The sequence below is a fragment of the Sparus aurata genome, chromosome 13, assembly GCF_900880675.1.
Source record: "Sparus aurata chromosome 13, fSpaAur1.1, whole genome shotgun sequence".
NCBI classification, from domain to species: domain Eukaryota; kingdom Metazoa; phylum Chordata; class Actinopteri; order Spariformes; family Sparidae; genus Sparus; species Sparus aurata.
In genome coordinates, this window is record NC_044199.1 from 6,279,537 (window position 1) to 6,351,025 (window position 71,489).

General features: G+C 43.6%; 4 protein-coding genes across 6 annotated transcripts in view; all 4 read right to left on the reverse strand.

Annotated features, from left to right (window-relative positions):
• Positions 1-559: 559 nt before the first annotated feature.
• LOC115593638 (serine-rich adhesin for platelets) lies at positions 560-12,632 on the reverse strand. Its single transcript, XM_030437221.1, has 5 exons — positions 12,559-12,632; positions 11,692-12,204; positions 6,627-9,839; positions 4,317-4,391; positions 560-1,321 (listed from the first exon to the last, which is right to left on the reverse strand). The coding sequence occupies exons 3-5, from the start codon at positions 9,767-9,769 to the stop codon at positions 1,114-1,116; spliced, it is 3,426 nt and encodes a 1,141-aa protein (XP_030293081.1). The 5' UTR covers positions 9,770-9,839; positions 11,692-12,204; positions 12,559-12,632; the 3' UTR covers positions 560-1,113.
• Positions 12,633-18,405: 5,773 nt separating this feature from the next.
• Positions 18,406-41,419, reverse strand: LOC115593900 (protocadherin alpha-C2-like). The gene is made up of 4 exons (XM_030437581.1): positions 38,584-41,419; positions 35,070-35,128; positions 30,175-30,260; positions 18,406-22,976 (listed from the first exon to the last, which is right to left on the reverse strand). The coding sequence occupies exons 1-4, from the start codon at positions 41,122-41,124 to the stop codon at positions 22,663-22,665; spliced, it is 3,000 nt and encodes a 999-aa protein (XP_030293441.1). The 5' UTR covers positions 41,125-41,419; the 3' UTR covers positions 18,406-22,662.
• A 9,762-nt stretch (positions 41,420-51,181) lies between these two features.
• LOC115594302 (protocadherin alpha-C2-like) lies at positions 51,182-60,704 on the reverse strand. Of its 3 annotated transcripts, XM_030438286.1 has the most exons (3): positions 58,074-60,704; positions 55,484-55,520; positions 51,182-54,455 (listed from the first exon to the last, which is right to left on the reverse strand). In XM_030438286.1, exons 1-2 carry the CDS (start codon positions 60,507-60,509, stop codon positions 55,509-55,511), a joined length of 2,448 nt encoding a protein of 815 aa, XP_030294146.1. In that variant the 5' UTR covers positions 60,510-60,704; the 3' UTR covers positions 51,182-54,455; positions 55,484-55,508. The 3 variants fall into 3 exon arrangements, 2 of the variants coding, with proteins under 2 accessions (XP_030294146.1, XP_030294145.1); XR_003986458.1 differs by having other exon boundaries at positions 55,484-60,704; XM_030438285.1 differs by lacking the exon at positions 55,484-55,520.
• Positions 60,705-67,691: 6,987 nt separating this feature from the next.
• LOC115593429 (protocadherin beta-15-like) overlaps positions 67,692-71,489 on the reverse strand; it is a 7,454-nt gene continuing 3,656 nt past the window's right edge. The window contains exons 2-4 of the mRNA XM_030436930.1: positions 69,977-70,038; positions 69,764-69,876; positions 67,692-69,383 (exon numbers count right to left, since the gene is read on the reverse strand). Coding sequence (XP_030292790.1) covers positions 69,112-69,383; positions 69,764-69,876; positions 69,977-70,038 — 447 coding nt within the window. The 3' untranslated portion in view covers positions 67,692-69,111. The remainder of the gene's footprint in view (positions 69,384-69,763; positions 69,877-69,976; positions 70,039-71,489) is intronic.

Sequence of the window (71,489 nt, forward strand, 5' to 3'; positions counted from 1 at the left end):
TGGCATTACTCTTCTGAGAGGTGTTTAAATTAAAGCATCTAAGTACTTCCTACTCAAAAGGCAATAACCCAATCTTTGATGCTCATATGAACTGTTCATACATTTGCTCATAACCTTTTATCCAGAATTCTCCAAATCTCACGTTCCCCTCACATTGATAATTCACGCCGCCATCGTTTTTTTTGGTGTAGCTCGCTTTTTTATGCGCCTGTATCCATGAGGGTGTTCATGGGTTTTTATGCATGTGCACATGGGCGCTTTGACTGCGGCTCACGCTTCATTGCAGCCTTTCGTCATGTCATTGTTTTACTCGGAAACCTTTTATGAAGTTCAGATTGTTTGGGGATTTGGAGACCATCGGCACAATTGGCAAAGGCATAATGATTGTTTCTCCATGTTCCGCGCTCCGTGCAAAAGGTTTAGATGCACTGAAGCTGTACGTCGTGGCTGAAAATGTTCCTTTATTTCATTCAGAAAAAGTGTACAAAGGGAGGTTTTTCGCATTCAGACAGCGCTCGGAAAATGAACAGATATACAGACGAGATAAACAGTCAGTTAATTCTGTTTAATTTATTTTTGCATTTCAAAATTATTCCATTCCAAAAACGCTTTTTTTTTTTTTTTCATATACATACTGCACATTAAGTCTGAAGGGGGGAAGCAGGGAGAGAGGACAATTGAAGGGGAAGTGTAACGACACCGAAACTCAAGAGTGCATTAATCATAACGGTGCAGAAAAATATCCAAACGTGAGATAAGATAAAGAAACCCGTGGCCGTGGTTAGCGGCACGTTTTTAAGCAAGCACGTCGACAAGAAAAATAACATTAACGTCTTTAAAAAGTAAAAAGTGGAATTCCTTTTACGGTTGATAATAGCGGAAGGTCACAAAGATCAGGGGTGAACTTCAGTACAAAAATCCTGCCTTTAAAGCTTTGACAGTGTGCAGGAGAGTGGAACTCTACCGGGGTAAGACCCCTATTCAAAGTAATCTCACTCTGTGGAATGGAAAAGGGGGGGAATAATAAGAGTCCTCTGCGAGAAAGGCTTCTGCTGGTCACTTGTAACACAGGCTTATGGCTATCAAACAGCACACATGTATTGTAAAAGAGGTCTACACTTGCTGGATTTTCCTGGGCAGCCATTTGAACAGGGTCTTGCAAAGCTTTTTGCTCTTCACCTTCGACTTTGATAAGTTCTTAATGACGATGTTTCGGAGCAGGCTAAAGTTTGGGGGCTGGGAGAAAGCGTTGTTCCCTCTCGCCGAACGATTCAGAACCTCCAGGAAGCGTCTCTCCTGCTGCCTGAAGTCATACTCCACGCTGGACAGACAGGACATGAAGCCAAACATTAATAAAAACAACCCCCTGCCCCCCAGAAAATGCAGATGTATGACACAGTACGTGTACAATTCAGCAAATGAACCGGCAGAAGAGCGTATTTATTCTTTTCCTTTCGTGCATCAAGCTCTTTTAGCTCCAGTTAACTTTGCTTTGTGCGGCGCTCCTCGTGTGGGAAGCTTCGTGCTTGTCAGATTTCAAATTGGTTGATTGGTTTCGGCAGGAAGACATTCCCCCGGCAGGGCGTCTTTGTTTTTTTTTGTTTTTTTTCTGAAGGTGCACACATCTCATTTTTAGCGAACATCCTTATCTCCCGTTTGGCCTTTAAGGACCACATGCCAACACACACACTCACACACACACACACACACACACACACACACCAGTCAGCGGATCAACTTATGCAACATCTTTTTTTTGTCATGCAGAAGGAGGGTTTGAACATAAGCAGATCAAGAGGCATGTTTTGAATATTTCAAGATAAAGAGCGTTTTAGGTTTCTTCGCTTTGTAGCGCATGGGGCATTTTTTTTTTCCCCCAAAAGATGATGAGAAGACTTTTTAGATTTCTTAGCCTCTCTTAGCCTCGTTTCCACATGCAGCGTTTCTGGGACGATTGTTTTTTATGTTGTTTTTTTTTTTTACACATTTTTTTTCCTTTGCCTCCACCTGATGCAACATTCCAGCTAATCGGTGCAAACTGAGACCAAAAGTTGGAATATTTTGCCTTGAGTGAACCGCTACTGCACGACACTAGGCTTTCAACAAAATTGGCAATAAGTGTTTTTTTTTTTTTTTTCACATGCCACAGTCAAACAATATCTATCGTTAGCTCTTTTTCAATAAAATGAAAATTACACTTTTCACTTTCTTTCAATAACCCTCTTTTATTGTTATGGTCAAACAGGCCGATTTAAATTGAAGTCTGAATTGAATTGCTGCAGGATGTGAAGATGTCTCATTTCTAAGATGAGACTGCTACAGATATATTCCCCTTACTCTCACAGCTCATGTCATCTGCTGAAATATTGATTTTTATATGAAATGAAATCAACTTTTGTCCAATTTTTAACGATGACAGTAACTTCATTAGTTCAAAAATCTATTTAAACCGTCATATATCAACGACAAACTTCTTCCTTTTTACTATCCTGAATTTTGCACAATCTAATCATGTGGCGTGAACGGATCGAGCCACATACAATCAGTGCTTAAATTTGATGGAGGCTCCAAAAGATTTATGGTCCACTGGAGAAAAAAAAAGTCCTCTCCTTTTTGTATTGTGAGTGAGAAACAAATGAGCGGTACAGAGCTTTTCATTAGGTGAGCTGCCCGTACAGTAAGTCATTAATTTTCAGCCTGCTGGCAAGACAACCGCCTGGCAACCGAAATGGCAAATGGACTCAACCTTGTTAAGTTGGTGTGTCACGTACGGAGGACACTTTGATAATAAAACCTGAATTATGAAATTGTCCTTGAATGAAAGAATACACAGTCCCACTGCTGCTTATGTCCAAATGTTAAGTAGTATACGTATGTATATGTAAGTAGTTATTAACTCTGGATTTGTTGAAATCCATGTTTGCCTTTGGCTGGCGCCTTCTGTCCTGCGTCATATTGAGTGTCTTGTCACTTGTAGCTTCATAAAGAGATGTTTCATTTGTATAATTGATTTTTTTGTCCAATGAGAACCCACGAGTAAACACTGACCAGGATCATTTCCTAAACCTAACCAGGAAGTTTTATTGCCTAAATCTGACCGAGAATTTGTGTTGGTTGAACCCGAACCGTCCTGCAAATGAAAAAAAAAATACTCTTTCAAATGCCAGAACATCGGTGGCCCACATGGAACTCATGTGCAAGATCCTTTCCTCTATAAATTGACTTCTTACATAACGATTGGCTATTCGGTGGTGACACTGTGTGATTGTTTGTACCCGCGGTACCTTGGAAAATGTATGGAAACGCAAAGAAGAACGGTGGTTGTCGGGTGAACATCTGTAACACAATAACGCCCATTCCATCGAGAGTTCAGTAAATCACTTGCTGTTTATTCAGATAAGTAGCACAGTCAAGGTATGAAGAGAAAAAAATGCCTTTCACTGGAATTTCTGTTTTAAGAAATCGTCGGCATGAGATTTAAATGCCGGAGACACAACTGAACTTTTCCCTCCGTCAAGACAGGACAAACTACTCATTTGTCACATTTGCTCAGTATTCTTGACTTACTCGGTTTCTATTTGTGGGCTGTACGCGGAACTTGTTGTTGTATTTCTTCCTGCTAAATAATGAAGAAGCCCGCGTCCCAGACTGCAGCAGTACATTTGTTTTCCAGCAGGAATAGGCACAGAATCAAATGAGGAAGAATAAAAAAACAATATCTACAGACGTAAATACAAGTGTAAAAGTCTAGATTCAAATATTTATCTTGCATCGTATTGTTTAAATAAATGCACAGAAGGTTGTATGTTAGATCTAAATCAATTGACATTGGTGTTTGTTCTAATGAATATGAGTTTCAGACTGGAGAAGCAGAGATGCAGAATTAAATACAGAATTTGAAACATAACTGTGTTTACATTAAACATATAAGTTTGGCATTTTAATTTTTTCATTAGAAGTGGATGTTTTTTCGCAACACAATCAACAAACACAGTCAACATATGGTGGCACGCTCTCAATGTACAGTACACGGTCGTATATTCGTTTTCTTGTCCAGTGTAATAAAGGTATGAACACTCGTCCAATCAAGTAGTGTCATTCTAAAATGTCTTTAAATCCTTCTGAAAATATCTCACCTGGGAGTCTAAATGAAGGCCCCTTGCTCCAGACTATAATCACCACCGAGGAGCAACACAAAGCAAAATTTCATATTCAGGATATTCCTCAACTGGAGTCTCGATTCTGGAGCGGCTCTGATCACTTATCAGTTTGAACGCTGCATGCATGCATAATTCGCAATTTCACTATTATCTCACCTGTAGACAATACACGCAGTCTTCTGGCAGGTTGAGCAGTTTTTGAGGTCCTGTCCGGTTTTGCAGCCTCGCCGACTAGAATAACAACAAGTAAATAAATTAGCGCTCCATAAATATCCAATTTTTTTCTCTCCCCCCGTCAGAATCGCAATTTAATATTCCCTCCACTCATCCCTCTGTGTCTGATATTCATTCAGACCGCAGTTGGCAAGCGATGAGCTTGATAACATGCATTATGTCAGACATCAGTCGGTTATTAGGAGTCGGTTATTCTGAAACATGACCTCAGAGGCAGTCACAGCTGATTAGCACACTACAGTGGATGAGAATGATTGACAGAGACACATTGCCGGGAGGAGGTTTTTTAATTCCTGTTATTTGTCCCAGAAGAGCTCTGTGGCTAAATAAATCTCTGGGAGACGTGCCCTCTTGAAATGCCCAAGTAAGTTTTGCTGTCACATCCAGGCACGCGTTCGCGGACCTGCTTCGCGAAGGTGTAACAATGTTAAAGCTCCACGTCAGCACGCTACCATCATGGATGTACAACACATTTATAGTGACCACAGAGGCGGCTTCATAACAGGTCGACAGAATGGTCAAATTCAAAAGGTGGACTTTCCTACATTATATTCGATTAATGGTTAAATGGTAATTAGATTTCTCTTCTTCAGGCTTTTTCATGTGTCAGTGTCACCAGAGAATCAGTAATGGACAGTTTGTTAAATAGACTGTGAACTTCAACTTCACAGTGCATTTAGCGGTCACATTTTAGAGGAAAACAGCGTTGCACAAATTATACATATTTTCTTCGATGCCTCACACATTATGACTGTCCCCTTATGTGACGAACTTATTACCTACTTTGTTTTTTTGCAACTCAAGGGCAGGAAAACTAATTAAATTGGTTAATTGAAAAATGTCTACCCCTGGAAACTACGAGTGGGTATAAACAACCTCAAACTTGATTTTAAGTTACAAGTGTTACTTCTGTCATGGTAACACGATAATCATTTATAATATTAAGTTAAGTTCAACGGTTTTATTGATAAAATTCGGTGAAAATGGGGGATTTCCAATTTACCCCCTAGCGTTACATTCATGTTACAACTCCACTGCTGTTCTAACTATCCACCCATAAATTTGTACATATTATGTAGATATTTCTTACCTTTCTATTATATTGTTTATCTTCTACTATTATTATTGTTTATTATAATATCACTGTCCATGACTGCTGTGATGCACAAATGTCCCCGTTTGCGGGACTGATTAAAGGATTTCATATTTTGATTATGACTCAAGAGCTTTGCCAGTTTGTCCATGAGCTAACGTTGCTAAAGCTCGCTAACGTTAACCAGCAAATGTTGGGTCATGTCGCTAACGTGGCTAGCAAACGTTTATGTTGCTGAAGCCAGCTGACGTTAATGTTGCTAAGCTTAGGGAAGTATGCGGGATGCATACTGTGCAACTCAGTAACAACCAAGACCATTGACGGCTGACGAAAACAAAAAAAACATGTGATACTCTACAGCGTGACACTGTTGGCTCACAAACTTTGAAGCTGGAGCCAAGTGTCAGAATTCTTGCACAAGAAAGAGAAAAAACGAAAGACTGATTTGGGACCCGACCCACTTATTGATTCACAATCATAATAATGTTTTTTAGGTAGAAAAATTTCTAGAGGCTGTTATCAGCATGACCTATAATTAAGCCTTAGTTAAAAAATTGGCCATTATAAAGCTGCAATTGATGTTAAATTTAGTATAAATGTGCCATAATTAAAGGTGGTAATTATAAAGTGTCACAGAGGCTTTTTGTTTTGGACTGAAACACAATGTCATTAGCCAAGAAATTACAAAGTCACTGAGTGTTTTCGAGTAAATGCAAGTGATGACTCACTGGAAAGTCAAAGATCAGCACTGCAGGACAGCTTTTAAAGTAAGTGAGTGAGCCAAATTCTGGCAAACGTCTATACCTGAATTGAACAGAATTTAGAGTGTGTGTGTGTATATATACATATATATATATATATATATATATATATATATATATATATATATATATATATATATATACACATATATATTTATGTATATATATATATATATATATATATATATATATATATATATATATAGAGAGAGAGAGAGAGAGAGAAAATCAAAGGCACATCTGACCCTGCAGAGTTAAACTATGAGTCAAATGATTAATAAGCGACACAGAATCATTGCTGCAACTCCATATGATAAACACTTACACAACACAACTACACTTACAAACACACAAGCAGACTCACACTCGTCTCCTTACCCGCTCGATGGAGTGTGGCACGTCTCCAGGTCATGGATAATGTTAAGCAGAGTAGTGATCCTGTCCTTGTTGGCTGCCAGGTTGGCCTCCACAGTCTCGAGCCTCTGCTGTAGGGCTGCTGATTTGCAGCACTGTGGGGAGGGGGGCAGTAACAGGGCTGCATCAGCTGGGTGGGAGTGAGCCAGGCTGGTGTCCTCTGGGCACGGCTGCTGAGGGCGGGCAGGGCTAAACTTTGAATCGGGTCTGACGATTGCCTGCGTGTCGCAGGGCTGGAGGCGGGGAAGGGATGCCAAGTGCATTGTTGATGACGGCAATATGGAATTACATTCCTGGCTTGCATGCGGACAAAGCTCTCCCTTATTGTTGGAAGAGGCTGGTGTGAAAGAAAGCTCCGGACTCGTGTGTGCTTGTGGGAGTGATGAAGTGTCTAAGTATTGTGGGGATGAAGATTCTGCGGTGGTTGTGTGCACAGTGTTTTCCAGTGATGAGATGATGGGCTCAGAGTTTGTTTTCGTTGGGTTATTGAGACGTGTCGGTTCGTCTGCACTGGATTTGAGCTTGATATTTGCATGCCTGGCTGATGTACCCATGGCAAACTTTTCTCTATTTGCACCCGCCTCCTCGGCTGTTTTCACTGGTGGGCATGCAGCACGTTGTCCCTCGCGCTCTGCCTCTGTGTATCCTTGATAATGTGCAAGCCTTTGTTGTTCCGTGTTTATGCAACCCTGCAGACAAGAGCTGTTTGACTCAATTAGGGAAATGTAATTCTGAAGGCCGGTGACCTGTGATGGATTTGAATTTTCATGCTGTTTGGACTCATACACAACTAATTTATTGATTAGATTACCATTGAATTTGTCAGTGTTGGGAATGATGGTTGATTTGGGACCGCTTGGGTCGCTGCCTCTGTCACGATGTTCGGACACATTTATAAGCTCCGATAATGCGGCTGGAGCTGTTGCGGAGTCGTTCCCCTGATGGGAAACAACAGATTTGTTAACGGTTTTAGTTCTGTTGTCCGCCGCTTGCGTTTGACTGCGTTGACATGCGAGGATCGCTTCATTATGACCAAGCTCTCCGCTGTGTCGTGTTGTGTCTGCTGGTTGGAGTGAGGCTGTACCTGACGAGCAAGCGTTCCTTTGGTCTCCTGTCAATGTGGATGAGGAGGCGGCGGCTGTGGGTGGCGAATTTTTCAGATTGACTGAGGAGTTCCTGAGGGCTATGTATTTGTATAGGGCGCTGCTACATGTGGATGTGGAACTGGACGCTGCGCTCGAAAGCAACCGAGCTCTCGAGTCTTGGGGTTTCGCTGCATGAGGAGCTGCGTTTGGAGACGCTGTTGAAACGTGGAGCGTAGGTTCAGAATTGGAGTATTCGGGCTTGATTTGTGAAGGCGCGGTTGTATTTTTCGTGCTGGTGTGCGTAATTTGATCTGAATTGGAGTTGTGGTTCAAATTGAAATCTGGTGTAGTCGTGTGCGCTGTACTATCAAAGGTGGGGAATCCAGCTGTGTCGATAACAGATGTTTTGATTTGTGGTTTGCTGTCAGTGTTTGAGGACGGGTTTTCTTGCATCTTATGACCTGGATCGGGCGAAGCTTGTGGTATAGGATGTGCAGTTGCTTCCAGTTTATGAATAGGGTCTGATGCATTGGCTGCCAGTGACACAGTGGGACATTTAAGAGTCCTTCCTGCGCTATTAGTCGTATTTGATGCTACGCTTACTCGCGTTGAATGTAGGGTTTCGTGTTTAGCAGCTTTAGCAGGTATACTTTCAGTGGACATCAGTGCAGTGTTGATGGTTGTTTGGTGCATGTTGGTAATGGATGCTGTAGTGTACAAATTAGAAGGTAGGGACAGAGTGTTTTCAGGTGTAGCGTGTACGGATACACACACATTTTGAGGCACAGTATGTTGTTGTTGTAGTGTTTTGAGGGGATAAGTGTTTGAATGTGGGTTGTTTGGTTTGGTAGCTGTGGCCATCTGGGGGGTCAACGCGAGGGTTGTCGGTCGGGGGATCTTGCCCTCCTGTGATGGTTTTGTCCTGGGATCGTCCTGTCTTGTTTCGATAGTCGCTTTCGTGACAGTGATGGTTTTAGCATGTAGGATGGTTGTGGGTTGGGTTGTGTCACTGGCAGCATGCGCCTGTGACAAAGTGACCAAATTGTTCCGAGAGTGTACCGGACAAGCCGGGTGAGGTGTTTTCCGATACTTTAGCTCTTCGCTGAGATATAACAAATGTGGATTGACCGTAATGTGTGTCCGTTTGTCTCTGTTTGTAATGCTGTCAGAGATTTCATGAAGCTTATGGGGCATCTGGAATTGCGTGCAAGTCGACAGCGAGTTGAGGCCCTTTTCTCCCAGGCAAGCGTCAGCGGTGGAGCCCTTCTCCCCCAATGCGACAACAGTGTTGGCTACAGACTGTCTCCCACCACAATGGCCGCATATTTTTTGTGGCAACCCGAAAGGTCGGGTGGCAGATAGCAGCAGCGACTTCCCAGACTGTTCTGCATAATGACCTTGCGGTTTGGTTTGGTTTCTTCCACTCCTTACGGACTCCGCTTCATCGCTATCGAGGCTAATACCACCGATCGCCTCTGAATCAACCACGCTGCCATTGGTGTAGCGGGCAGACGGTTTCAATTTAGGCCTGACGCTGGTTACAGTCCCTGCAAAGTGTGGGTTGGTCTTGATTGCCCTGGCATAGCAATAAGTCCCACTACTGCTCCTCTGACTGCAGGTCACATCCTTAGAGGCCTCACCAAGTGCTCTGAAAGTCACTTCCTTTTTGGTCTTGGCTTCCCCACTTTTCTGTTTTAAAATAGCCCTTTTCTCCTTGTCACTCTTTGTTAGCAGCAATATCTCCCTGTACTCTGTTTCCTTGGTAATATAGCTGCTGGATGCTTGAGTAATCTTATCTGATGGTGTGGACAGTGTATCAGTTAGCTGTACACTGAGCTCCGTGGGTGGTCTGATTATCCCCGGGGACGTCTGAACACCAACGCTGCAGTGAGGTCCCCACGTCTGCAGCAGGGCTCCTCCGACTCTGTCTCCTACCGTCGTCCTCCAGCCGCGCACTCCAGCCAGGGCAGGGACACCTAAAACTGGAACCGGGGTTGTCAGGTCGGCCGCTCGTCTCCCCATCCCTTGTCTGACTGACTCAAAAGTCTGATATTTCAAGAGAGCAGCGGTGTTTCCACACCATTACATCCGTCTAAAAGTGAGAGAGGAACAAGTTTACTGTGAGAGGCTTCTTGAGACGGCGCTGTGAAGAAATAGATGAGTAAGCAGGACAAGCTGAAACAATGCACAGCGCAGGAATTGTGACAAGGAAGTGATTCACTGCTGCAGGAATTACGGATAACTAGGGTTGTCAAAAATAATTTGCAGATTTGAGATAAGGGGGGAAAGAGTTATGCTCTCATTTTTAAACTCTTCTGACAAAGTGAGACTGGTTAAGACAGTGGTTCTCAAACTTGGATGCTTTTTATATCGGTTGCTTTCTCTGTCGTTGTTGTGTAACTCCACCAATTTTCCACATTAAAGTGTGATTACAAGTCTTGCAAGTGGAGGACTACTGCATATATGAAAACGGTAGTATAATGTCTTTCGTAGCTCCACAGGAAGCTGCAATGTAATGTGATAAATTGCCTCCAGTGATGTCATTCGGTGGCAGTGGCATTGTGGGTACTGTAGGCAGCGGGATTTGAAAGTACTGCACTCCTGTAACAACAACAGTTTAAAAAACAAACAACTAAAATCAATACAGCAGAGCCGGAGGTATCCCTTTTTTTACTCCACATATTTTTCTTCCTTTTTCAAAACATGGCGCCTACATTACCCACAGTCCAACGTTGCTACTGAGTGACATCACTGGAGGCAATTCATCAGATTATACGCGGTTTTCTCTCGAACCCAAAAAAATAATGTTATACTACTTTTTTCTCACATATGCAGTAGTATTCCACAAGACCTGAAAACACACTTTAATACGCAGCAGTTCTGAATTTACCCTTTAACGATTGATATGAATGGTAGCTTGGGGGATGTGAACTTTCATGAAGAAAAAGTTTGACGACCTCTGGGTTAAGAGATAGGAATGGCATTCTATTGATGCTCATAATAAGGGGAGGCTGACGCGGTGAAAAACAAGTGTTCTATATTATATTAGCATTTCAAACATACCACCACACAGATCCCCCCCTCTCTCAGTGTCTGACAGCACAAAGAATAATTTATTTGCAGGAATAAAATTCTAAACGTGGCTCCTGTGGCGAACTCTCTCTCTCTCTCTCTCTCTCTCTCTCTCCTCTCTCGCTGAAATGTTTGTCATAGCGAGGCAGCTCCCGCTCTGTTGTCCTCCACACTCAGCTCACCTTGGAAAGAGGCCATAATGTAGACACCGATGCTACGGCGTAGACTTCATTAAGCCCTGCGTGCATTTAGCTGGAACACCCTTTCACAAAGGTGGCATTCAGTGCCTGTGTGAGTGTGTCCGCGCCACCCGTCAATTCACATGTGCCAGTTTCCTTGTTTGTGTGTGTGTGTGTGTGTGTGTGCAGGAGGTCATTTTAACGATTTGCGCGACAACGTTTCAGTCAGGAACAAGGTGATAACGTGTGGATTTTCGCATACGAGCAGGGATTTGATTAAACCACAGTGCGTTGTTGGTGCTTGCGAGCTTTGATTTATGACATAAATTTCAAGCCAACACATTCTGACAAGGCTCCTTCCATCCTCCTCCAACAGCCCAGGGATGTCAAAAATTTGCGAAAAAAAAGAACATTTAGTCACCTTTTAGTTTGGTTGTCGTGTCATTTCACGTTACTTAAGCTCAGTCAAGTGACCTATGTCTGTTGTCGCCGTCTAACGCTAAGTGACAACTGTCCTGCCCCGTTTAACACACCATTAAATTGCAGTGGAATAAAAAGATTCTCGCAGCACCACACACTTTTTTTTTTCTTTTTTTTTCAAATGATCAGGACTTAAGAACGGAGCTGCTTCCGGCTTCAATGCATATGCAACCTTAAAATGTGTTTGTGTTTGTGTGTTTTCGGCAGGCATACCTCAGTGTCTGGTCCCTGCTGCAAGATGTTTCCTTGAGTCCCAAATGTCAGGAGCCAGTTCTCCGCTCCTTCTTACGTCCTCATAGGTCCTCGAGGTTTGGAGTGACTTTGTCCTCACATCTTAAGATCCCTTTCTGGTGGTGGATTTCAAACTCAAAAAGAGTCTGCAGGCAGTCGGTCCTGCAGAGCAGCGCTGTTCTTAATGAGCCCTCTGTTTTCTAACGCTCGGATTCTGAACTAATCTACCTTTTATTGATCAGGCATGAAGCCAAGCTGTGTCCTCATTGTATCCCCCCCCCCCTTTCTCCTCTTGTTTTGGTCCATGCTGCTCCATGCTCACTCCATGATCACAACACAGCAGTATGCTACAGTATGCTGCCCTTCCAACACACTCTGTCCTACTATGTCTTGCCTTTTTCTTTTTTTTTACCTCCTCTCTCTCTCACCCCCTCTCCCTCTCTCTTATTTCTGCCACTGCCCTCCTCCCTGGCATTCATGTATCCTGATCTACAGCTGGGTGGAGAAAGAGAGCAAGAGAGAGAGAGAGAGAGAGAGAGAGAGAGAAAGAGAGGGAGGAAGTGACTTGCATCAGTGGGGTAGGGACTGTGTGTAAATTACCATGCGAGTTAAAAAGCAGGAAAATGCATTGACACCGAGAGGAGGAGACGGAAAATAAACAACACGGTGAGAGATTTTAAACCATGAACAATGACACCACCAGGACATATTAATTTCAAATGGATACGCGCCATCTGTATTCCCCTTTTACTGGCAGTTGGTGAGATTTGAATGCAAATGGCTTTTTATCTGATCGGCTCTCAAGCAAAATGCTCACGCTTGTTGCAGTGTTAAGAAAGTCACTTTTACCTAGAAATGGTAGAGATGTAACAGATTTGAAGCTGGTTTTGTTGTATATTGAGCTGAATAAATGTGAAGGAACGTGCGTTAAACATACTTCAAGGAACTTTTGATTGGTTATGAAGCAGTTGCAATTTCATACCAGTGCCTCTATATGGCCTACATTTACGGAAGAGGATTAGGGCCACATGTGAATTTTTTTTTAGTTCTGACTTTAAAGTCAGAATTCTGAGAAAAAAGTCAGAATTCTGAGATTAAAGTCAGAATTCTGAGAAAAAAGTCAGAATTCTGACTTTAATCTCAGAATTCTGACTTTGGCCCTAATCCTCTTCCGTATACATTAGCCTACCATCAGCGGGAATATTGGTTCTTTTTATATAACTATTTGTTATGCCACTGTGGCAGGATTAGATCGATCGATTTGCAGCTCACCTACAAGAAGAACCTATGTCTACATTTTTCAGTCAAAGTTGGCAGTAAGTAGTATTATCACTATACTGCTCTGCTTAGGTTAAGGCACTAAAAAAACACTTGGTTAGGGTTAGGAAAACATCACAATTTGGCCCAAAATACCTGTTTTGGTCGCCACAATCACGGCTAGAGATGGTCCGACTTACCGTGGAAACAAGAGGCAGTTCAGTAGGACATCTCACATTTGAGATGTTTATCAGGGCAGCAAAACATGGTTAGAGTTTGGCGTCTAAGCTCCGACCTCATGATCAAAACATCTTGAAATCCCCCTGGTTGCAGCCTAAAGGTGGATGAAAGAACATTGTGGCGTCGCTGTGTTTTGGTCGCCAAAAAAAAAGCGCTGGAAAACGATTATAACCAAGCAACAAAATGCGTTGCTTGTACGCTGACATGTAACCTATGCCGGCACCTTACCTTTTTTTTCACCATCACAGTGTTACAGTTATTAATCCTACATAGTCCCAAATAGATGACCTCATCCTGAAATATATTATTAAAAATAAGCCGCGTTTTACCTTCACTCACCTCAAAAACAAACGCCAGATCACCACTGGAATCACGTCCACTTTTGTCCACAGGGGGCGCCAGAATCAACACAAAATGAAAGCTCCTTGTAGTTGCTTTAATTCAAAATTAATTCATCATTAATTATGACACCTGTCTCACCTTATCGAATATGATGTGAGGCCCATTGTTGTTGTCGTTATATTACCAGCGAAGAGGATCCCGTTTCTTTTCACACAGTGTTCCCATCACCGAAAAACAAATAGCCCGCGGCGCTTGGATAATTATACTCCGTACGTAGGGGGCTTGTCAGTAATCACTGTGCTCTTGTGATCAGCAGTGAAAGTACAGCCCTACCCGACTGTCCCACGGTGAGCTCTTGTCACATTCGATTCTCGTTCCGGCGCTTTAGCAGCAAACAATAGCGGAGTCTGTTTTAGAACTTAGAAAATCTCACAGAGGACTAATTAACACAAAGTCAGTGAAAGTCGTTTCAAATCGATGATCAAAACTGCCTTGCTTTTTTTTTTTACCGACTTATTTTGAAAAACGCCCACCAAGTAGTCGCTTGAGGAGAGGAGACATACAAGACAAGTCTGACTGAACCCTCCTGTGAACCGGCATCACAGTTTGGAGTTGTTTTTTGGTTTAATTAGAGTCACTTCTGCCTGCTTTAGTTGAAAAAGAGACTTGAAGAGAGTCAGAAATGTACATGGAAATATAAACAGAGAGAAAGACTGACATCATAAAAGTCTTCAAACCATTTAAATAATATCATGCGCTGGAATCATGACTCTTGTAGAATTAACCTTTGCATCTTTGTTGGTAACATTTCAGGAACATGTCCACTAATTTTGAGCCAACCTTGATTTGTACTCCAGTTGTTCCCTCTAATATCACTCGCTCTACTACAGTGGTCAACCCAAGTCTACTCCAGAAACCCACAAACTCCATTATCCTGTCCTAGTTCACTGTTTAGTGGGCCATGTTCGGCTGCGTTACAACACGCGTTCGACACTTCTAAGACTCCTTTTGACTCCGTCTTATTATAAACAACAATATCAGTGTTTATAGCATTTTCACATCATTTGCTATCAGAGAAATCATTCTCAAATAGCAGGTGGTTTGCATAATTTGACAAACAGTTCTCAGCAATTATTCAAATTTACAGTCGGAGCGTTGGAATAGCTTCATAATTTAGGATGCCTCGGTGTGCTGAGTGGAGCAGATTGCACTCATGTAACATCACTGCCGCCCCGGGGAGCATGAGGGCTGACTTGGTGAATAAAGAATTGTTCCATAGCCTCGAGGTGATTACACATGATTGTATCAGTGAAGATGCCTACTGTGCCCTTGGTCATATGGCACAACAGTTTTACCGTCAGCGTAAGAGTTTCGTGTGTTTAGCATTTATTTATGCTAATAGTTTGTTCTTCTTAAGAGGAGTGTGTAAATGTTGCTTCATTTATTTCTCGCTCGAAGTGTGAATTCCTCTTCGTCGGACCCTAAAGTGCATGAATGTGCTCTGTCGTATCGTCTATTCCAGCCAGGATTAAAATGCCGTTCAAGTTCTGCACGCCACTAATGCCTTCACACGTGATACAGACTCTATTGGCTTTTACTGCAATATGGCGCCACATCACTTTTGAATGGCATGTTTGGGACCTGACTTTCATATCCGGAGATGGACGTGGAGGATGGTGACGGTGGTGGAGCTGCAGGCGAAGACGGATGCAGAGCCAACGACCGCATTTCGATGCTGCGCGTCAGCATTCGCAAGAGTGAAACCCCTGGATACTTTGACAAGGTGACCTCAGGACAATTTTCAGATGTTTTAGTGGCGACAAGACAAGTATATTAATCCCAAACAGGATGCTCTCTGAATGTTAACCAAGCGTCTGTTGTGCCTAGCCAGACCGTAAGCACAACAGTGTTACAAAATAAAAGTGAAAGGTAAATTATGTAGATGAAGAAATTGCCCGCACATTCATTATGATAAGTCATCCGATGCCTGCACATTGATACATGTTCATGTAGTGTTGAGTGTGATAATTTAAGACAGGGAAGCCATCAATTTTGGGGGTCTTGGGTCTTTGTAACTATGCAAGAGTAGACTTGTTTCTCCAGATTAGATAAAATAAGATAATACTTTATTAGTCCCACAATGGGGACATTTGCATTATCACAGCAACAAAGAAGGGAGCAATACTATGTATTAGCATCAATAAAAAACAGTAGTAATAAGTAATAAAATAAGTCAAAAAGCAAGAGAAAAAAGAAAAGCAGTAAGAACAAGATTAAACATATACATATGAAACAATTGCATCAGTGCACATTGGGATGCTGAAATTGCACAGTTGAAAGTGTGTGAGTGAGCAGCAGCCGTTCATCAGAGCACGACACAAGCATCCAGCGTGGCCAGCCTGTCGCTGAAGGCGGTGGGAGTCGTTCTCCATCAGGGATAATATCTTAGCAAACATCCTCCTCTCTCCCTCCACCTGCACCGGGGTGGAGGGTTCATCCCAGGACAGAGCCGGCCCTCTTAATCAGTTTGTCAAGTCTCCTTCCTGTCAGCAGTCGAGATGCCGCTGCCCCAGCAGACCGCTCCGTAGAAAACGGCTGATGCCACAACATAAGTGAAAGCAGGTCCCCGGGAGTGGCCCTGCACTCCAGAAGACCCCAGTCTCCCTTCCTGTAAAGTGCATTTGTGTTGTCTGTCCAGTCCAGTTTAAAGTTCAGCCGAACACTCAGGTACTTATGGTACAAAAACATTTCATTAAACTTTAATATGGAACATAACTTGAGTTTTTAAAAAAAAAAATGTGTTTAAAGCTGCATTTATAAAGATGGCCACTGAGGGGCAGATGAGCACCAGACACTGTCACAAAGCCTCTCGGTGCACGTTTGGTTTGGAGTTCCAGGTACTTTTGAAAACAGGAAGTGAACAGCGATTTTTAGCATTTGATTATGTAAGAACTGTCCTGTGTGTTTGTCTGTTGCATGTTCATCCTTGCATTTAATTGTAGAAGACTGCTGTCCTCCTGAAAAGTCTGGTACTGCCCTTGAGTGGAAGGGGCTCTCTCCACCACATTGCAGGTCTTAGCTATCTTTTTTGGTCATTTTTGCTCCTTAATTTGTGCTAATTAACTTTTTTTGTTCTGACTTTGTACACCTTGTTTGTTGCTTTGTATTACTCACTAATTTGACAGTTTGGGGAGGTTCATATGGCCCATTGAGAGGCGGGTCCAGACATCCGCCATCTTGTTTTTCTTTTTGGCCACAACAGCTGACTCCCACAGTTTTGTTTTTTCTTTTTTTCTGGCATTGTTTGGTCCTCCAGTATCGGATTCTCTCTGCATATTGCTCGAAGGTCACAAGATGTAATTTGTTGCTGTGATGAGTATTTTATTATCTATTCATTGCTACTCACCGTCCCGTTTCTCCCAAGTCATTCTTGAACCGTGTCAATATCAGTTGTTAATGTAAAAGTCACTTTTTGTGTGTGTTGTTGGGATAAATTGTGGCACATTCAAACAAGGTGAGTGATACCTAAATGCACACAATAAGCTGATAAATTAGTCGCTGTCACAACAAAAGAATGCAGGATGTTATAGATTATGAACTATGTGGGTCACTTGCAGGTCTTCGCCTTCATCAGTAGATGTCAGTGTTACATGAGATGAACTCTTGGAGGAGGCAGTGGGGGCGTGAGCGACGATTCCTCCGGTCTACAGGCAGATGGAGCTCGTGGCACGGACACCGACAGACTCCCTCAACATTAAGAAAGAGAACTCTTTGTTCGAATGGAGGAAAAGATTAAGTTCCCATGTGAACCGAACCAGACCTCTGTGGCATTCTTGAATCCCTGCCGTCGTGTGTCTGACCCCTTCACCTCCAGCTCACTGGAGAGTGCCGAGCACAAAAGGCTTTTGCATCAACGACCCATGTCAGATATTTGTATTGTTTTTCTTTTTGCTCCATTGATTTTTATTTATATATATATATATTTTTTTTTTATCAGTCACAGGTCAGCAGCTTGGACGATTATCAGCTCCCTTGTTACCATCTGTTTCAACTCACTCTGATTTTCATTTGGCAGTTTTCACATGTGTTTCAACAGTAGTTGTTTACAGAGCGGCTGAGTTGAACTTAAGTGGTAGGAGAGGGGATTGTGTAATATGGAGTTGAGCTGTTTATTAGGGAGAAGGGCAAATGTTTCAGTTTATAGCCATGCTAAAGTTTAAAAAGGTTCATATTGTCTGACGGGAAGGATTATAAAAGTGTCACAATCCTTTGCTTACTGGAATCATATGACACTATAATAATGTGATGACGGTAAGAGTTACCCCCTGTCATCCACCTCGGTTTTATTCACAGTAGTAGGCAGATTGTTCCAAAATAGGTTGTAATCCAAAACTTTGATGAGAAGAAACTCAAAATTTTTCATATTATTTAAAGGATAAATTCAACCAAAAAAAATTTTTTTTTCAAAAAGACAAAAAAAGACAACAACAGGAAAATGGCTCCATCCAGTTTGTAATCCAAATCTCTGGAATTTCCAGGATCTCAAATAGATTTGAAAATGTGTTTTTACACCTTTATATTGACTGTTGGGCATGCAAGCTCAACTGCAGGATTCAGGATTATGCTGAACAACCTGTATGGAGCCATTTTATGTTTTTTAACTTTATGTTTAAAAAAAACAAAACAGGTCCCCATCTGCTCACGCTCTGTATAAGCATGCTCCAGAAACGTTTTGTGGACTACGTACTACGCTTTGACGCTGAGTAGATAACTAATGAGTCGTTATTTTTGTCGGGGTTGAATTTCATCCCGTCACCCCGCTGTTAGTTGAAATAAAGTGAGCACACAGTTCAGATATTAAGATATTTAAGAAAAACTTTATTTGTGACTTGTTAACAAAACACATTACCAGATTGATGAAATCATAAGAATCACTATTATCACCTTTTACAATGATGAAGCAGGTGTACAAAAAGAAGTTATTAACAGATCTGCACTGTCACAGTCCACTGGTATGTGCCACTCACTGCCACTACCAGTGACTGAGGAACATTCACTATACACAAGCAGAGAATACATCAACTTCATTTATTTTTTTTTATACCATTTTTTTTTTTAAAACTTATTTTGATATTTTTTTTCCATATTTTTTTCATTTTGTCTCTACTGGGCGAGGGATAGATATGGAGGGGTGAGTAAATGGTTTCGATTTCACAACAGTGTTTGTTTGATCATCGTTATTCGAAAGCTTTAACACAACTTTTTTTCAAGGGTTGGATTTTTTTGTCTCACCTACGAAAACCATGAGGGTTAGAAAACAGAGAGAGAGAGAGAGAGAGAGAGAGAACAAAAAAAAAAGCATTTCATAGCATAACACAATAGCATTATGTATATCTAGAAGATTAAATTCATTTTCAACAGGATAAAAAATGTGATTCTTTTAAGGTTTTCTTTTTTTTTCCACAAGTTACTGTTTCGCAATAGCGTATATGCGTGTGTATGTATGCCGCTTCTGTGTGTGTGTGTATGTGTGTCTTTCAATATGTGCGTGTCTTGTCTTTGAGAATGTGTATCAGAGGTATATGTATTCCAATACGCATTTCCCGGTGGAAAAAACATATCTATGTATATATAGTATCTATATAGTATCTGTTTCCTTTGCTTATAACATGCAAACAGCCACTTGGTGATCTGACAGCACAGAAGTACACCTGAAGGACGGGGCGGGAGGGGGCGGGGTTAAGGAAAACGTGTGCATGGGAGGGATTGAGCCTGATAGCAGCACCTATATACCCCTACGGTGACTTGTAAGACGACGGTTGGAAAAAGAAAAAAGGAACACTGAGGTGAGATTTTTATGACACTTCTCCACCATGCTTGACCTTGGTTTCCACGATACGAGAGCCCGAATGAAGCTGATCTGTTCACACTGTTTGCTGATGTTTGTGTGCAGCAATTAAGCCAAAAAAAAAGCATACTTTTAAGGTCTTTCCAGCTTTGATTGTTGATCTCACCTTCCGTTATTCTTACCTCTTTCAACAGAGAGCTTCGCCTCCATTTATCCCCAAGTGGAACCCCCCTCCCCACCCTTTCTAAGTCACCCTCCAACGTCTTTTCCGCTGCTGCTTCGCTTACTTTGCAGGTGTTTTTTTTTTTTTTAACCGACGCCCCAGTCGATCGACTGTCACTGATGGCTGACACACAGGAAAAAAAACTGCAACACCTCCGCTCGTGCAAGGGGAAGAAAGACTCGCCCAATTAATTCCGCGCCAGCTTCCTTATCTACACAACACACTACAACGACTGCTACTTTCTTTGCGACTCTTCTCCTGCCCCTCCATCTCGTCTCATCATATCCACGACGGCGTGATCTCGCTTCTTTTTATTTTTTCGCGGAACCTGTCAGACGTCCTCACGGTGCGATGCGTGGAACCGACAGGGGCTGTCGACAACGAGCCGTCAGAAGAGAGACACTCCGGCTGAAGCGGCCTAAGCCCGGTTGAAGTTAACCCGAACAAAAGATGTGTGTGGTGCGTTTCCGTGTGTACTGTGTGTGTGTGTGTGTGTGTGTGTGTGTGAAATATGCAAAAAAAAACCACACAAATGTCACTGTGTTACGACGGCACAGTTCATCGAAGGGGACGGCGACTCGGAAGAAGACGCCGTCCGCGACCATGTTGATTTTGAAGAAACTGGAGTCAGAGGGGAGGAAACAGGCAGCGGGGGCAAGCAAATCCTACAAGCACTGAAGCAGTCGAGGCAGTGGTGCAGGGCTTGAAGAACAACTACGTAACATTCAAAGACAGAAGTAGAGGGATCAGGCTTGAACGGAAATGAAGCGACGAGGCAACGTTCCTGCGTCCTGGCCGTATAATACACTCCTCGTGTCAAGGATGGCGCCGGCCGTCAGTCTTGGGGATTTTCCAGAGAGGGGGGTGTGTATTCCTCGTGTGTGTTAGTATGTATGAGAGAGTGTGTGTGTGCGTGTTTGCTCGTGTGAGTAAGAGGCAGAGAGAGAGAGAGAGAGTCAGTGTTTGTGTACAATAACGTGTGTGTCAGACTGGGGCGTGCTGATGCACAAGTGGGATTAAGACCCAGATGACCGGCTCCGTATTCCAAGTGAGGGGGGGGGGGGGGCAAGGTCAGGGGCCGGTTGCATCAGCTGCACGTAGGTTCCCTAGTTATATCCGACAGTAGCCGCTAGTCCCGGTTCACGCATTGCTAAAACACAAGCGGTAGCGCCACGAAAAAGTCTGCTACGTAACCTTAAGTAACAACTAAATAGTTAAGCAAGCAGTAAAGCAGGTGCAAATGATACAAAGTCACACGACTGCACTCACTAACAGTAAAGCAGGATTTTTTTTTTCTTCTTTTTTCTCTTTTTTTTCCTTTTTGCGCACGGCTTAAATTTTTCGACTTCGGCGAATCCATGCCACGTTGCGACTTCAAGAACCGTAGCAGTGATGTTTTTGCGCCCATTTTCTACAAATGTTTATCGATTTTGCCGATCGATCGCGATGTTTCTGTCGTCTCTCCGGCAGATTCTGGCTCCAGTTCGGTTCTGTGCAGTATCGAAATTCAACATGCTGAGACTTGCTTGACGTACGTGATCCATCATGTTCAATCTCGCCGTATGTTACTTTATAATGCAGTGCAGGTTTGCGCCAGGGACAGGTCTTGATTTTGGAATATTCAAATAGCCGTTAAATTGGAAATAGTCAAATCATTTACGTGACCATGTATCCTTGGTAGAATGGCGTTATTTTCACCAGGCTCTGGCAGAACTACATGCTACAGTAACATATGAACGGCTTTTTTTTAAATGCCTATCCCTAGTCTGCGCTTCAGCTACATTTACCATGTGATGAAACGGTCACTTAAACAACAGTTAAGACGAACACTGTGATGGATTTCATAATGCAAATAAACTCGTCTCAGCTCATTTATTTGGTGTGAAACCAATGGCTGCCAGCAGGGAAGGGAACATAATTTAAAAATTTCCCTGAAGTCATCAGTCTGTGACGTAAAGTATAAAAAGATTTGTAGAGAATGGACTAAAACATGCAGAAACTAGTATATCGTCCTTTAAGCGTCAAATATGGATTCTGTTTACGAATCATAATTCTTCTAACCAATCTAGTCGACTACAAATCGGCATGGTTCGTCACGAGCGAGGTACTGATTGGCTACACGTCCGAAGTCTTAATGTTGTGACTAGCTACAGCCGTGGAGTTCTCTCCTCACTCCCTATGGTACAATCGAATTTAGCAACTTGCGAACTGCAAATTAACTAACAGTTATGGAGCCGCTAACTTTTCATACCCTAACCCTGGGAACAAACTTGCGCATAGTTGGTGCAAACCAGTCCAGCCTCTCCGATGTGCTATGATACACTGAAACAGAGCTGCTGTAATAATTCGAGCGTGGTCCTGCTTGTCTCAGCCCACCTCGTTCTCTCCAAGGTGCTAATCTCATGGTACATATACTGTGTGTTGTTGCTTTTTCATTTTTCTTCTTTTTTTTTTATACAAAAGACCACATTGTCTGAATTTCTACAAGGCCTCCGTGATAGCGAACACTAAAGCCTCTGCTTCGTTTATTCCGTTTTGGCGTCCGCTACACCTCCCGACAAGGCGAGCCAAAGAGAAAGGAGGGGAGGGGGGGGCTGCATAAAGACAGAGATGCCAACGCAGGCAGCCTCAGCTGACAATGGTCAGATACAAATAGTACACCTTTGCAGGTGTTTTTGTTTTATTACTTTACAAACTGGCAGGGGGAGGGGAGGGGGAGGGGGGCAGCAAATAACAGAAAGGTTCAAATCTAATTCAATAAAATCCTTTCCGTTTTAATTTGGTCCAGTCTTTAGGTGACGTCACATTTGTTTACCATAAACCTTTCGTGGGCCAAATGAGCCGAGAGAGGGAGAGTTAGTTTAGTTGGTTCAGATGGTGCTGGGAGCCAGGACGGGTCTAATGAGGTGTTGGCCGCCGTACAATGTTTATGGTGCAAGGAGGCTCCCTCTGTTTCTACAATACGCATTTGGCTTTTGTTTCTGGCTCTGTGATTGGGATGGTAGCTTGTTGGTGGCTCTGTTTTCAAGTCACCCCTTCTCCTCTATTCGTCCCCCCCGTCATCCTTCCCTTTATCCTTCTTGTCCTTCTTGTCCTTCTTCTTCTTTTTCTTCTTCTTGGCCTCCTCCTTCTTGCCGAAGCTTATGAAGTCACCCTTGTCGTCCACGGGGCCGGCGTCGTGGCGGATGGAGATGATGGCCGGGGATCCGGGGATGATGAAGGCTTCGGGGGGAATCTCTCCGGGCTTCAGCGGCTGAGGAGGGCCGTAGCCCTGTGCGGCGCCGTATCTGAAGTGCCAGCTGTTGCTGTTGACTCCAGCGCCCACTGGGGGTGACAGCTCTCCACCACCCTCTCCGTCTACACAGATATGATGAAGAGAAAGAGAAATCAGGTCAAATGCGGCTACTCATTACGTTTATTCAATCCCCGTTACCACCCGGCTTTGCCAGGGCCTGTTGCGCATTGGCTACAGGCTGCAGCCAATTAGCTTAGCTTAGCACAAAGGCTGAATACAGAAGAATAAACCTGGTGTGGCTCTGTCCAAAGGTATCAATATAAGTCTCATTCAGCAAGCTCACTCAACGTTTAATTTTACATGGCGATATGAATGCATTGGCTAGGAAGCAGTAGCTAGGGCAGAACATTCCAGGAAAGGAATAGTTATTGTGGACCCAATGAGCGAAATTGGTTGGGGTTGAGGTTTAGAATGGCAAGCCAATCAGAGGCAGGGAGAGAGGTCTTGGCAAGAAAAGCAGTGGGATCCATCACAACGAGGAAAACACCGAACCCAGCCATGAAATAGTCAGACCCCCTTCCTGTAAAATGGCTCATTGTATTTGGTATTTGTACAAATTTAACAAAAAGTAACATGTGAGTTAGGGAGCTTTAGAGGTGCGGGTATGCTACATTTAGACAGGCTAGCTGTGTTCCCATGATTTGTGCTAAGCTAAGCTATCTGGTGCCATAACACAGATAGTATTTCAGTATCAACTCCTGCTATTCTATAAGCTTTCACACTGTGAATTCGTTTCCTGCTCGCCATGCACCACACCTCACTCAGACTTTATTATTCGTTCTCTGAGATGTTCATAAAAATCTGACGTCACAATCAAGCAAAAGCGAGGCAGAGCGGTAGCCCGACAAAGGAGCGGTTACCCGCGGGGTGCAGACATTTTCAGGACAGCGATTCAGCCGAGACCACGGGAGGGGGGGCGCTGGAGGGGACTAACCTTTAGACCACGGGGATGTTTAACTTGGCAGTGCGATTTGTATTTGCATTTGGATGATGGCAGCAGTTTAATCCCTGCTCTCATAGGAGGCCAGAGACGGGGATTCAACCTTTTATTGCCCGAGCACAAATGCGACAGAGAAAAAGGACCTCGGATAGCAAAGTCGGGAAAACGGATACCGGACAGAAAACGTCTTTGAATAGAAAAAATGATGAAGTAAAGGCAAAACGAGACATGTCTATTAAGGTCAAAGGGTTAAAGATGCCAGAACGAAGAGGAGAGAGGATGTTGGATGAGATAAGGCGAGAGAGGGAGAATGGCAGGAAGGAGGATGGGGGTGGGCGGGTTATGCAGACACGGTGCTCTCAGGCCCACACCAGTTCCCTCTGCACTGACCTACTTTCAGTCTGGATTTTATTTAGATCAAACACAGGGCCCCTTGCAAAAAGATTCTGTTTGATTTTTTCTTTGTAGGCTATTTATGACATTGCCAGAGTGCTGAAATGGTCCCAACCACCGTCCCATCGGGGAGTACACTATTTTGAAAATACACACTTATGTCCATACGCACGGTGCCTCGCCGAGTCCCCCGACGAATGAGAATAAATTACATGTATGGAATATTAAAGAGCAGACGTTATGGACACGGCCACACTGCACAATGGACAGCGCTGCGTTAACCACTCCGCTGCGAAAGGAGCCATGACTCACCGACAATCGATCGCAAATGCAAATGCAAAGCGCCTGTAAAACGCCTGATCCTTTAAGTACGCCGGGTTTTTAAGGAACGCCGCTGCAACGTGCCACTGTGGTCAGAACATGAGAACACAGACACACATCAATTATTTGTTTCCCTGCTTGCAAAAATAGAAGTATTCATTTTTAAGCCACATTAAATAATTAGCATGTGACCGACCGGTTTAAATAAACCATTCATGAAAGCTGAGACAACTCCAGATTTAGCCTAGCTTTGTTTTGTTTTTTTTACCTATAATTTTGTTTAAACAAGCTTTGCGCAGCTAATTGACCCGTGTAATTTAGCTTGTTTGATGATTAGACAGTGTCCGACGTTAGCATCTTATCTCGCCATTAGCGGAGTCGGCGCTTTAATGCGCTAATGCTAGTCTGTTTCCTGAGGATTATGACATTTGATGGTGAGGTCTGTCTGTTTGTGTTTAATCTGGGTATTAAAGAGAGGAAGGAGAGAGGATCTGGTGTTTTTTAAATGAGTCCCATTCAACGGATCTCAATGGTTCGTTGCAAGGAGGACGGCTTCTCCTGTGGAGGAGGACAACCGGGCTTAAAAATAAACCGAAAAAGACAGCCGGTGAGTTAAAGGAGGTGAGCAAAATACTGTGATGCAGAATGTGGATGAGCTTATGGAGCCAGTAATGCAGCACAATGTATCTGCACCTCCATTTTATATAACCGACGCACCATTTCCTGCTACCTGGCGCTACGATTTAAAGGAAGAAGAGGCAAGAAACACTTTTATTTAAAAAGTCTCGTGTTGACGGATGACTGAAGGTCACCAAAGGGTCTTTCTTTCTACATTTCACATTTTAATTTCATTTGAAACCACAATGCAAGACATAAACATGATGGACTGAATACCTTGCCTTTGGGGGGAACGAATCTCATATTACAGAAGCTCAAAAACTTCAGCTAGAGACAGAAGGCCGATCGGTGCACAACACAGTGTTACCTCTTTGGTGTGAATGAATGTGCTCAATGCATTTCAACTGATAAAGCATCATGACGCGCGAGAGCAAAGGTGAGGGGGGGTTTGCTGAACCATTAATACCCGTCCTCTGCTGCACAGCAATATTATAACACAAGCTTTTATAGACATTTTTGACGTAATCTTGAAGTGCCCGGAATCAATGATGATTATCGGGTCCGCTAATCATACCAGTGAGACCGTTAAAGCAGCCGTGACCTACTTAAATCGACAATTTATCGTGGAATAATAAATGAGACTTAAGATACGGCTACACATATTGAAACTGTTCTTCACATTGAGGTAAAGTCTTGATCTGAAGCTCACTAAGCGATTGAGAAACGTGAGCACCATTACTGGACTGGTGCTGGAGCTGCAGCTGCAATAAAACTCCCGTGTTTTACTTTTTGTGGCATGTTTACACCCGCTGGGGCGAGAGCAGTTCATGTTCCTACGCATGACCAGCTGTGCTGAAATGTCAAGAGGCTGCGTTACCGTCTAATCAGGTAAATATTGTCTCGGCGTCCTGGGACATCCCAGGGCTCTCTGCACCGTGTGTGACGAATCCAAACGTCCGACATTGTTAATTAGAATCCCGGCCCAGGTATTAATCTGAGATATTCCACGTGCGCGTGTGCGCGTGCAATGTGAAATAGCAATTTACAACGAGCAGGTCAGATGAGCGTGTGCCTCTATGAGGAGCTTTGCCTCGTCTGTGCCACGGTTTTCCCTAACACGGTGGGGGATTATTTGCAACCCTGCCATTGCTTGATATTAGCCTATATTTCCCGGCAAACGCGCTGAAAAATCTGAAACGGATTATCGTCTGACTGCTGGTAAGCAGGTCAGCGCAGCTCCTTCTGAGGAGGTTGCCATGACACCTGGCGGAGATGTGTGGGCGTTCGAAGCCCTCGTTTCGTGTAACCTGATGTCCTACATTTAAAATAGGCTGTGTTATTTCCATGTCTCGTCCAGGATCCCATCTAAAACTAAATCCCTCTGGTGGTTTGCGGCACATGCACGAATCTGACAGCCCCTGTAGTGCCTGTGTAAATATATGCGGCGCATCATACATATTCTGCATGAGACACATCTACCCAAACAATCCCTTTCCCCCTGAATTACTGCGTGCCCCCTTTTCCCTCTTAATACCTGCCCTTGCAGAGTCCCGATCCCTTTCCCGCTCCTTACTCCTTCCCCCGACTTTTTATTTTTTTTTCTGTCTCTAAATCTTCCATTCAGAGATATGAGCGGTTGCTATGGAAACTGCCTTCGCCCACTCCCCGCTGATGGAGGGTGCGGCCCGCTGCAGCAATCTTTCAGTTAGACAGTGTTGCCAGGCAACAGGTCACATGGCGTTCCCTAGCAACAACACTACTGCAGGAACCTGCCAATCCTCTTAACCTTTCTCTTTCTCCATCCCCCCACACCTCGCTTTATTTTCCCTCCATCCCCCCCCTCCCCGTATGTCTCCTCTGCTCTTCCTCTCCAAAAAAAAAAAAAAAAAATACGCTTTTAATGTTTCCGGATCTCTCTCTTTATTTCCTTTTACCGATAATAGCTCCTCTTTGCCCCCCTCTGGCATTAGACAAACGTCTCCCTCATCTGCGCCGTGGGTCACTTACATAAACCCGGTTGTGAGCGCGCCGCATATAGATACGTCGCAGCGTATCAGACAAACTTCACGGTGATGACAATCCACTGCAGACATGGAAATGTGTCACAGAGAAAGACTCCACCTCTTCATGCATAGTAAAGAGGATCGACCTGCAATCCAGTGCATGTCTTTACCTGAGCACTGAGCTTCTCCTAACAGTCCATTTACCAAGGCAACAACACACCCCCTGCAACCCAGTATCACCCTAAAGCATGTGCATGAAACGTACATCTGGTTAACATCTTGGTCAGGTTTTGTTTCAAATCACTGCTTCAGTGTGACCAGTGTGTAGGATTTCGTAACATCAAGTGGTGAAGTTGAACAGTCCAACAAAGTGAACAGCCGTCTCATCTTCGTGTTCAAAACTTGGAAAAAACACAAAAAAGGCGCTCTCCAATGTTTGGTTTGTCCATTCTAGGCTACTGGAAAAAAATCAAAACACGGCGGTCCAACATGGCGGACACCAAACAATGATTCTTGTTTTCAGGTGAACATAATTACGAGTATTCGATTTGACTTCTGCCAAAAGAGCCCCCTAATTTCTACACACTGGACTTTTTAAAACAATCAACATTGACCAGTGTGGTTGACCAATCCATCCACCCAGACCTCCTCCCAACGCGGGCTTTGTTCCTATTCATACTACGTGGTCTTGAAGCTTTTATACGTGTCCTTTTCACTCCTTGATGAGGCAAAATATGACACTGACAATTTCCCTGAGCTCAGAGCGACATCCTCACATTGCTTCTTTCATCAACGGTCCCAAACCCCAAAGACTCTTCCTGTTCTTTCATAAATACCAAAGATGAGCAGTACATTTGTAAAGTCAATGAAGCTCGAACCAGCAAGTGTTTAACATTTTTGCACGCAAAAAGACTGAAAAGATTTAGCAATCATCAAGACGGTCGGCAATTAAAGTTCTTTTCATCTACTTATCGACTCGACGATGAGGCTCTACTGTACACAATGCTGTTTGAGTCTCTACATGACAGCAGAGACGGTTTTTCATCTGCTGTATAAAAAACAAAAAGCACATTTCTCTGCAGAAAACTGGCAGACAGATATCAGAAACTGGTACATCGCGTACCTCGAACAATTCCGGCTCTCCTTTTCCACAGACAGAAAAGCTGACAGGCAGTGAGACATATTCAGTCACCGGCTTGTTGAGTGATTGAGTGTGATGCTACCGTTCACCCCACAGGTCTCTACCTATGTTTTAATTCCTGCGCTCGACAGAAAATCAATGAGTGGAAGCTTTGGCTGGAGGAACCAGGGAGCAGCTAGCACAGTTTTCGAAAAGCCAAGTTAGAAAAGTCTTCCAGTAAGCTGACAAAAGCTGTTAGTCATTAGCTCTGAGCCAGTGTGTCTGTGAATGATAAAGCACAGTTGCCTTTTTTTTTAAAGGCCAGTTCTACTTATCCTGATGTTGTGTTGGAACACATTTGAACATTCCCACCCACTCAGGACGACTCTTTGCTCATTAAAAAGCAGTCGCCTTTTCTTTTCCAGTCCGTATCCGAGTCCGAGCTGCCAGATGCTTTCATGGGAGGACGTAGCCGTTTGTATTTGGATCTGCATAAAGGCCCTTTGGGCTTTTGGCACCTCAGCTAAGCTCCGTATGAGAAATCAAACTGGAATTCAAGATCATGTAGATATTCAAAGGACAATTCTCTTAAATCCCCAGTGAAAAAACAAAGATGAATTTAACATGATCAATTCAACGTTTTGAGAAGAATTTAATGCAATGGATGAATTGTTATGCGTAAAGTGCGATTATGATGAAATTTAGGTGTGGGGGAGTAACACTTACTTCAGACTAAAACATTTTTTACAACCTCTCAGAGTGTCTCACAAATATCGTTCCACCAATGCTGTCTTAAATATTCAGAATTCAGCATTTTGGGAGCTTATTCGTACTCTTTTTGAGAGGTAGACCTACATAAAGATGATCAATAACACTCTCTGTCGGTCTGCAGGGTAAATAGACGCTAAAGCTCGAAGACGTTTAGCTTAGCCTAGCATCAAGAACCAGAAGTCAAGGGGAACCATAGCCTGGCTCAGCCCAAAGCTACAAAAACACACAAAAAAGAAATGCCTGTGTGAGATTCGCTTTTACCGTTGGACAAAACAATGCTAGCTTTTCCCACCTGCTTCCAGTCTTTCTGCTAAACCAGGAGGAGGGGCCACTTTATGCTAAACTAAGCTAAGCTAATTCTCTCCTTGCTCCAGCGTCATATTGAGCATAGGAGACATGACAGCTGACACAAGTACATTTCCTATAATGCCAAAGTATTCCTTTTAGTTTGCATAACCAGTATGAATGAGCTACATAATTATGAAAATGTAAGTTGTAAAAATGATCAAAATTACCTTCCTGGTGGTATATCTTGTTACTTCAAAATGTAGTCAAGATTATGTCTGGCATATTCGGGGGTACTAGGTTAAAGATCCACACTACTCAACTCTTTCATTATTGCCATTGTTTAGCTATATGCAAACTTAAATAAATAGGTATGTTACAGTTTTGGTGCACCATGGTTACCCCTTGATTCCACCGGACACGACTCAGACTGTGTTTATTTCATAATTTCTCCTTGATATTTGTGCATATACTGTGGTTAAGTAGGCAACTTAGTTAAATCGTTTAGTTATTTGACTGCTTTAAGTGTATTTATTATAATATTTCCAACTTTATTGTGCTGTAGAGCCTGAGCACTGGTTGTTTTATTTTTAAAATTCATTGGAATGCGATGTACTTTTCCGCTCTCTGACTTCCTGTCTGGCTCGATCCGCTCTGTGCAGCGATCTTGCTCAGTTCCTTCCATTCAAATGTAGATCTAAGTACAAATATTGAAATTAATTATACTTTGCTGTCCCCATTACCCCACAGAATATGACACTCACAGTGCTTTTTTCCCACTCTATACTGACTCGTAGGCTACTACTCACCTGCGGCGCTAGACACAGTGGGCCAGTTCTGGACCAGCATCCCCTGCGCTCCCTGCATCACAGAGGACTCCTCCATGTGGACCGAGCTGAAAGGCAGAACACATGCAGCAAACTCAGTGGGACACATCCAGTGATTAAAAAGAAAACTGCTCGCTACAAATAATCTCATCCTTATATAATACGTGATTTTATAGATCATCACATATAGATACATAATCACCGTCATCATCAATGGTCACTGTTTCGGGCCTTTACAGCAATTGATGCATCGAGCAAACTATTTATGTGGAATGACTGAAATCATGGTATGCCATTCCCACACTGATGTTAACAATAAAGACTGAATACGACTCAAGTGTTTTGCTAATTGTGGTAATCAAAGGCAATTATTGGCTGCCTGTCAAGCCTAGTGTTTTGAAACAGCTAATCAAGAATGAGAGAATCAGAGAACCAGTGAAAGAAAGAATACAGATTTGCACATTATTTAGCCCAAGGCAGAACTCCTCAATTAAATTTTGGCTGTTTGAAAAGTGCTGTTTAATACCAGATAGTTAACGGCTTCCACCTGGTGAACTGCAGTCATGTGATGGCTCGTTTGTAATGTGACTGCTGATTTTATGGTTTGCCCCGAAAGGAAATTACCCTCTCGTTGCCGAGGAACAAGATTAAGAACCACTGAACCGTTGTTAAGTATCGTCATCCCGGCTGATACGAGTTAGATTATCCCAAAACATCTTCACAGTGGTTGTTGTCAGCTTTAAATACTGGTATTAAGGGGACTTTTTCTGTGCCTTCTCCTTTTAACTACATCCTTACTCTTACGTTTCCACGCCGACGGCCATGTTAACAGTCTCCGGCCTCGGTGGCGATTGTGTCGACGTTACTGTAAAGTGACTGGGTCAGCACACGGTACGCGCAGCCATGCAGGTGACTACGAAACCTATTCCCGAAAAGCACAGTTTAGTATTCCCAGTGTGTTCGAGTCGTTTTGCAGCTCCTGATGAACACAGCACTAGATGTTCGCTCTTTCATCCCTTTTCTTTCGTCTTCCATGCAACGGAAATAAACCTCAGCTTGTCATCATCCAAATGCCTTCGTTGTGCAGTCAGGAGGAGTGCAGCGAGTCCATTTAAAACCACTTAAAGGCCTTCTGGTTCGTCAATATCTGCATTTGAACATTCTCTGTACGTTGTTGTCACTTTTAAACATCGCAGGGAGAAAGTAAAAGCAGAGGGAGATTCAGCCGAGGAATAAAGATGAGCTACATGTATGTCCCTGTGCCTTTTTCTTTTGTTTCATGGAAATGAGGTTTTGATTACGGTCGCTCACACCATTATATGAGTCAGCACGGGGATCCATCCTCCATTCACAGTGGGGGTTTCTTCTGTAGCCAACAGGGACTACAACATGCATTTTGCTGCACAGCCTTGCCTTGTAGAATGACAATTAAGCCTGATTTTGTGGACGAAGCTACATTCGTAATCGCAGTGTTTTATCTGCTGTGATCCACCTTCACTTTAATAATCAAATGATATCATATTTTGATATAAAAAACTTATTTTTCTCAGACTGGTTCAGATCAAAGTTACCTAATCTGTGTCTTGCCATCACAGTGAACATTTCCGTGCAGCCAGTGGAGACTTCAGGAACACACTCGCCAGTGAAACCACATTTTGTCAAACAGTTCTGTTTTTCTACGGATTGCACAGAACAGATATCAATTTCGAGCGACCTTTGGAGGTCCTGGAAAGCATCTTTTGTTACCAGAGCCAGGCTAGCTGTTACAGCTAAAATAACTGGCTGCTGGCTGTCGCTTCATATTAACAGACGGATAGAGGAATGGCATATACAGTATCGTAATAAGCATATTCTCCAAATTGTTGCACCATTCCTTTGTATGTGTTTAAATGCGCTTGTCGGAAATACTACATTGCTTTTACATTGCAATGTTAGAAGAATATTGCTTGAAGTGAAACATCCAAAGCTTTCCCTCGAAAACGTACTAATATTCAACATGTATCTTTACATTTAGAAACTCTCATAATGCACGAACAGTCACATGCATGCATAGCTGAGACCCCCCCCCCCCCCCCCCATACATTGATAATGAACCTAGAGCTTAGTATATAGGAGGACCTACTCCGACTGCGGCCTCTGCAATGCAGCACATTGTGCACCTATCTGAAAACTGCAACACACCCGTTGTGTGGAAAAGGGATTTTTTTTTTCTTGACTATAAAATGGCTGTGTACATTTTAAATAGTGTGGGTTTGATGTTGTTTTTTTTTACAGTGCTGGTTCAACGTGTGAGTGTGACACAGATAGCACTGGTGCTTTCTACGCGGACAGACTACACCAGTAATGTGGGTCAGTGATGCTGCCGCTACATGCTGCGTGTGGAGTGATACGATACAGTCTGCGTGTGTTGGGGTTAGGCGTCAACATGAGCCTCTCTCTCTCACTCTGTGTGTGTGTGTGTGTGTTACAGGCGCTGCCATTTCAGAGACGGGGCAGCGGCAAATCGCAGTGACGATTCACGTTAATCCATGTCATGTTGCAGCGACTTGATGACATGATGCGCGTCGTGATACCCTCCTCACCAGAGATATTAACACTAATATCCAATTAAATCAAACTTAGACGGAGCCCAAAGGCCGAGCGGTGAGCGACTGTTGGCATGAAATTATGAAAATTCAGCGCAAATAAGAGACATCTGGAGGTAAAAGCTAATTAGTTCGTGTTACAGTTGTCTTGGTGTCAGATTAACAAAACACTTCATTACATGTTTAAATGCACCTATTAGAACGATTTTGTACGGTGGCTGACGAGGGCGAGGAAGAAAAAAACGTTAGCGGGCAGCAAATTAAGAAAATGTCTCTATCAGTTTGACACACAGGCGCACTGCGACGGCCAAACGCATTTCCATCATGAGAATAGTGCAAGAACATTAATGATGTAAAGTCTATAAAACGCACAAACCTCTAAAATCAAGCGCAACAGAAATCCCTGCATATCCTGTCGATGCAACGCAGGAAGTTCTCCAGGCCTGAAGTACTCGCCACCGACTGCAAGGACCCAGGACTTTAACTGACTTGATGGTGACGTGTAGTAGTCAGGAAAAACTAAAATACATTTTAGTGTCGTGTATTGTATCCTAACACTGGAGTGATCTAGTCATATGTTGGTTTGTTGCCAGGACAGATTCCTACGAATCCTTGGTGGAGGATAAATCTCCACCCAGAACAGATCCTGTTAACATGTGGTGCAGATCCCCATGAAGGGACGGATTCAATATTATCTCACTTTCTTGAACGTTTTTGTTTATTTCTCAGGGATGGTATTCACGTGGCACCTGGTATCTACGAGGGGGGAACGATTTAATGTGGATCCTAGATCTGGTGAGCTTAAATTGGTGAGGAGTTACGAGTGGTTTCAGATTTAGAGCGATTCAGGGCCATCGAGTTTGAAATTGGATTGGGCTGGATTGAATTAAAGAGGACTGTTGGGCACTTTAACTGAGTGTCACTTTTAGTTTGAAGTGTTTAGCAACACAACAAGGTGTGTTTTCTTAAAATAACATCTGTACAGATGTGGAGCCCTGACAGTCTAAATTGTGAAAGTGACTGTCTCTGTATTTATTTCCTCCATCTTTGACTATTAATGCTTTCAACCTATTTATGTCAGCTGATTTATAAACGCCACAAACAGATATCGCAGATCGCCTGTGTATCATTTTAATAGGCTCCACTGACATAATTCAATCAGTGTGAGACTGTATACAAGCTTGTACATTGGTCTGATAATGTTCTCAGATCAAATAGGATGTTAACTGTCTCCATCACTTTTTTCCTCATGAAAATGTTTTGGGCTGTTGCATTCCCTTGGCCACCAATTGTTGATGGATCCTCAGTATACGAGTATTCGCTGATTTGCTGTGGGTATCTAACGAGGATGCTTACATGTTCAGTACCTCAACACTCAGACAAAAGACTGGAAATACTCATATATTTGACTCTGTTCCGCATTCGTTTATAAAAATCCAGACAAGCGTCCAACCCAAGTCAAAGATGCCTGCTCGTCATTGTTGGGAAACGACCATCGTGTGTAGGTGTGCACTCATTTATCATTGCTTAAAAACAACCTAACTAACACATTGTGCCAGTAATTACACTGAAACAGGACTAGTCAATCTATTACTGGAATTTGGTCAAACAATAAGGCCTTATCTTAAATAACAAGGAATCACCATAATTCTGATAATGAGTCAGTGTCCTCTGCTGTCTTTGTACACAACTCCCTCCCAACTCATCTCCAGACAAAATTCTATAAATATGCACAGAAACGCACACATGTGTGCATGCTGGGCAGTTGTCTGTGGCGACGCCGATGCATGTGTGCATCTGATCGTCTAAGAAAGGTCATAGTCAGCTCATTTGTCCTTCATGCTTCCTGCTTAAAGACTGTAAAACGGGGGAAGCGGCGCTCAGAATGTAGATGACCTATATAGTGTTACACTGCGGTGAGGAGCGGTGCTATACATGCACCGATGGGTGCCGCACAGGGCTTTTTCCCCAAAGGAGGAGGCCGGGGGTTGAGGTTGAAACAGATGCTGAGGGGCCACTAGCAGTCGTGTCTGAAGATGGCAGATAAGAGATTATTCAGTGATGTGTGGCGATGTCTTTTTTTTTTTTTAATGATTTTTAATAGAGGTCACTTTGAGGTGCAGTTGTCTGCGGGGGTTTTCTTTTTTAAAGATACCGTACACACCGCAGCTGTGGCTGCAGCTCTAGCACGGACTCGATGTGGACGGTGCGAGTGGGGATGAAATAGGTGTAACTTTTTTTTTTTAGACGCTATCAAAAGTTGCAAAAGAGTTAAAGACGGAAAGTGCTTACCTCTGCACCCCTGCCCTCAAAGATGCAGAATATCGCCAGTCAGCATTCGGGGCTTTCGGCTGAGCGAGCAAGAGGTACATGGAGAGAGAGAGAGAGAGAGAGAGAGAGAGAGAGAGAGATGAGGAGATGGGGGAAGAGAGAGTTTAGTTTGATCTCATACAGTGAAGCGCCAGGCTGGGCCATGGTCTCATCAATTAATCATGATACACATCCCAGCTCTGGACGTGATAGGAACACTGCAGTCGTGTCCCCCATTGCAAGCACACACACACACACACACACACACACACACACACACACACACTCATGCATACATATTGATAACCACACACAGCCACAGAAGGGCTTTAAAAAGGCCAGTGACTGAAAGCCATATTGATGACTTTTTGGACAGTCTCTCACTCCACGGCTCTATAAATGTGAGAGCTGGGGAGAGTTATGCCCTTTCCCTGAGTGCCGGGGTGTTTGTATAGCCCGACGAGTTTGTATTTGTGTGCGACTCAGTAGATCTGTCTGCCCCTGATGAACCTGGTCTGAGTGCTTGCATCTCCCAGCAGGCTTTGGTAAGTTATTGCCTTTACAAAGAAAAAACAATAAGCAGGAGCTATCATCACCAGGGCAACCACTTCCTATACCTCTGGTCTGCATTAGCCTGGTGAGAAGGAAAGTCATACAAATATGCTGTCGTGTGTGTGTGTGTGTAGCATTTAGTTTGTCATTACCATTAAAATGAAACTACCGTGTCGACGCCTAACACACAATAACACAACCACAAGAGGCAGTTTGTGGGTTCAGGCCAGGAGGAAGCAGCTCAATCAACAAAAATGTAAGAATCAGGGAGACCAATCACACACTTGCTTTATCATCATAGACCAATATGACACGTGGCATACACACCAACATTAGTGAAATTCTTTCAAGTGGTTTTGAGGTATACATTTTTGGTATTTACTGAGGCACCCTACGGGTCAGGCTCAAAATGCTTCCTCCGATTTATTGGTGGATGGTGGCCATGTTTTTCAACCAATCAATGTTGCAAAATCCTAAAAAGTTATATACTTGATTTGGTGTTGACAGATTCAAAACACTGACTGAGCGTCGAAGATGCTTTTGTTAAGATGGACTTCTGTGTTCAATTTCAAGTCAATTGGGTTTACAGTGTAAGGTGGCCTCTCCAAATGTGTGTTTTTGTGCCTCAGTAGACCCTTTTCGTTCCTTTCCAGCTCGCCTAAATAGAGTGCAGTCCAACCTTCTCCTGCTTTGAGGGGTCAAAACAAGTCTGTGGTGAAAAGTGTCTATCGTAGCGCCACCGTCCGGCCGTATGGGCTCATTGTTCTTGGGAATCGTCTGCACATCGTTCCCAGTCATCGAGCCAAGTTTAATGTTTCTATATACACTGTAGGGTGGGTGATCTGGGGATTTTTAGATCATGATCAAGTCCACAATCTACTTTTCAGGCGAATCTTAAGAGATTGCTGTATTCAACGTCCTCATACTTCTGTTTCCAAACTTCACATAACATGATTGACAAACACATAAGCAGTGTGTGAATAAAGCGTATTGAGTGGTAAAGGCAACTACATGGCTAAGCTGATTGGATGAATTGCCTGAGGAGCTACCACCACAACTACTTATCTTTAATGCAATATTGGGTTTTTGGCTAGCTCATTCCAACAACTGGAGGACAACAAATAACAATGAACCGGCGCTGAATCAACAAGGTTCTATTCCTTCAGGTTTTGACCACTTATGGTATCTATATGTTTATAACACCAGAACAAATATAATAATAGTATACAAAATTTGAATGCACCGCCTGGACACATTGCTTTTTTGTTGATATTTTAATGTTTTTAAAATGACCCTGTATTACTTCTGATATCACTGAGTTAGCTCTTGAACTATTGCAGTCACTATGTCAAGGCTGCCATGATATCATTCATTAGCCTAGCCAGATTTTGCTAATGATTATGTCTTTAAGTTCAAAGAACCATGTGAATTTCACAGAGCGAATGGGCCATATTTTTAATGAGCTACTCTTTTAATGGCCATTAATTATGCCTGACTCTCGCGTAATGATTTTCCTCATGAATAGGTGCTTGCGCACATGCACCGTGTGCGACGATCGTGAGCATCTGTATCACCGCTAAAGCTAAAAATTCTGACAGCATCGTGTACGCTGCAGCCCTTGACGTCAGGAGCACTGAAAAGCTGTGTTTAAGACACAAACCTGCTCAGGCAGCAGCAAGTGTCCCAGATAAAGATGGCACATTATGTTCCTCAGCTGAATTCAGGGGGGAGTGTTTCGCACTGGTAGACTCAGCCTCTTTGAGTAAATCTAATTTGCAGGGTTGAGGAACAGAGGCTGGAGGTTAATTTAATTTACAGTGCTACACTTGTCTCAGGAAGAGATCTTCGTATGACTAATGTACCAGTGACTGGCACCTGATAATTACGATGATGCATCCAGAGATGCCCTCTTAGCCTTGGGAGCCTTTGCCTCAACAATCTGACACAAAAACAATGATATTATTCCGCCATTTGGAGCATGAATTTCCTGAACGTATCCGGCATTAAAGCCTGATATGTCAGCCCAGAAATCTTTGCAGGACTCAATCCCAGACTCCTTTAAATCCACGACTGATAGGCATGAAGATTTCCACATTGAAGAGCTGGAAACAGGTATCTAGGACATCTTCATTGAGATCATGCCAATCAAACAGCAATCCCTAACCCTAATTAGTGTCCTTTGGCTGCTGTGACACAGAAGTGTCCCTGTTTTGCGGGACAAATAAAGGAATTCTGATTGTGGCATTCAATGTCTCAGTCATCTAGAACAGGGTAGAGCTGTGTATCAGTGGAGTGTAAATACAGTCTTGTCTCATGGTATAATCTCAAACTACAGTGTGTCACATCATAGTGTCATGCACATCTTCATAGTCAGAGGCAGCAACAACAACTAGTCCTGCAGGGCCTTTGATCGAGTCAATTAACCCCAACTGCTCCTGTGTAACAGTTTTACTCACACACACTCTCAAACACACACACACACACACATATCCACCCCCACACACACAACTCAACTACTTGCACAGAGAATGAGCGAGTAGCGAGGACTATACGTGACCTGTTCTCAGTGTGGATGTGATGACGACCTCGAACTGAAACACAAATCTCTGAATCATCAGAAATAACACGGGGACCCTGAAAAGCATCAGGCATGACACTAATGCGGCGTGAGGGCTGAGCTGGCCTGAGCGACTGCACGGTGCAAGCGGGACCTGAACAAAGAGACTGAAGCCTGCAAGGATTCAACTCATAGCGGGGAGGGATGGAACTTGACATACAGGGATATCATCACCTCTGCGGCGGAGAAATAAAACTGGCAAAAATTACAACAACAATGCATGCAACATAAGTGAAAAATCATCTTAAGGGTTCTTATGCGCTCAATGAAAGCCGCCACTGTCTAAATCATGCGGGCAAAGGTAAACATAAAAAATGAATGACACACCTCTGGGCAGATTTGCATCGAGGCGTCGGGCATGCTGAGTCTGCGTACAAATCCACTTCCGCTCGTGAAGAAGCGGTCGGCACCGCTGCCCCAAGTGCCACTGATGGGCCGTCCCGTGTTGTAGAACATGAAAGTGTCACTGCCAGAGGTGGCTGTCAGGCAGGTCTTGTAGCAGTAAGTCTTTGTTAGGGAGCCGTTCCCGCGCACTTCGATGTAGTGAGGCTCCACTTTAAGGTCTCTCCGAAGCACCACATTGTTATTAGGTTGTCCCCCTGCTGCACCGCCGCCTCCCCCGCCAGCACTTACGCTGCTGCTCCCGCCATCTGGGGGGGGCTTCTGTGACACACAGCAAGGGGAGCAGGACCCCGGCTGGGTGCAGTAGGCATGACAGCGGACGATGGCCAGCACCACCACGGTGACCAGGAACACAAAGGTCGTGGCACTCAAGGCTACGATCAAGTAGAGGGTCACGTTGGAGAACAGCACATTGCTGTGAGGTCTGATGATCCTCTTGGGGTCCGGAGCCACTTTGGGTGGCACCTCCATGACAGCCACGTTGATGGTGGCGGTGGAGGAGAGACTAGGCTGCCCGTGGTCCTTCACTACAACGGTCAGAGCGAAGGAGGTGAAGTTTTCCTCCAGGATCCTCCGAGTTGTCCGGATCTCGCCGGTGTGCTCGTGCACTTTGAACAAGTCCAGGTCGGTGGCCGTCTCCATCACGTACACCAGCCAGGCGTTCGGGCCGGCGTCTGCGTCGTATGCCACCACTTTGGTCACCAAGGCGCCGGGCTCTGCGTTCTTTTGTACCGTCTCCAAGGAGCGCGTGCCGTTGCCGGGAGGGTTGACTATCAATGGCGAATGGTCATTCTGATCCATGATGTAGATGTAGACTGTGGCGACGCGGCTGAGCGGAGGAATGCCCCCGTCTTGGGCTTTGACCTGGAAGTGAAACTCTCTCAGTGACTCATAGTCGAAGGCTCGCAGGGCAAAAGCCTCCCCTGTATCGGCCTTCACAGATACATACGAGGTGACAGGGATGCCATGGTTGTTGTCATTGAGCACTGTGTAGGTGATGCGTGCGTTCTCTTTAATGTCTGCGTCCTGAGCCTTCACGGTACACAAAGAGGCGCCGGGGGCATTGTTCTCGGCCACGTAGACCGTATACGAAGTCTGCTCAAACCGCGGCGGGTTGTCGTTCACATCGGCCACGTCCACCTGTATGGTCTTCTGGGAGGAGAGGGGAGGGTTTCCTCCGTCTGTGGCACTCAGAGTGACATTGTAGGCATCGGTGGTCTCGCGGTCCAGGAAGGCTGAGGTAACCAGGGTGTAGTAATTTCTGAATGACTTGATCTTGAAAGGAAGGCCTGCTGGGATCTCTAAGCTCACCTGCTTGTTCGCGCCGGAGTCTCGATCGGTGACACTAATGAGGGCCACGACCGTGTCTGCACGGGCGTCCTCCCTCACAGGGCTCGACAGGGACGACAGCACTATCTGAGGGACGTTGTCGTTCACGTCCACCACCTCCGCCACCACCTTGCAGTGCGACGCCACGGCCCCGGGGCCCTTGTCCATCGCCTGGATGTACATCTCGTAGGAGTTGGTCTCCTCGTAGTCGACATTGCTCCTCACTCTGATCTCCCCGGTGTTAGTGTCCATGCTGAACATCTGCCTCACTCTCTCTGGAGTGTAGCTGCTGAAGGAGTAGTACACCTCCCCGTTTGTGCCCTCATCCAGATCAGTGGCATTCAGTTTAATCACCAGGGTGTCTTTGGGGGAATTTTCCAGCAGTTTCACCTTGTACACGGAGCTGTCGAACGTGGGGATATTGTCATTAGAGTCCAGGACCCGGACATTGATTTTGGCCGTGCCTGTTTTCTCGGGTGTCCCGCCATCCACAGCACTTAGAATTAATTGGTGATAAGGCGTCTGTTCGCGATCGAGGGGCTTTTTGAGCACGAGCTCGATGTGCTTTGTGTTGAGGGAGGGCTTGTTGGACACCAGCGCGAAATGGTCGTTGGGGCTGAGCTGATATATGCGAACAGAATTGGACCCGATGTCCGGGTCTTGGGCGTTTTCGATCGGGTAACGAGACCCCGGCAGGGCAGACTCGGTGATCTCCAGCTGGTACTCGTCTCTGGGGAACTGCGGCGCGTTATCGTTGGCATCCACGATCTCCACCTCGACGTGGTGCACCTCGGTGGGGTTTTCGACCAGCACCTCCAGATTAATGAGACAGGTGCTGGATAAGTCGCACAGCGCCTCCCTGTCGATCCTCTCGTTGACGAGCAGCTTCCCATTTTTGGGGTTGACAATCACGTAGCGCTTGCCGCTGTTGGAGGTTACCTTGATTTTCCGCGTGGCCAGCCTTCGAATATCCAGCCCCAAGTCATGCGCCAGATCGCCGACCAGTGCCCCATTTTCCACCTCCTCTGTGATCGAATATCGCAACTGTCCGAGCGAAAGGCCACAAAATAAGGAAACTATCACAAAATAAAAAGGCACATTATTCCCTATCCGGTTGCATATCCCCGCCACAGCCATCGCAAGCTCACAGGATCCGCAGACGGATTAAACGCAGCCTTCCGCCTTTTTAGCTTGCAGTATCTTGCATCCCAGCACCTCATTAAGGTGGGCTAATTGGTCTCCCGGCAAGCGAAACAGCAGCCGCTCATCCATTGTGTTGCCCGGCGGAGGTGAATCCTCTCCAGCGCACCCATATTTCCTTTGTCCGTGATGCGCTTTTTTGTCTCCAGTGCGCGCTGCTGACGGGTGTGTTTCCCTGCCGCTGGAGCTGTGAGATCCGTCAACGCCGCTGAAATCAGCCCCTGACAAAGTCGGAAAAGAGGGGCTGTCCTTTCAAAATAAAATGCCCGACAGAGTTCAACCAGTTCAGTGAGCGCTGCTAGACGGGAGCTAATGAGAAACAGAGGGGAGCCAGGGTGAGGAGGCGTCATAACAGAGGGCTGGCAGTCAAAGGTCATGAGGAGGTTCATCAGTTCCTTGCCTGTAATTGAGTTTTTATAAGTTTCTTCCACTCTCTGAAGAAACACGCGCGTACTTTTGCTGTATTTGCAGTAATACGCATGTGCCAAGGATCAGCGTGCCTGCGCTTCCTCCCAAAAAAACACGAGCAGGACAGCTTGAAGTCACACAGAGACTTTATTTTGAAAACAGTGCCCGGAAGTTGGCTAATTTAATATAGCGGGCTTGACCTTGGAGGGACAGCATCCCACCCCAGCGCGCACTCAGACTCCGGCTCTCTCCTCTCGACTGTGGCGCAGATCCCCTCCTCCTCCTCCTCCTCCTCCATCCTCAGCCTCATCCTCTCTCTGCCTCCCTCCCTCTCCACCCCTCCACCCATTTCTCTCCTCTCATCCCTCCATTACGATGTCGGTGTCGGGTCTGGGAGCCAACCGACGAGCGACACATGAAAGCCCCTCCAGAATACAGATATTAAAAAAGAAAGGTACGACGCGCACATTTCTGCCACACCGGTCATTTTAAATCCGAATTCCGGTGCAGCGCATGACTGGAAAAAAAAAACGCGCATAATGTAAAATACGACCCTCAAAATTGTGGCTTAAACGTCTGAATCACCCTTTATTTTTTTAGACTCACTGTTGCGCGTAAAGGTATAGTCGCCAAGCATCGCCACCTCCCCCCAAAATGGAAGATACAGGCAGCAAAACGTGGTCACACACACACAGACAGACACATGTTTTTTTTTTTTTTTATTCTGGGGATGGGAATGGGGGGGCGGACTGGCTTCTGTTTGTCTTCCCTTTGTCTGCGCTGGAGTCGTTAATGTGCCGGTAGCGATTCTGTGGCGCAGCCTACCGCATGGCGAGCGTTTGGCCGACGCGCAGCGGAGGAAAAAGGGGGGAAGCATTGCACTGACAATCACAACCTTCCCCTCCGCATGGATCACTGTCAGCGGCAGAGCCCAGACTGTCAGGTCACATAATCGTATTTCAGATTGCCCGTGGTGGAACCCACAAAGCACGAGTCTCGTTTCCCTGTCTATAGTGGATGTCCCGGAGAGAAACGCGGTATAGGGGTTGTATATGAGCAGATGGGGGGAAACATAGAGGCTGCTGGTGTGTGCAGCACAGCCCCAATATGAAAAATAATTAAATAATTAAATAGGCGATGCAAGAGTAAACCCATCATTTAAAGGGACATCCGCTCTACGATTCATGCTTTTTAAAGGTTCATTCTTAAAGAAATGCGACAATAAAGTGATTTCACAGGAAGCAGTGCGTCAAAGCTTCAAGTGCAGAAGACTGTGAGACATCTGGTGACCTGCTGACCTGTGAAGAGTCTCCCCTGGAGAGTCTCATATCTGTGCAGTGAGAGACCAGCAGCTCTGCACTAAATGCACATGCAGGATGTAGCAGTAAATATGTATGTATGTGTAAATGCACTGACCAAGAGCCAAGACAAAGAATATTTTGCTTGTATTACATTATTACTCTGCATCAGATTGAATTTAAGACTAGGATGTTTGTAGACCAGGTCGTTCCCCAACTGCCAGTTTGTTCCCTGGCATGTTTGTTTCCATCACTTTTTTTTTTAAATAAAGCATAATTAATTGAAATCCTCTCAAAATCAGCTCGCATCAGGAAAATGTTATCTAACACATTCCATTAAGTGAATTTTGATGCATTATGCATATTTCTCCCGCTGTGATTTACTAGTCTGACCTCATACCATCTCCCTCATTACACTACCTAAACATGTAGAAGATCATTTTCAATTTTTGGGGGTTTTTTTGCATCATAAATGACAGAACACAGTTTGGTTTAGTACTGCTGCTGTGAAACACCTAGGATCATTCTTCATTGTTTGATTGATTCAGTTTGTTTCTGCTGATTGCTGTTTGTCCAAGTTTTTCTCTCTTTTTTTGGCAGTCCTGATTTGTATGACTCTTGTTGTTAATGTGTACGCAAACCATTTGCCCACCTTGCTGTGTGTCTTCTCTCTCAATCAAGCTCAACCAAGGGAAAGAGGGGGGGGCAATTTGTCTTCTCACGACCCGGCGCGGTGCTTTCACTGCACAGCTGAATGTTGTTTGGTGAGTTTAAACCTTTTTTAAAGTCTTTGTGTGCGCATGTCGGTCTTCCTTATATTTCCCTGGGCTTGTTGAACTTCTAATAGAGAGTGATGAACATCGTCTCCATATCTGACCTTTAGGCCCCACCAGCTGTTTTACATATTAGTTTTACCATTGCCTAAATTCACTTTTACAGATATCACTCTTTCAATCTTAAATACACTTTAAGTTAATAGTTTTTACCCTTGAAATCCTACTCCCCACTTTGTGTTTTATGGGTGGAAATTAACACCACCTGAGACGACTGAACCCTTAAAGTTTGGCCACAGATGGATATGTGGGGAAGTCCGCGGGATGTTGGATATTGGTGTACATTTTGGTCATGTATGGATGAGTTAAATAAAAAGTTTAGATGCAATACAAATGCAGTATTGGGATGACTCCGTTGGAGTCTGGGGGGGGGGGGAACGGTTTCCTTATCTGGTTGACGTTGCAGTTAACCCTGCAGAGAGAGGGCTGAACCGCCATGCAATATGAAGCAGTTCTGAAGACGTGTAGTTGTACGCTAAAGCATTAACGGGAGCGAATTTCCCAAAGACGTTGCCGTCCACAGCCTCTAAGTGCACTTAATGGTTACACAAGTACGCTGAGGCGATCCGTCCACCCCGGCCTGCGTTTCAATCAGAGCGTTTTAGAGCGTTTTTCCACACTGCTCTCATTAAAATGCTACGCAGAGGTCTTCTAGTGTGAATCTGGCACAGGAATCTCACTTCTCAAGCTTGCGGTAGTGCAACACCATTTGCATACACCTTTCACCGTGATCTCAGCATGTTTGTCAAGTCCTACAGGTTGGACGTGGCTGAGCTGCGCGGAGTTGCTGGGTATTGCAGTTTCTGTGGAAAGGTCGTGCTAGGGTCAGCTCCTCAGGGCTCGAGGCTGGGGTAGGGTCGCGGGATTGCAGGCATTATGTAGCCACAGCAGATCACTTTGCATCCGGATACATCTGTAATTACTGTTTCATTGGATTTCATTCATTTGTCATTATGCGTTTGTTTAACCCAGTTTGGGATCTTCGGTTGTAAAAAAACAAAAACAAAAAAGATAATCCAGTTAAAGTCGTGATGCGATTAAGATGGATCTAATAAATGGCTGCGTGGATGTCGAAGCCAGATGTTGTGATAATTTGGATCGCGATCCCCTATTTAAAGAGATTAAAAACATAATCTATATCTGGCTGCGTTAGTTACATGGGGAAACATCACATGTTCATGCAGCGAATGAATGTGGCTGCATCAGCCAAAATGAGGTGTAAAGAAAAATCTACATGGTATTTTTGTCCTGGACTGATGAAGTGTTGACACCATCGTCGTGCTCTTTGCATCCTAACAGTCCTGGATGGCTTAGCAAAACAAAGAAATGCATAAAGATGTGTGAATGCATTTGAATTAGCTGTTTTATTCTCAGACTTCATTGTAAAACACACGAAGTTCACTGTATTCTGTTTAGGAAACATCTCTAAAATGAGATGGTGGAGCAGTTAAGTTAGGAATAATCTGAAAAAAACTGTGTCTGTCGCTTTGGTATAAGCAACAGGGAAAGGAATCAGCACCAGCATCTCTGTGAGAGAGCGAAGCCTCATTATTTTTGGCCGAAGCTGAGGGAGTCTGGGAAATCCGTCCAAAACAGACAGGCAAAGTCGGTCACAACATCTGGCAGGGCACGGCTGTCCTGATCGCCCCGAGCAGAGTAGATCACTGGGTGAGTGCGTCTAAATGGAGGAGGACCACGATGGCTCCTGTCTATGCAGAGTCAGCTGGAGCACAATAACATCATTTTGACAAATTGAAATATTGAAATAAGTTTTACAACAGTCGATGCATGCCAAAAAAAAGAAATGTGATGGGAATCAAAACAAGAGATGGAAAAATCAAAAATAGATGCATTTTTTCAAAAGCACACTGAAACTTGATTTAAAATATGTCTCCTCCAGCTGCCCCGGGATCTATACGTCTTTCACCTTGATGTTTGACTGGCCTATACATTTCAGCCTGTGGCGGAGAGAGGAAATCCAGTGTAATACAGCAACATGATCCTCAGCTGATGCAGCATGAGTTCTGCAACGCGAGCCTCTGCCTGGGTCCGTCGATTATTAACTGTATTCCACGTCGAAAAGGGAACAGAAGTGACTCATATTAAATCATAATACAAATATATATATATAAAAAATGTGCAGCCCCCCACGCCGGCTTGTACAGCAGATCTGTGAAGAAAAAAGCATGTGTTGCATTCGAGGAATCTGAGCAGAACGTACACCCCCCCCCTTTTGAATGTGCAGTGCTGATTGTTCACCTGCTCCGTTATAGGAACCATTTTAGGTTTTTTTTGTTGCATAAGACTCTGGGAATTGTGTTTCCATAGCAACAGCAATTTGATGAATGTTTCTGTGCCAGCTGTGATCAACATACTAAATTTAATGTACAGTCCCCACGCAACATCATGAGGAAAAAAGCCTATGGAAGCCATGATCGGCCGTACCAAAAGAATAACCCTGTGATATTCCTTATATACTCTTGATCTTTAATCAAATGTGCAGTGTGTGGGGGGGCATTGGGAGGCATTTCTTCGATCAATTCTGCAAGTTTTCACACATTGGGTTGGTCATTTTGCACAGTGCACATGTTCTGTATTCCAGCTGACATGCAGGCATCCAGCACAACCAGCGCAGAACGGCCGACACAAACTAGTCCAGCAGTGACCCCGTGGCAAGGGCAGCCCCACATAACAACAAAAAAAAAAATGATAAAAAAACACAAAACCCTGCCACAGGCATCACTCAAGATGGAGCCCACTAAATCTCGCTCAATTAGCTCCGTCATAGCACTCCGGATCAGACGACCAGGCCACCTCAGTCTCTTGGCTCCCCTGGTGAGCGCGGGGGCCTGTTCCTTATTAATGTTCTATATATAAATGTTACAACGATCAAGGAGTGAATTCTCTCTAATCCAAAGCAGCGTCTGCCTCATCAAAGCAGCATCTTCGCAGATGTTAATATAAAGGCAACGAGACAGATTTTGTCTGCGGTGATGATGCACTAATAGATTTGTAGTGCCGCCTCATCCGCCGCGCGTTCCCTAAATCGGAGCGACAGCCCGTTCATATCCGTTTCTGCCGCGATGCCACAGCCGTTTCATCTTCTCACACAATAAAACAAATGACACATCAAATCCTCCGTAGTCAGAACTCTCCGAGGGAGGGAAAAGCACGTGACTGGACACTTGCTGGAAAATCTCCTCGCTCTATCCTTCCGGCTGCGGTGCAGAACCAGGGCTCTGGGTGTTAAGACAACGTGACCCCGTTGTGCACTAGGGCTCAGGCCGGGGCATCTCCTCTGCTGATCTGACTCAGCCACGCAAATGGGTCAAGCACTCACAGGCTGTCTCACACTTTGACTGATGTGACTGTCACTGCAGCAAGGGGTTTTAACAGAGATTTACTGATTCAGTGGGCCGCCGTCTGTGATGTTCCAGCGTGTTTTGTGACCAGAAGTGCCTCGTTACGTTTGCAGCGGGTGCGTCGACAAACTCATCCGACCCGGGGGCAAAGAAGAGTGCTAGAATCTCATCCTAAAGGTGTATTAATAGCTGTGGGTTTGCACTGTGTTATGATAGCACCCAAATCCCCCTTTCCTCACACATGGATGATGCACCACTTGACCCTCCCATCCTCCTCCAGGTACTTCAGGCCCCCCGAGCACAGACAGAGGGCACAGGAGAACACCTTCTGCTGAAGTGCCACTACAGGCCACAAGTTTTAATTGACTGTAGCAGAGAATGGGCCTCAGATTCTACTATAATGGAATGCAACATGAATGAGTATAAAAGGAAAACTCCGGCGTTAAGTTCAAGACCCACGTCTGCCTGAATCTGATTTAAATGGACTCTCGTTCTGACCGAATCAAGACGGGATTGAGCAAAATCCGCATAATCTGGTTAAAATATGTTTAAGCGGCTTGCTCCTGTCTCTGAAAATCTCCATTTTTTTTGTTTTTTTTTTATATTCTAATCCGGCGCTCGACAGTGAAACACACTCGCCGGATCAATACGCTGCCGTCTGCTGGTTTTGGGCTCTGAGCGAGCAGAAGCACTTCTCTGATTGTGAAGATTTGAAGGTGATTCATGACGAAGCCCGAAGACTAAAAATGAAAGCAATCGCTGCGCCGCAAGAAGAAAAAATCCCGATGGTGCATAATGGGGGTGCTTAATTGCATCGTCCGATAAAGCTTTTACTGGTTTACTGTGGAGATGAGAAGGTTTTCCAGTGACGCTGCTTTTCTGTTGATACACATACCGTAAGTGCACTGGTGAAACACTCAAGGGCCACACGCTGTAAACTCTTGCTGGGTTAGCCCCTCCCACTCTATAATACACAAGCCAAAGACCACTGTTCAAGGCAGCGTTTAAAGGTTCTTTAAAGGGATAGTTCGGGTTTTTTGATATGAATCTGTATGGCATCCCCGTCAGCAGTGTCGTGCCTCAACATTGACTTACCCCCGACAGTGTCCTGTGCGCCGAGTTCTTGCCCGGTTTTGGTGCTGAAGAAAGTAGTCCGGCAAGTTGTCTGGGGTCATGAAAATAAAGCCTTTTTCTTCTCAAAACAAATGTGGTCAAAAGAGTTATACATTTGCATCACAATACCCTTGCCCACAAAAAAGTCAGATTTTGTGGGCAAGGGTTTTTTATTTTCTCTCGATTCGTATCACCGCGCGCTGCCACCAGCTGACAGCCGCGCACAAATCCAACCCTTTTTTCAGTTGTTTGGCAGTGTTTTACGTGCTCGGACCAACGACCACAGCGACGCGAGAGAGCTAACGCAGATAGCGATCACGTTAGAGAGCTAACGTGAGAGCTAACGTGAGAGCTAGCTAGCGATCACGTTAGCTCTCTCGCGTCGCTGTGGTCGTTGGTCCCAGCATGTAAAACACTGCCAAACAACTGAAAAGAGGGTTGGATTTGTGCGCGGCTGTCAGCTGGCGGCAGCGCGCGGTTATACGAAACGAGAGAAAATAGCGCCAAGCGATTATTAGGTCTGTCTTTTACGTGGACAACGGTTTTGTGATGCAAATGTATAACTCTTTTGAACACGCTTGTTTTGAGAAGAAAAAGGCTTTATTTTCATGACCCCAGACAACTTGCCGGACTACTTTCGTCAGCACCAAAACCGGGCAAGTACTCGGCACACAGGACACTGTCAGGGGTAGGTCAGTGTTGATGCACGACACTGCTGACGGGGATGCCATACAGATTCATATCAAAAAACCCGAACTATCTCTTTAAGTACGTAAACACTGAACATTTTTAACAAGCTGTCCGGAGAGGTTTGAGCTGTTTTTATGGTGGCAGAACCGCAAATACTTCCTCTTTGTGTCTAAATCTCACCGGACCGTTAGCGCAGCATCGTCACAACCTAAAATTGGACCTAAAGACACGTTAAGTTGCGCTAAAATAAAAATCAGGGGCAGGGCACCCTGCAGAGTAAAGCAATTTTTGAACCTCAAATAAACAGTGTAATAAAAAAAAAAAATGTGGTCTGTAGTGTATTGCAGCTGGGTTGTACATCCCTTTCAGCACCACAGACAGCACCAGACCACCGGGGAGACGAAATGATGGCAAGTAACCCAGCGAGGCTCAGTTCAAGAGTGTAGCCACAGGTGCACTGCTTATTTCCTCCGACCTACTTCCAGTCCCTTTAAAAGCACAAGTAACCCGAGGACCTTCAGGCCTTGGACACAGCAGTGGCAGCGTCGCAAAGTGCTGGTGGGACGAGTGTCGACCGGCGGTTCACAGGCTACACTGTAAAAAAAGGAGAACTTTAAAATACTTTCGCAAAAACACAGCAATCATCTACTATAAGAATACAGTTTTAAGTTTAAATTTCATATTGGTTATTCCTTTTCTTTGGCCTTTTCATGTTTTAACACAAGAATACTTGCAGAATAGTCGTGTATAATTTGGATTTATTATTAAATCTAGCAAATTTCATCAATATTTACGGTAAAAAAAAATGAGATACTACCCACAAAAAAATTTACATCAACAAACAAAGTACTTTTTTTTTTTTTTTTTAATCAGGCTTATAACATCAACACTGTACTAGTGCCTGACCAACATTTGCTTTCCACTGACACAATAGTATCAGTGGTTACCTTTACGTGCACACACACTAGTTTTACACTTTTATTCCAAATATGACAATATTAAGAATTTGATGTGGGTCATGCAAACAGCATAATCTGATTGGATGTTCTTAATAAGGTCGAATGTGGCATTTTCTGATTAAGACATGTGGGACGTTAATCTTGTTTTAGGAGCATTCTCCGGACACTATATGCACCTCAGTTTGGATTTTTACACCAGTTTGCGACTCACACCCACTCGCCTGTTCATGGCAGTCAGTCAGGTCAGAAGAAGAAGAAGCACGCTCTCCTTTTTTGGGGGAGAATTTTTATTTTCCACGTCTTTGATGTCTTTTTCAGAATAAGGGCAAAGACTGGAAAATTTGTGTGCATGTGAGCACAGCCGGTGTCTGTGACGTCCAGCAGAGCATCACAGACACTTCAACCGAATTCAACAGAGTAGACAAGCGCCTGTTGCCATGATGCTGATTTACGGCTGGAGTCAAGAAGTCATCTCATGTGGGAAAAAAAATAAAATGGAAATCTTGTTGTGGATTGTCCATGTTAGTTTACATTAGTCATGTAAATTCACAGTCTGTGGTGTAGTCTTATTATATTTGTTTAGTTCAAACGGGAATAATCCTGTAAAAAGAGCAAGAAATCATCCCTAAAACTACAGATTTTTTTTTTTTTTTACAGTGTATCCAAAATATGATGACTTTCATGTCCCAAATGCAGGATAATACCACTTTATTCTTTTTCTATAACATTTGTCACGTAACTTTATTTCTCCATCTGGAATTTTGTCGAAAGTGAGAATGAGTTAGAATACAAAGAGACATTTATATAATGAAACAAGTGGGGTTTTTTTTACACCCTGGATGTGTGTGAGAAAACAAAAACTAGCTCATAAATCTTTTCCAACAGAGTTTTTTTTTTTTTTTTCACTCTCTTAGAAATCGCAGACAAACATGATGCAACACAAAATGTCACAGACATCCGCGGCGACCTCACACATCCGTCTCCTGGTGGACGGCGGACAGACGGCCCTGTGTGGTCACAGTGAACAGCACACTGTGCAATTTGGCTCCGGGCTTTCCACTAATCCCGACAAAGCCATTATTTGTCTGCTTCTGCGATTTGAACTGCAGGCACATCCCCTTTTATTTAGTTTTCAATTTCCAAGAATTAGTGCCGAGCGTTTATACGGAGAAACTGGGTCAAAATGTGCGTTTGCGAGGGGGAATTTTTTCAGAGGGAGAAAAAGAGGGAGCGAGAGAAAGAGGGAGAACAGAGTGCGAGTGTGTCACATGTCCCAGAAGTCACTTTTCATAGCTGTGTTTCATTTTTCATCACAGACACGACGACGCGGAGACAGATTAAAAAGCTTTATTCAAACTAGTATGATCAGGCAGAACATTTAAGCCAAATAAGCAACATCAAAAAATCCGACAATTGAACCAGACTTGAAAAGAAAAGCGAGACCATTCTCTCCCATACTGTCTTTGATCCACTAAGTGGGATGGAACCGGATTAGGGTTTTTTTCTGATGCGACTCTCGAAGCATACGGTACAATCTGACTGGCAAATTAGCAGAGGAAGAAAAAAAAAAAGAAAACTGAGCTGCGCACACGAATGAGAAAGAAAAACACGAGTTTTTTTTTTTGTTTTTACTATGCCGAGCACAAGCGACCTCCTGTGCCGTCCGATCACAGTGAATACAGAAGAATATCAAAAAAGTCCACTGTATAAAAAACACAAAGTATAAAGCAGTTCAATTTACAGTAAATGCATCTACTGGTTCTCCGCAGAACGTCTGCTCCGAAACCAAAAAAAGAAAAAGGCTGAGCCTCCCCACCCCGCATCCACTTTTAGCCATTCAAGGTGTTTTATCATCGGGGTAACTGTAATTTATAATACTGTATGACATGCCATCGTTTCATTCATTAACAGTCACGTACAGTACACCGTTTACAATGCAGAAGGCACGCAAAGGAGCTCATCACATGTGCAATTCTGTCTTTTTCAAAACAACTTTCGGAATCGGGCGTCATCGACTGCACACCGTGTACAAACAGCGAGCGAGGAAGAGGAGAGGTTAGATTTCACCGACTCAGAGCATGTAGCTCGATACATCTCAGGAAAAACAGTCGCCGCATTAGACGCATTTGGACCCGGCGCGTGTTTCAAAGTGCTGTCATCCGCTTAATACTTTCTGCGCGCCATCCGTGTCGTTTTTTTCCTCGCAGAGTCGGCGCCGGAACACCGCGGCCACGTCCTCCCTCTCACTGTTTTAACCTCCTTCCCTCACACCCCGAGCGGATTGGATCGTTTAGCAACCCTTAAATAAAGTGAGTTCCTAATAAGCTCCTCGTTTGTTTGCTGAGTAAAATGAAAAAAAGTCCTGGGCTTGTCGACGAGTAGTGCAACAGCGCTACCTCTGAGGTCAAGACGAAAAAAAAAAAAAAAAAAAAAGTACTTTAGCTTCCCTTTTTGAACTTATGTACACTATCAAAACGACATCGTACGCACTAAAATCTACGAGTATGCAACACAAAATGCCCTTGAAGAAGCTCACGAAAGCAGCATTAAAAGTTAATACTTAAAATATTTATAAAAAACATGAAGATTCATAAAACAACACCTTGCCTGGACCTTATATTCCCTCGCGCCACGGCAAAGATAAATACATTTTTGTTTTTCCTTACTCTTTTTCTCGATGTATCATTACAAAATATTTTTTTTTTTTCTTATTTATCTATTTTTACTGTCATTGTATTTTTCGATTAATACGATTTTGCACTGCTTTATCGGCCTGGGAGAAAAAGATGGGATCGGTAAGATAATAGCTTATAATTTTGATAATGTCTTATCATAAAGAGAGATGAATTTACATTTGACCCCAGTCTGGCCCCGCCCCCCAGTTTGTGATGTCACAGTGCCTTAAGTCCCTCCCCCCGCTGCACCCTCGACCTCTCTGACCCCGACCAGACGAGACGGGCTGAAACGGTGTGTACAGATTTGGAACATGAACGCGATCAAGGTTCTGAGTAGTTCAGCGTTGCAGCCTGATAAATGTGCGTCAAGACGTTCTGTACCGGCGCAGATGTCTGCACGGTATGGACCTGATGTTAGTGTCAAAAGCCTTTTTGCTTCTCCGACCTCATTATCGTTTCTACAGAACCACAGAATCTACAATCAAATAAAAAGAGAAATCTCCTATCTTTGTTCTTCTTCTACTACCTCTTTTTTTTTCCATTTTACACTTTTCTTTCATTCTTTTTTTGTCATTTTCACACATTCATCACCGTTGAGTACGAAAACAAAAAAAAAAAAGAAAATGGAGAAATCAAAACTTCAGATCATTGGTTCGTTTTTCTTCGGCAGGTTTTCCGGTCGACAGTTCGAGCCCTGCTGAACGGCCGTGAGACATAACACAGTAGAAATGATTACAGAAAAACAGAGAAAAAAAACCACCAAGTTCAAAGCCTGAATCACTGACATAACCAGCTACAATTCGGTATTTGGAAGAATTATGGAAGAATCTATTCACCCTGATTCATGTGCACAACCTCCATTCCAAAAAAAAAAAAGTTGGGACGCCGTGAAAAGAAAACTTGTGGACTCCTGTCAACTCCAGTCACTTGATGACGGACGCGACACGACTCGGACTTGGGAGTAAAAATGCAAAGGTGACGGAGAATGTTATGATCGAGAAGGAATAAATGATGTATTCAGCTTTTATAAAGTTATTGGTTTTTTGGTTTGACTACATTTTTATCAGCAAATATCAATCATTTATAATACAATTTGAATCCCTGTCAAACTTTTTGAACTGACTAAATAAAGTGTCTAGGAATGAGCGTTGCTTTAACTTATCTACCTGTGATATGAAGGTGTTTCTGGAGCCATTAAACAACTTGTTTAAAGCGTTCACCAAATTCAGAGTAAGCACACGTTTAAAAAAAATTAAAATCAATGAAGTTGCTGAGGTTAAACAGTAAACATATTGTCCTGCTGTTTTTCAATTGAGTATATACGCAACGGGATGAGCAAATGATCACTTGATTTACGTTTCGCACAGCGTCCCGACTTTTTTTCGAAATCAGGGCTGCATTTGTAAATAGGCGTGTTTTTCAACTTTCGCTTACAAAAAGGAACGTAGCGTGACTTATGCATATGAAAGTTTTCTAGAAACTACAGCACACGGCGTTAAAAACCCTGCAGAGAAGGCGAATATGTCCACTGAGGAGTTTTCGGAGCGTTAAGGAGGGAATGATTAACTACATGAGGCAACCCTAGAGATGTTTCCGAACATCCTGCCGGTAATGATTTCAATCCCTTTTATGTCCAACCCTGTTTTTGTTTTTTTTGACCATGTTGTAGAATCATGCAGATTCATGCTTAAAAGAGAGAGAGGCAGGTAGAAAAGCTGAGGTGATTATTGGTCGATGACTGTACGGGGGTGGGAGGGGGATTGGGGATTGGAGGAGCTGGAGAGAGAGAAGAGTTGGAGCGTGGAGAAATCTGGGGGTGGACAGTTGTTTTTTTTTTTTTGTACATCTTCTTTGTGAGTCACAGGGAAGAGTTCCAGCCAGAGACTCCCATGAAGAGATGATTATATCATGGCAGTTCTCTCCTGGGTTGCTGCGGAGGAGACAGAAGACAGAATTAGCCGAGAAACAGAAGGCCGACCTCGATGTGCACTGGCAGAAAGTCCTCACTCATGCAACGGTGGATTGTGACTGGTTACTTGCCACCAGCAGTGACATGTCATTGGGGTTTCATTCAAATTCAGGTCTAAATCTAGAAACTTCCTTTGCGTTTTTTTTTCCTTTGGAAACAGTATTGTCGAGGGAGCTCTGGATTTTTCACCGAATCATCCAGAGAAAATCAGATTAACACACGGCTAAAGGGAAATATGACAATAGGGGAGCAGAGGGGGTCATTTAAGCATGCACAAGCAGGCATCACAATGTGCTATTTGGTATTTGGTGGGCCAATATTACAGCTATGGAGGGAGAGGGGGGGAGGAAAAAAAATAGCCTCCACATTAGTGTTGGACATTGAATTTTGAAACATGCCCTAACAGAGTTGATGTGCAGGGATGTGGAGATAGCAAAGACACAGCCACTGCTCTCAGGTATGTTACACGCTGAGAGCCTATTCGGGACAATTCATTTCATAATCCCTTTTCTTTTTTATCTTTTCTTTTTTTTTTTTCTGTTTTTCTTCTGTCTGTGCCATCACTTCGCCCCTGAATCTCCGCCAAAGCCAGCCAGATGTGCACGACAGAAAAGTCTGACCAGCAGCCAATTTTAATCTAATCTCCACTCTCGGTAAGCGTTTTTTCGCACTTGAGAGAGCGGCCAATTCGAATGCGAGTGCTCACAATAGTGTGGAGCGCTGTGTTTGTGAAGGGGGCAGAGGGGTCTGATGGAAATGTATTCGATTTCTGCTCTGTTTAATCGGGAGAATACAGTATGTTGACCAAAGGATGCGTTGGGGACTGTCCAAAGGTCATCAAAACCGTTTTTGGTTTTTTTTGTTTTCTTTTTCTTTTTGTTTTGTTTTAGCCAAACCAAGTATATATACCAAATAGAAAAAGGACAGAAAAATATAAATGTCTACACGACTCTAGTGGCTCTACGGGATGTAGTTAGCAACCAGCATACCTCCAGTTGTAGAATGGACTTCCTTTCATTTTGAGTACTTAAGAACAGAAAAAAGAGACAAGTTCAGTGGTACACGTGAAATTCAGACACTCAAACCATCATGCACAGATCTCTCTCTCTCTCTCTCTCTCTCCCTCTCTCTGTGCACCTGTTCATTTATGCATATTCACACTGTTTAATCTTTCATAGCATCACTTGTTGCAGCCGAGTCTGCAGGTCCAGCTGTACAAATGCAAACAACATCTGGATCAGTCGCGGCGGGTTTCGACGTCGAATACAGTCGACTGATTCCCGCAGACCCCCAGCGCGGCGCGTCTCCCATCATGCAGCGAAAATGTATCCTTTGTCCTTGAAGAAAACCCCATCCGCGTCTGGGCTTCTTTGAAGTGCTCCCCCACCGCCCCCCCCCCCCCCCCATCGTACGCCTACTAGTTATGCTCTGATTGCGTGTTATGCATCTGCAATAAATGACCTACATACTGCAGAAGACGTGGCACATTATCAGTTTGGGGGTATTTGTTTGGCCTAATTATGCAATGAAAGTGCAGAAAATTGGCTGGAGAAACACGCTCATGGTGAGCATCAGCAGGGCTTTAATCTTATCGGATTTATAACTGTTGCCTTTGGAAATAGATGCATTACAGTGCATTATACATGTACATTATTAAATTAGTGTAGTAGAAGTGTTTTGGAGCTAATGCAGTATTTTGTCACCATTTTGTCAGCCTCGTTTTTCGAGCACATAAAGCCGACACAAAATAAATAACAATAGATTTTTCAGGCATTGGTGCCGTCATGCATTGCAGAGTACACGTGAGCCAGCTGTGGGAGAAGTTCTCAGAACCATGACTTAAAGGACAAGTTCACCCTACAAATGTAAATTCAGTAATCATCTATTCACCCCGATGACGATGGAAAGACTGTTAAGGTCCCCAACAAAAACTGTAGCTGCTAATCTAAATGCGTTAGCGTACATCCTGTGTGAAGTGGCTCCATTCTACGTTTTTAAAACAAGTCCCCATCTGCTTCAGTTTTTTATGAGACTGCTGCAATGCTGTTTTTGCTGTGAGGGTCCAGAAATGTTTCACGGACTAAAAAACTTCACCTGACTTTCCATCGGCATAGGTTAGGTTAGATAATGGCTGAATTTACATTTTTTGCGTGAACGTATCCTTTCAGTAAAAGTACAGTAAAAACACTCAAAACCATACATCAATAAGAGTACTAAAGAACTTAGACGTATCAATAGTATATAAGAGTTCTTGTTCTGCAGAGAAAGTGGTAACTCTGACCGGCAGATACAATACCACATGACACTGTTACATTCTTAAAGGTCAAGTGTGTAGGATTTAGGGGGTTTGGGATGATGAGATTAAATATAATACTCAGAGTTATGTTTATATTAGTGTATAATCACCTGAAAATAATAATCAGTGTGTTTTTGTTACCTCAGAAGGAGCTCTTTTGTCTGTGTCTTGAACAAACCAAACACTAACTGTAGAGAGGGACTTTATCTTTCTTGACATTTTTTGGGGGGGGGGGGTATTTCACTGGTTGCACTCTGCAGCCACACCGTTAGATGCCACTAAATCCTGCACGCTGGACCTTTAATACTGATGCATCATTGTAGGGTAGCATTTCAGTGTTGTAGCTGTTTTTACCACTTTTATATCACTGACTGTGTTTTAGAAATGTTATGTACAGTGCAGTTGTGTAGATTAGTAAAGTTAAGTACAATTTTATCTTTTTAAGCCTCGGTAAGTTATTTAAACAAAACCATCTGAGATGTTTGGAGCAGAAATGTGCCACTGGAGGAACTTATAAATATGTCTAATGCTTTGAGGACAGTCCAACAGATCACCTATCCGCAAAAGACCTGCAAATGATGATTATCACTTCAACAGTAATCACCCAAATGTTTCTATGTTTAAAAATAATTGATACAAAGTGCATGAAACGAAAAAGTACGAGAGACTGGCACTCATATTTTGCTTATGTGAGCTGTTCCAAATGCATGCAGTCAGTTATTCTGTTGTATCAGCTCTGAGCTACTTTTTGATTATTCATCCGTGGTATCATTCCGCTGTCCAATATGTTGGTATACGTTGATACTGCATTTAAACTGCATGTTTCAATTATTCAATACATACATTATCTTCTTTTTTCTTTCATTTGTATCGGAAATTCTTATAACTTCTCTATGCTCATATATTTCTGTTACTGACTGAGAGCAACTGTAACATGACCCACTTTCCCACCAGGGATCGATAAAGTATTTCTGGTTCTGATTTGTGTCTCTGACTCTAAAGGCTCTTCTTTGAGCCTGCAGTACAACAACTTGTTGGCCTTCCAAAGGAAAGAGAAAAAAAAACGTGATCTGTCAGAAGTTTTTATACAACAGTTAAGTCCCTGAATACATCAACGAGTTGTTTCATCAACACTGTTTTGTCTGTAGGCAGCCCTGAACAAAAGTGTGTTTGTTGGCCTTTTTCATCTAGATCAAAAGCTGCCCTCAAAAGTAACGTCTCGCACCTGTTCATCGGTTGATTGAACCACATCAGAGCCCGGCTACCCTTTCATTCATACATACCTCCAGTGTGGATGCTCGGGAGTCCGTGGTCTCGCTTGGCCCTATGCTTCTGGGTATACTGGAAACGAAATACCCGGCTCCTTTGGGAATGATCGGCTGTCTCACGACCACCTTGCCTTTCCTGGTCTCGGCGAGGAACAAGCTGTACCAGTAGGCGTCGCTGGAGATCAGGGTGGAATCTGCGATGGTGGAGCTCCTCTGGCTGATCACGCTGTTCCTGCTGATCACGCTGTTCCTGTTGGCCGGGGGGATCTTGATGGCCTTTGGCTTTGGTTTCTGACACTTCAGCACGATAATAACCAGGATGGTTATCAGCAGCAGAAACGACACAGCCCCCAAACCGATTACTAGGTAGAGGTTCAGGTCCGTGAAGACGTCGTACTCTATTGGCAACTCTGTAGTCTCTGAAAAGGACATGACGTGTTCCACTGTTGAGATCTTGATGGTGACAGTAGCAGAGAGAGCAGGCTCGCCGTTGTCTTTGGCAACAATCACCAGCCGCTGTTGCCTCGGGTCTCTGTAACTGAACATCCTCGTCGTCCGGATTTCACCGTTGTACTGATCCAGGCTGAAGAGGCTCGCATCGGTGATCTGCAGGAGCTGGTACGTGACCCTGGCATTCTGCTCAGAATCGGCATCGATGGCGATCACTTTGGCCACCAGGTGCCCCTTATCTGTGGACCTCGGGATGACCTCCTCCACGACGGAGCCCCGCGCCCGCCAAGGTGACACTATGAGAGGAGTGTTGTCGTTTTGGTCCAGAATGATGATGTGAACTGTCACATTGCTGCTCAGCGGGGGAACGCCAGAGTCTCGTGCCTCGATGTGGAAGAGGAACTCCCTCTCTCTCTCATAGTCGAAGGTCTTCAGGGCATAGAGATCTCCATTCTCAGGGTTGATGGAGAACAGCATTGACATAGACGTGTTAACAATCTCCTTCTCCATTATGAAATAAACCAAGTACTGGTTCTCGTTGAGATCTGGGTCAAGCGCGCTAAGAGATGTCAACAGCGCCCCTGGTAGGTTATTCTCCACGACATGGATAGTGTAGAAGGACTGGGGGAATTTCGGCGCGTTGTCATTGATATCAAGGATCTCTAACGTGATGGTCTCATTTTCAGATAAAGGCGGTGAGCCTTTGTCAGTCACCCTCAGCGTGATGTCATATTTGCTGATGATCTCTCTGTCCAGTGGTTTTGACACCAGCAGCTCAAAGTAGCCTTCAGAGGATTTGTTCAGCAGGAACGGCAAAGACCGCTGCCGGTTCAAGGTGAGCTCCACTACCCCGTTGGCCCCGGAGTCCCTGTCGCTGACAGTGATCACTGCGATCAGAGTCCCTACGGCGACATCCTCCGTCAGCGAACTCTTCACAGACTTGATCAGCACCTCGGGGTAGTTATCGTTCAGATCGGTGATGAACACCATGACTTTACAGTGGCCTGACAGCGGGTTGGCCCCTCTGTCCTGAGCCTGTATGTACATCTCGAAACTCTGACTCTCCTCGTAGTCGATCACCCCCTTCACCTTGATCTCGCCCGAGTTTGGATCAAGCGAGAAGAGCTCCTGAGTCTTCTCTGAGGTGTACAGCGTGTATGAATACACCAGCTGAGCGTTGGTGCCTTCATCCAAGTCTGTTGCGTTTAAGGTCATGACCACAGTCCCCGCAGCCGAGTTCTCCGAGACGTTAACAGAAAATACCGGCTGACTGAACTTGGGGGCGTTGTCATTGATATCCAGGACGTTGATAACGATGCTGGCTGTGCCGGAGCGGGGAGGCACCCCTCCATCCACAGCGGTTAAAATCAAATTATGAACCGACTGCTGCTCTCTGTCCAAATTACCACTCAGCACTAAATCGACATATTTGGAGCCATCGCTCCCGGTCTGTATGTCGATGTTGAAGTATTTGCTCTCGCTCAGATAGTAGGTCTTGATTGTGTTCGCCCCCACATCCGCATCCACGGCGTTTGTCAATGAGAACCTCTCACCGGGAGGGGTTGCCTCCGATACGTCCAAATGCATTGTCCTCCTGCGAAACACAGGCGCGTTGTCGTTGATGTCCATGATCTCTAACTCGATGTTAAAAATGCGAATGGGGTTCTCGAGTATCACATCCATTTTCAGGAAGCACGAGGTTGTTTTAGTCATGCATATGCTCTCCCGGTCTATCTTCTCGCGGATTATCAGCTCCCCCGTCTCTTTGTTGATGTCAAGGTAATTTTTGCTGTGAATGACATCGAGCTTCGCCTTGCGCTCCACCAGACTGCGGACATCCAGACCCAAATCCGTGGCCAGGTTGGCAACAAAGGAGCCCTCTTCCATCTCCTCCGGAATAGAGTAGCGATTGATGGCAAGCGCGCATCCCCATAGTGCCAAGAACGGAAAAACGGCCGCGATCAGCCGCGTCCGTGAAGGTGCGATGACGCGCGCCATCATTGTGGTATTTTCTAATCGGAGAAGTAAAAAAAAAAAAGATCCGTCCGTACGATCAGGTTGTCTTGCCGTAAGGGAGCGCCGGTGTCATTCTTGCCTCCACGCTGTAGTTGTAGCTGCAGTAGGCCATGAACAGAAGAGCACCGCTGGAGGAGCGCGGCTCTCTCATCAGCGCTCTGCAGGGGCGGAGGCGGCGTGTGTGTGGGCTGCTCCGGGGGGGCCGCACTCATGTCAAAGGAGGGGGGGTGGGGGGAGTCTGAAACCAGGTTTCCTCATGTGGATATTATAATACACATATTCATCCATTTTTTTAATTAACAACATTTTTTGATATCTCACTTGTGAAAATGGCCAGTTAACACATGACATTATTTTATTTTCACATGTTAAAATTATGTTAAACATGTTAAAAGGTGGAATTTACACGTGAGTCGTCGATCAAACATACCAAAATGCATTTTAAAGTGCTTTAAAGGAGTCATCACCTGGTTTTTCACATATCCAGTCCCTCCTGGATCGCTTTGGATCAATTCTTAAAACGTATTAGAAAAAAAAAAAAAAAAAAAAAAATCAAACATAGAGCTTGTTCTGACACTTTTTCATACCGCGACTTTCTCACGCGAGATTATGCGCGAGGTTTTGACCGGTCCGGATGTGCATTGTATTAATATGTAATGAGGCGCGCGTTGATTGGCCGCAGGAAGGACAGAAATGGAATGGGGGGCGAGCCTGTATGCACACAGACTCCACAACATAAACAGCCAGCTGTCATGGCGCACACACTAAATGACGAACCTTACGGAATTCAGGCATTTATGTACGAGCCGGAGTCGGAAACCGAACGGGAGAGTGAAGAGACAGAGACAGTGGAAGAGACACGTTTACAGCAGGACGTCTCTGAATCGTAAATTTTTTTTTTTTTTCCTTCTTACTTTTCACACTCGTGTTTTACATGTAAGACCTGAGTTTTAATGCTGGCGGTGACGATGTATGGCGTGAAAATGAAAGAGAAATAAGCAGATTCGGCGTGCTCACTCAGAAAGTCTGGCTGAGGACGGCTGTGAGCCGATGCTTAATATGCAAGTAGCCTCCTGTGGTAACGTCACCACAGGAGCAGAGTCAAAATCTCGTGCTTTAGGAACGCGCACTATTGTGCGCTATTCCTGTTCGGAAAAAGAGCCAAAGCGAAAAAAATAAGCCACTTTCAAACTCCAGCTTTTCAGGCAAGTTTCAACAGAGGTCCAACACCAATATGCATGATTTAACGAGAAAATTGCGATTTCCGGGTGATGACTCCTTTAAAAAGTCATATGGGGTGATAAGCAAACGGATTTAGAGACCTATGCAAACCAAGACTGCAGTAAAATATTGGTGGTTTAAACAAAAGATTCTAAAGAATAAAAGATAAGAGCAAGAAAAAATAATGATCAAAATATGATTATAGAAAAATGCATTTTAAAAATAAGAATAAGAATAACATACAATCATAATAATGATGACAATACAATATTTATAAAACAGTACAAAATGCATGATGAATGAATTCAAATAAGCATTAACACTAAAAACATACAATTCTAAGACACTACATGAAATCAGACAGAATAGATTTTTAGTTTATATTTTAGTTTTATATATATTTCCAGCTCCTCTCTGATCCTGAAAACACCAAATGTTCTGCTTTGCGTAACAAGGATGAAGACCTGGAGGATCTGAGGTACCTTCTTTGCTCATAATCCAAAATAATTTGTGAGATATAGTCTGATGCAAGGCCGTGCATTGCCTCATAAACAAATAATTAATCAATAATAACTCATAAATAATTATTATTTGTTCCAACATTTGGAAACTGTAATTCATGTGGTAGGCTGGAATGCATGTAATCCACATGTTAAGGTGTAAATTTCACATCTGTAAACTGCCCTTCTTACAGTATGTTGCAGTATGTAAAAGTCAATTACTTGTCAAAATGACTCAACATGTGACTTTTATTATGTTAAAATATAAGTTCACATGTATAAAATATTAAATTCACATGTTACATATTTAGATTTTGCGCATGTGAAAAGGAAAATTTTATACATGTGGATTACATAAACTCAGTACCCGATCTCAAATTAAGATGATTTATAGAAGTATTCTGGAGTTAGGAACTATCTCATAATTCAACATACTATTGTCTCATAGTTCCTTGAAAAAGCCGTATTTGTCTCATCTGCAAGACTCCCACTGTACAGATTTGGCTCAAAGAAACACATTTTTCATTTATTTGTCGACCCAATAAGAATGTCTTCGTAGAAAGTCAGAAAAGGTTGTATAGAGTCATAAATACAACACAAAATGATTTTAAGGTACAAAACAATGATGGGCTGCTATTTCATGCTGCTTTTCATTTGAATTGCTGAATTCTGCAAACAACCCAGAATCAAAATGTTACCAAAAAAGAAGATGATAAAAGAATATTATATTGTGTCATTCATACACATTTCTGTCCATTTGGTGGTTATTATAGCGCATTCTTGTGACACTGCATGACAGTCCTGCCATATGGCTGATGATGATAACTGAGAATAGTTTGTGGGTGGTACGTATCTGAAATGTGTTCTTGTACAAGGAGATGAAGCACACACTTAAAGTTGCTCTTGCGTATCTTATCTCTGTCTTGTGGGCTATTCCTCACTCATTCAGTCTAACCTCATCAATCAAACAGAGTTTCAAAATGCACCTTGATGTATTCCCAGCAGTGTCTTTGGCAACGCTAAAGCTTTGCGTTGTGCATGGGCAGAAGCATGTGTTTGGTTGTACTGCCGGTATGGGCGATGAGATGAGGATGGTCCTCGAAAGTCTTCTCCTGTGGCTCCATCCAGTGACAAATAACGGAATTACGTGAGACATTATTTTATGCCTGATTTGCTCAACGACACTGCATTATAACTGTATGAAAGTATACTCAGTGGTAAGTTTATTAAGATTTCAAAACCCTGAAATTCGCTACCCCATAGAAACTGCTGTATTTTTCTATCCAAGAAATATTTTGGTCCCAAAGTTGTTTCGGATGAAGCTGTCAGCCAAATTAATGTGATGTAAAAACTACAAGTGTAGACAGTGTCCATGGGAAAAAGATACACAAGCATGTCGTATTAGATTGCCACATAGCTTTGTCAGAGGTATATCTCCAGTTTGTAAGAAGCTTTTCGGGCAAATATGTCTCCTGAAATTTTCAAATCAACATTTTGCTGATTGACAAAGTTAAAAATCCTAATTTAAAAGAAGGGGACATACAGTAACAACAGATAGACTTACAACACGAGGCAATAACACCCAACCATGGCTTTCCATGGAAAACGTTACATTGTGAAGAATTGTTAATCAACAGTAGGCGATTTGAGGGTGAGGGTAAATCTGTGGTGCTGTCCATGGTGCTGAAGTAACAGACGGATTTGCACTTGCACCTTTTTCTCTCAGTCCTTCCCTCCCGACAGTCTCTTCTTGGATCCATAATAATCTCTAAACCATATGCAATGAATACAAAATCATATATCATATTGTAGCTTATATAGTCTAGAAGTGTCACCTTCATGATCAAAGTGACAAGTAGCAACGTGTAGTTGTGGAATAATCCTAAATTGTTTCTACAATGATGCTTCCATTGGGACATTCCCCCAGTAAAAACCGAAAAGATCGACAACTTTTATGAAAAAAAGTACTATTATAGGCATTTTTAGCATTGTTGCTATCAGCTTTGAAGGCAGATAAGTATACAAATTTCATTTCTTGCATTTTTAGTGCAGATGATACCTGTTACAAGTTACAAGTTATTTTGTATAGATCACTTTGTTGTTGTCTGTTTATATTGTTTTTTCATTCTTATTTCTCATTGTCTGTTAATGAACATATGTTACAATGCTTGACAATGCTTTTGTTTTTCCTCTGAAGGTCATATAACAGTGTGTAGAGGAGGAGAAGGAGGATGAGTCGGAGTTAAACGCGGCCTCGCCTTTCCTGTACGTACCACATGACTGTATGCAGCAGTTTTGACAGGTTAAGTGATATGGAAGTCACATTCAGAGCCTTTTTCTCAAACTTTTTTTAAAATGTGTTTCTATCAAGCAGGAAATGTAAGGGTGGGAGCGCTTTCTGGACTCAAATTGAGTTTGTTAGAGGTGCACTCTAAATCACAGGAAAAACAGCAAGGCACTCTCTTTTAAACTGTTAAAATACTTTCATTGTCAGAGTATGGTCGTGTTTGACCTTGTTTAAGGAGTAACATTAAAATGGCATGGTAATGTTTACCCCTAAAAAAAGGTCTAACACGACCGTACTCTGACAATAAAGACATTTTAACAGTTTAAAAGAGAGTGCCTTGGGGATTTACATTTAAAATCTACTTTAATAAATTCTTTCTAAAATGTAAATGATTTAATACTATGCATGCACGCAAAGTTATCAGATGAAGAGTGATACATTTTTTTTGAATTAATCATCTTTATTATTTAAATTACATTTAAATGTTTGATCTAGTTCGTATTTAATGCAGTTTTTTCTGTCATATCGAGGTAAGGTGTATAAATTAAATGATCTGATTTGTGTTTTATTAGACAGAATTACCTATAACACCTGAATAATAAACACTTGAATACACACTTTGTTTATGTAGAGCCTTAACCTCACATGTAATGGTAGAGTAAAAACACAAGATTGATATTTATAAATCTGCCTTAATCTTATTTAATAAGACTCAGTTGGGTCATTTTTTTCACATTGACTCAACATGATTGTGTCACTTTACACTTAACTTATGTAATGAAATAAGATGAAACATTTACATGATGTCAAATGACTTGAGGTAACTGTTTTAGGCAAATTATTATGTTGAGTAAAAGAAATGGTGACCATGCATATGATGCACCCACACACTGCAGGAACAGTGTGGTTAGTTTCATCAGATGAGCTATTTGTGAGGAAAAAATGCCCTCTAGTGGAGGAAAATGGGGAACGCTCCTCTTCTCAACCAGGAGTTGGGGAAGCCTTGGACCGGTGGGTGAGATAAGAGGGAAATAAAGAGAAATAAGGCGACACAGATTGGGGCTCTGGCACCGAGGCTAGACATATGCTATCTGTTTCTGCTTATAGCACACGAGACGTATCATGACTGCTAAGCCTTGCTGTTTTCCGGATGTGATACAGTCAAAAAATGAATCTTGGCTTGATTTTCTGTAATCATTGGCAGGATGTAGCTGTGGGCCTATCTGGATTTGTGTTTTTAATTCCTGGTAGTCTCTAAATGACGGGGATATATATTCATATTTTTTTTTCTCCCTCAAAGGTTTCATCCTTCTGACTCGATCTGCAGAGAGCTCAAAATAAATCTAAAACTGGCCCTGGGCACTCAGCTTTTTGAACATGAAGCTGTTCACCGAGGCAGTCAGGCCCCGAGCCTGAAAGATTAACCCGTTGGTCTGCAATAGCTCGGTTAAAGGCGATGGATCTCGAGGATTATCTTCGATGTCGTAGTCGAAGCCCTGAAGTTTACCGACCAGAATGTCAAGGGTAAAGGTTAAATGACACTCGGAGCCGTGAGTCACAACACACCGACGATAATAACTGCAGGTCAGGTGTTCCATGTGAGGATAGCATGTGAGGATCCCCATGACCAAGACCGGGTTCGTGCCCTCGAGTCGTAGTCTCAGCAGGGTGCCTGAAAGTACTGTGCTTGATTCTGTCATGGAAAGGGAACTGGGTAAAAGTGTTTAAAATTGTGCAGATGAATCTCAAGCTCTCTTTTAAAAGGCAGCATTCAAGACTGGGGGTAGGGGGGCCGACGAGACGAGCGGCGGCCTCGCCAGTCCTGCCTCCACCTTGATTTTTCTGAGAAAAACTTTCAAAGCCTGGTGAGGTAATTCTGCTCCTGCTTCATTTTTTATTCAGCCCTTTTTTCAATGCCATGAGTCTGCAGATTGATTTTCAAAAGTCTGCACAAAACCATCAAATTGTAACCCACACTGCGGTTCACACTGTGCCCTGGTATTTAAATAAAAAAAAACAAGTCCTCAATGTCAGCTTTTTTGATGGTGAAGGAAAATGAATTTCCAGCTTTGATTATTCGTGGTGAATAGTTATGTCAGTGCAGTGAAAAGGACGGGAGCAGAGAGGGAAAAATACAAAGACAGTCTGCACACTAGATAACCGTACCAGGGACGTTCATTAGCTGCAACTGTGATGTTTCAGGCTCAAATCCTTCTTCAAACATCCAGCAGGGGATGTGACTACAGAAATACGACAAAATACATTAAATACCTTACAGATATACCATACTATCACGTGTACAATGACCTCTGTAAGTACGGTCATCAGTGTATATATGATGTTCCGTTCTGCCCTGAATGTGCATTTGACATGCTCAGTAATCATCCATACTAATATGATGGTTCTTTTACCTGATCGTCTCGTTATGGTACATTTAGGTTGTTCATATAATATTGTAAATATGAATCATAAAGGCATTTATTAGCTTTATATTGGGGCCTGCTCATGGGGGAATGTTGGGTCTCATCACCTTCACCTCGTCAGTCTTTGTTCTGTGGGTGTTCCCTCAGGTTATGTCCTCGGCCCACTGCTGTTTGCTTTGTATTGCTTCCTCTCGGGCAGATACTAAGCTATTTTAAAACAAGAAATATCTCCTACCTTTGTCATGCGGATGGTATTAAATTTGCATTTAATTTCAGCCTCACTATGTTTTCAACATCCCTGTTTTTGCTAAATGCCCAACAAAACAGAAGGTCTTAATTCTGCCCCAGATTGGCGTTGTCCCGGAGGCTCTTTATCCTCCCCTGTTAAACCTACGCTCTGTAATCTAGGTGTTTTTATGGGTCGGGCCTTGAATCTTGATCAACATATATACTGTGTGGTTCATTCTTGTTTCTACGAGCTGAGAGATAATGCTAAAGAAAGTCCCATTTTGCCATGTTGATGTGTTTATTTCCTCTTGTCTTGATTACTATAACTAATTTTTCCACTGCTAGATTTGCGCTTGCCTAATTGGTTTGATCTTTAATGTCCGATGAGCCCTCTCGCACAGGTACTTGTAAGGTGTGTCTCTGCACTGAACTGTACTTGTTTTGGTAATGAATGCGCATGGGAGCTTCATCTAGTGTGTGGGCTGTAAGAAACAAACACACAACTGCATAGAGCTGAAGAGAAGACAGATTTATTGGTGTTGCATTACTGTACATAGACTATACACAAAGTGATTAGTCCTAAGAAGCATAACTGTGAAATCATCTGCAGACAAACAAATCACACCCTGATGATAAATACAAATCTGGAATGCATTTAACCAGTTACATCGTCTTATCGCCCTTCTAGGCGTCAACAGTTTGATGTGCTGTGTCGGCGTGAGGGTCCGCTGCACAGGCCCGGCGAGCAGAAACAAAGCTGTTGCATTATTACTCTCGTCATCTCAGTGTCACGTTTCTGAAAATCAGCTGTGTTCGCTGTTCAGTCTCCGACCCGTCTGTGCTGTTTTCTATTGCATTACCTCTACCATTCGTTGGCTGTGCATTGTGCCTGGACCGCTGTCACACTTAATAGACTCGTGAACAAATGACCGGTCATTGAATGTGACAGGAATGATCAAAGCTGAACCTATTAGACAACTGTAACCGTAGCGCAAGCTTTGTTATCCAACCGAGATTCACAACGTTTGTGAGAAATAATACCCACAAAGCTTCTCCTTGCTGGTTCAGTCTAACAGTTAACGTTCAAACATATATTACATGTGTTAGCTTTGGGTTGGAACCTCTGCGAACACAGTTGACCCTGTAAGACAAAACGGTGTGTCTACATAAAAGTGACGGGCACAAGGAGAAACCTTGTGGAACAGACCGTAAGATGCAGAAATCGGGAACCTTTTCCTGGAGTTAGACACTCAATGTGACCTTACTGAGGGACAGCAGCCTACCAGATCAGATCACCTTTAGCTGAGCTCAGTGCTGCTCCATGTGAAAAGTTTGCTTTTCCCCTGTGTTACAAAAAGGTCTGTGTCTGCTACCCGGAGAGCTCACTATGGCTCAAAATAGACTTTATTTAATTTATTCATACTTTATTTCAGTATTTACAAAATATATTCATGGTACGGAGAAGTATTAAAAGTGCAATATGTAACGATTATAGTCCAATCAATTCAAGACATTACGAAAATGACCAGCAGCCTGTGAGGACGTTACAGTTTTGAAGTTATGGTGTGTGTGTTTTGTGTTGAAGGGATATCTACTAGCATGCTAACCAGTTAGCAAAGCAAAAGCCCCTGTGCGGTAGCAGTGTGAACGGCAACACGACCACAACTTCAGAACGCTAGATGAATGGCTAACCGTGCTAATTAGCTAACGGCAGCTACAGACAGCTACAGTTAATGGTCACCCTTTATGATGTGTTGCCCCCCTCTCAAGTCTTACATATTGCAGCTTTAATTTCCACTGGGGGAAAAAAAGGGAGTCTGTCCGCCTCCAACAGCAACACTTTCACCGGAGAAGCAAGTTATAGTTATAAACGCAACTACCTCGTGACATATACATCATAAACAGACTGTACAGCGCGATTTGTCGCGTCAATTGAAGATGGGGTTGCTTATTAGACCGTCGTCTCTGTCGAAAGACTGTTCGTAGTGCGAGATGAACCTCTTTTTCTTTCCAAAAGTGGAGAACGTGTTGTAGACATCCAGCTCTCCTCTGGGCGACAGCTTCAGGGTGCTGTAGTCGGACGTGGTGCCGGGTATGTATACATTGTGCTGGTAGTCAGGTGGCTCAGACTGAGGCTGGGTGTACTTTGGAGCCCACGAGTAGTGAGGACCCGGACCCTCTTGAAGAGTCATCTTGCATTCTGTAAAAGAAAATGCGCATAAATTACAGTTTGTATTGGAAGATTATTTCTGCGAAGAGCCCAAATTTACATACAGTGTACTTGATCGGTATAAGGTGGCTTTAAAGGCAATCTTCTTAATTTCAGCCTATACTCCTAAAAAAAAATTAAAAATAAAAGCAGAACACTTCTTGCGGGGACTTTTAGTAATCCTCCCCCCCACCCCTCCTCCTACCCAGTTTTTGGGGCCTGCTGGTATTATCTGCTTTTCAGTTTACCATTTTACATTTTTTTTTCAGACTAAATCCTCAGACACAAATAAGTGGAGAACCCCCCCCACGCCACCACCCACTTTCGTGTGCAAAAGATAATGAGCTCAAATTGCACAGTTTGCCACCTACCCTTCATGTGATTTCCCCAGGTCCAGTACTGCGGAGCTACGGAGCAGGAAAACCCGCCGGCGTCGTATTTTTGCTGGCGAGAGAGAGTGCCCTCCATGTTTCCTGAGCTATACCTGAGGACATAAGCGGACAGGGCGATTGTATGTTTGGGTTTTTACTCGCTTATGTGTGCATGTGACTCGTGTGTGCGTATTGGCCCAACGATGTGCTCACCTCTTGTATGCTGAGTTGCGTTGGTTCTTTGTCCAGGTCCAGTCATTGTTCGAATACTTAAGCTGTACGGTTAAAACGGGGAAAAAAAGAGAACGTTTTGTTTAGCTGGATTCATCCATAGCAGAGTATTGGGTATGTCATGGCTTTAGATATACCATATAGTCAGATGGCAGATGTGTCTTTGAAAACGAACACTCAATCAAGTCCATAGAAAGACAATTCAACAAAGTCGGGTTTTTTGTGCGACAGCTGCAAACTTAAGAAAGCCTATTAAGTTTTTACCAGACTTTTAAAAAGATGGATTTCATTGCCGTACACATTTCTGAAATGGACAAATTACATAACAGGCTCTCTAATGGAAACGCCATAATGACGGAGAAGCTCAATTAGCGAGTACGCTAATCTGCTTACGTGACCGTTGTGGGGTTTATTGTTAATGGTACTGATGCAGTTGACTGGAGCACAAATAAAGCAGCGAGATCAGGAGACGGCTTCAGGTTTGTCATGGAAATGTGCGCCTCTTTTATCCTGGCAACGTGTTCTATGCCGGTGTCACACACCTCGACACACTGCGGTAATTTGCTCAGACTGCAGGGTGTGCGTTGTCACAGCGTGCCGCTGGGTTGAGGCTGTATTTTCCGAGTGGATCATTTGCATAGAACGCTGGAATTGCAGAAACTAGTCTGACTTTTCTTTGTTGTTGTTGCTTTTATACTGTAGATTAGAAGTTGGGGGTTAAAGTATAGCATAAACATGCAATTTAAATGTATTCAACACATTATAATAGGCCATATGGGAGCAGATTGTTACAGAATGTGAAAAATGATACTTTCCTCGTCTTAGCCGGTGGACAATTTGTGTAAAGGTGCACTGCGTAGTTTTTGGGAAGACATTTTAATCAGAGAAAGATCTTTGGTGATTGATTAAAAAAATAAATAACTGTGTGCCTAGACAAACTAAAAGAACAAACTGTCTTCGTTTTCATGCCTGAATAAACTGAACAAACAAAACGACCTTAAAGGACAATTTCATACTATTTTACATTGTTTTATATGTGGCGGACCCTGCCACCTTCTGAGCTTCAAACACTGTTCTAGGGACCTTATTTTTACTGTGAGAAGATCTTGTTTATTCAGTTATGGATCATTTATATTGGAAATATAAAAAAAAATAAAAAATCTTCAAAAGTACTTAGTGCCCCTTTAACTTGTTGAATTGGTACGCTGGTTAAATTTTGCGCAACAGTCCAAAAAAAAAAAAAAAAAAAACGACTTTATGTTCTCGAGCGCCTCTCTCCACTCTGCCAACAGAAAGCAACAGCAGCTAAAGCTAGCTGAATGGAGATATTAACAAAGTGGCGCCACACAGAGAGCCCCTTCAAATGTTTTCACTGCATGTAAATTCTATTACATTGGTTTAATGTAAAGGACCACATATAATGCAAAACTAATAATGCAAATGCAAAGTTTTACCATCATGCTGAATCAATGTGTGTAAAATAATGAACCAGATG

Coding starts and splice junctions, on each gene's coding strand:
- LOC115594302 (XM_030438285.1), bottom strand. CDS start 60,509: ATGATGGCGCGCGTCATCGCACCTTCACGGACGCGGCTGATCGCGGCC. Junction 54,456..58,073: donor CCCGAGCATCCACACTGGAG/GTATGTATGAAT, acceptor TCTCCTCCGCAG/CAACCCAGGAGAGAACTGCC.
- LOC115593638 (XM_030437221.1), bottom strand. CDS start 9,769: ATGGGGAGACGAGCGGCCGACCTGACAACCCCGGTTCCAGTTTTAGGT. Junction 4,392..6,626: donor TGCCACACTCCATCGAGCGG/GTAAGGAGACGA, acceptor TTGTTATTCTAG/TCGGCGAGGCTGCAAAACCG. Junction 1,322..4,316: donor ACTGCGTGTATTGTCTACAG/GTGAGATAATAG, acceptor CTGTCTGTCCAG/CGTGGAGTATGACTTCAGGC.
- LOC115593900 (XM_030437581.1), bottom strand. CDS start 41,124: ATGGCTGTGGCGGGGATATGCAACCGGATAGGGAATAATGTGCCTTTT. Junction 35,129..38,583: donor CGATGCAAATCTGCCCAGAG/GTGTGTCATTCA, acceptor TTGCTCGCTCAG/CCGAAAGCCCCGAATGCTGA. Junction 22,977..30,174: donor CACTGTGTCTAGCGCCGCAG/GTGAGTAGTAGC, acceptor ATATCTGTGTAG/ACGGAGAGGGTGGTGGAGAG.